Below are 72,089 nucleotides of genomic sequence, written 5' to 3' on the forward strand. Positions count from 1 at the left end.
AAATTTGAATTCTGCGATGGAGAGATTGATAAAGACCCCTATAAAAAGATTTCATTTGACAAATGCACAGCAATCGGCCCTTCAGCCTTTTGCTTTTGAGTTATATATAAGATTAAGTACTTTCAAATTTTAATTTAACCAGCTGCGCTAACATCAGCCCCTAAAAAATAGGATATATGTTGATCAAACCCTCCATATGCATCTTCAGACGCATGGGGGTGTATGAATATTTTGAACCTTGAGCCTTGCAAGTAAGGCTGCACGATACAAACATTGTATCATTGAATCGGGGTATTTCGACTTTGTGAGTATTTGGCTGCCAAACAAAATTGAATCGTTTAAGAGGAGGAGAATGTATTGTGAGGTTGGATTGGGATTTGGGCTGGATTTCCATTTTTTTTTTTTTTTTGATAGGTACGCTGAACATGGATTGAAAAACAAACTAAATAACAAAGGAACAAGCCGCATCCATTTTAAATAGCACATAAATGGGTCTAACTCAACCCATTCACTTAAAATCAGAGAGAGAGAGAGAGAGAGAACTGCAATCAGATTCAACTGGTTCGGAACTCACTGTCCAACTCCAACCCATTCCACATCGAGCCTGATTTCCATCTAGACATTTGAAATGGGTGGATTGGATGGGTTAGATGAGAAAAATTGCCACCATGGCACCTTCAGCGACTACAATCTTTCCATATTTAAATCAAAATCTTAACCAAACAACTTTTTACGAAAACAAATATTGCATAAGCATAAGCATAAGCATATTGACCGCTAGGATTCAAAATATTTAGTTGGCGATGTGCTGAGCTACAACTACAAGTATGGACCATCTCATGCAATCTTTTATACAAATCACATCAAAATCAAATCAGTTAAAAGAGAACTCACAAGTTTACAACATTTACACTCCATACTCTCATTTTAGGAAGTGAATAAACATTAGCCACGTGCAGCACGTGCAATCAGAGACAGAGACAGAGTGAGCTGAGTTTGACAAAGAGGTGGAGTAAAGAACGAGAGGAGAGAGGACACAAAAGGAAAAAAAAAAAAAAAAAAACACCGCGGAGTTACAAGTGGTAGGGAAAAGCCAGATATGAAGAAAGAGAGTGGAGCTCTCTTTTGTACAAGTTATATATACATATATACAGTTATTATACGTTTATATATAGATGCCAAAGAAAAGCATTAGTTCGCTGGTTATGTCAACTACTCATTTCTAGACTCTAAGTTCTCATTTAAGTGGAACCTCCCAATTGGGATTCCTGTTGCAAGCACCATTCCTTTGTTTTCAGATATTGAAGAAGCATCTGCTGCTCAGATCTCAAGTCCCCAGCACCAGCAGTACCATACCCGAAAGCGCCTGGCTGGTAACCACAAGAAACCTTATCCAGTCTCTGTTCATTAGTACCATATACAAGAGAAAAACCTGGATACAATGATGGGACCTCCAAGTACTTCACTGGATTAACAAGTAAAGGGTTCATCCAACGATCATAAGGATTTGGCCTGTAAACATCATGACCATGGAACATTTGAAGATTACTAGGGGAAACGAACTGGGTTGGCCAAGTATTGCCATCCAACCGATCAAGATCGAGATTTCCCTGGAAGTTATGATTCCATTGAGCATAATCTGTTATTCCTCTTAATGGGGTATATCCATTTGTGAACCCAGGGACACCAGGATAAAAGCTGTCTGGACCCTGAGTTCCAACCCAATTTGAGCAAGTGTTTACTCCTGAGTAATTTTGCAACCCTGGCATATGCTTAATGTCCCCTAAATCCTTGCATTCGAAATATTTATATGAATCACCAATAAACCATGTGGCATCATCTGGTAGCAATGGTGCAGATGGTAATGGGGTTGAATAAGGAGGTGGTGAATAATGAGTACTTGAAGATGCATACCCAGGACCAATGACAGAATCCCTCTCAGAAAGGAGATCATATGTACAATGTGAAGCAGAATTGGGAGAAGTTACTTTCTTATCTTGCTGACCTACTGGAATTCCACTAATGGAGAGATTGGTCATGGATGCATTAACAATGTCCTCAGTGAACCCAGTGCCATATTTACCAGTATCAGAGGATTCTTTCATTTCTGAGGTGCCTAAATTTTCTCTGTTAAGGACCCATGAACTGAGGGAGGGAGGCCCAGCAGAAATGCCATTTTTGAAAAATGGGCATGTTACTGAATCCCCTGTAAAATTATCATTGTATCTGAATGTCTTGTTGCAGCTAGAACCAGTGGTGTTTGAATTCAAACTGGATGAATCAATGCAAGGCTGGCTTTGGGCAACATGTAATGAATAACCACGACGCAAGCATTCACCAGAAGGTGGTGCAAGAGAAGTAGATTCAGGAATATAAAGTGGTGCTGAATTATATCTTGTGAGGGGGTTGAAGAGAATAATTTCTTCCTCTTCCACAGCAGCAGAGCTCCCAAGCAAATCTGCACTATTCTGATTACCTTCATTAACCAGCATTTCAGCTTCTTCTGAAGCTACATTATTCTTCTCAAACTCAGGAGGATACTGCTGTAAATCCTGTTCTTTGACATCAAGGGTAGATTTATCTGCTGCTTCTAATTCTCTCCCTTGAGGCACTATCATTTGCTCTGCTGTACAGAATTTTCTACCAATTTTATCATAAAAGATTAACTTCTGACATCCGTTTGATCTGTTCACAACCTTCATGGCAGCAAGAAAGATACGCTGAATACGAATTTGACATTCATGTCCATCTTCAAATCCATTTCTCTCTTTAGTTAAAAAATTTAGTGGAGCATGACAATGAGTAGCTGGTGCAAATCCCCGTAATTCATGATCTTCCCATAGGGCAGTATGATCTGGAGACTCAATTTCACCCCCTTTATGGTCAAGCCGGTTCAAAAGATCAACAAAAGCTCGAAAAAAATAGCTCACTGCATTTGCATATCTTTCATCAGCCTCATTTTTTTCTGATATATCCAGTATGTCTACGAGCAACTCCGCAAATACTAAGATAGCTGGTAGAAGAGGGCAATGGTCCACAGGATCAGCCATTGCACATCTATCAACGAGGTGACCCACACATATGAATGTTGAAGTTAATGCCAGTTGTATCAAAACAGGCTGCTGCATGTCCTTAAACTGTTTCAACTGTTGTAATTTTGGGCTCACACTTAGAGTATGGATGGTGAAGACAAGTATAGAGACGAGTTGTAGTGCTCTGAAAGGGCCTGTCCTAGCTGTGTGCATATGCTGATAGGACTCCAATACAGCCTTTAACCTCACATCATCAAATGATAATATAGCTTCTAATTCTCTTATTATAGAAGTGAAGGTAAAAGAGAAATCGTCCAAACTGCAATGTAATTAGAAGAGCCAAATTCAGAACTTTGGCATTGTATAGGCCAGCATGCCAGTTTGCAATCAATCTATATGGAATTAGTTACATCACAAGTAAATGGGAAAATACACAAAAAGATTAGGCATAAAAAAATAGAAAGGAAGAATGGAGAAGATTAGATGCAGAAAAGTTTCACAAGACTTGTCTAATATACTTGCTTGAATTGATAATGTGATCCCAGTTGTTCAATGCACTTGTAATGAACCTAGTACATAACACTATAACAGCGAGCACAATTTTTTTTTTGATGAATAACAGAACACTTTCATTAAGATAAATTATTAAAGTACAAGGAATCAGCCAACCCAGAGGTTGAGATGGCCTAAGCCAGAGCTGGTTCTAATAAGATAAACAGTACATCAAGTAGAAATCCCATCCCCCCAGAAGAGATTCTCTCTTTCTAACCCTTGTCTTGCTAAACCATCTGCCAAACCATTGGCAGCTCTGTAAATCCACCCCACAGCAACAACTCTGCCTCTCTTTAGCTCATTGATCTCTCTCATAAGGTGTGTATACTTCCATGGGAACTTTCATTCATTACGTACCCACTCCACCACCACTTTTAAATTCCTTCCAATGATGGTATTGCTTAAGTTGTTTCTCTTGGCCAGATTTAAAACTTGTAGCACTGCTAGAATTTGCACTCTAACTGCATTTCCATGTCCTGCTGGTCCAAAATAAGGTTCAATTATACTCTCATCATGATGTCTAAAGACTTACCCGATGCCAGAGGGGCCTGGATTGCCTCTGCTACAACCATCAAAGTTAAGCTTGATTAATAGATGTGGGGGTTCAACACAATTTGGTTGAATAGTGACTCTGGATATGACTGAGTTAGCTATCAGCCCCCAATTCCTGAAGATGTCATCAAAAGTAAGGAGCTGAACAAGCTTAAAGACTTCACCAAATGCACAACTCTTACACAGGTGAGATCAATGATGGCTCTTCTATCCTGAAACTTATCCTTAAATAACCTTCCATTCCTTTCCTCCCAAACAGTGAGCACAAATTTACACTTTACCCAGTTACCATTAATATAAATATATCTCCAACCCTTCTAATAATGCAATGTAGACATAATGCCTAAACATCACTAAATATGATATGTTTATAAGAAATGCTTTACTGTTGTTAGTGTAGGGGTATTTCTGTCTTTATACTTATGTTGAGGTTGTTGATTTGTAATATTCTATTAGAACTAGTGTCCCTCACTTAAATAAGGGCACATGTGTCTTTTCCATTATATTAATAATATAAAAACATGTCTGGCCAAATGGGAGAGTAACTTTTCCCTAATTCGAACCAGACTTTTCTTCTCTCTCTCTCTCTCTCTCTCTCTCTCTCTCTTTCTTCCTCTTTCTTCTTGGCTATTATCAGACTAACAGAACTCAAAGGCAAGCCGAATTATAACATGGTATCAGAGCTCAACTAAGCAACTCGGATCTGCCCAGATTTCTGTTCTCTGTGCACTCAATCTAGGGTTTTCCCTTGATTTCTCTGCCATCGATTGGAGATAAGGGAAAGGGCTGAAAAGGAGTGGTCGCCCTCTTCCCTTGGAGGTTTCTATGCCTCTAGTTGTGTCTTGTGTGGTCGGTTGCTGTGGTTTCTAAGAAGCCCTCCCCTAATCGATGAAGAGAAGGGGGCTGATTCGTGTGGTGCAGTGGGTGTTTTGTGTGGACTGATTTTCTTGTCGTGTGGTTTGTCTTTCAAGTGATGAGGTAAGAGGTTTCTATGCATATTTTCTGTTATGAATCAAATAGGAATTATGTTTCAGATAGTATGATGGAATTTCAGACTGTAGTGTGCTAGGGTTTATGCTGTTTTTTTTTTGTGTGATTCGCAAGAGGAGTGGTGCTCATATAGTGGTGAGATTTCAGGTAGTCGTAGGGTAGGGTTTGTGGTGTAAAGAGTGCAATCTTCAGCAATAACAAGTGCTGAAACCAGTGTGATCAAACAGTGTGCAGTGTGCCGAATTCAGTGATAACAGAATTCAGCAATGGGAGATAACAGTGATAGCAAATCTAATGTGATGATACCTACTGACTACCTAAATGTTCAAATGACCTCCATTAAACTAAATAGAGAGAATTATGTACCTTGGGCTAAATCTATAGAAGTTTTTCTAAAGGCAAAGAAGAAGGTGAAACACACAAGGGAGGAGAAACCCTCAACTGATTCTCATGAGTATAAAGACTGGGAACAAGAGGATGCACAGATTATCGCGTGGTTATGGAATAGTATGGAACCCAAGATTAGTGTAAACTTCATGTTTCTTGACACTGCCAAAGATGTGTGGAACCATGCTAAGAAGTTGTATTCTGGTCAAGACAATACAACCAGAGTATATCAGTTGTATCAGGAATACTTTAATCTGCAACAGGGCAATTAGAGTCTTGAGGAGTACTATGCTAGTATGAGAAACATCCATAATGAGTTGAATGTTTATCACCCCCACTTCTGATGTCAAAATTCAGCAACAACAAAGAGAACAACTTGATGTGACTCGATTTTTGGTGGGGCTGAAATCTGAGTATTGAACCAATACAGGCTCAAATACTAGGAGGGTCAGCTCTCCCTTCTTTAGAAGAGATGTTTGCTCGACTTCGAAGGACTTCTATTGGATCTACTAAGAACTCTAATTCTCAGATAGATCAGCCTTTGCAGTGTCAAGGGGTCGTGGTGTTAGAGGTGGAGCTCGAGGAGCTCAGTCTGGCCGTGGTGGTAGCAATGGGTCCGGTATATGGCCGGAGTAGTAATGGTGGACCTACATATAACCGTGGTGGTGGTCGTACTGGAGGTAGATATTCAGGGGGAGTCTGTGGTAGAAGACGTGGCTCAGGTCCGAGGAGGTGTACTCATTGTGGTATGGATGGACATACCAATAATTATTGCTATGACTACATGGTCCACCCTCAACCCAGGCCAATCATGCCATGACTAGTGACACCAGTTCCAGTTTCAGACAAGAGAATCGTTTAGCTGATCAGATGCCTCCTATATCCACAGATGGTTCCGGGAAAGAGATGGTGAGTGTTCCCCGTGATGAGTATGAGAGGTTTGTCCAATCCACATCTCAGCAGAACACGACTACTTTCACACACTCAGGTATGGCTTGTTTGGCATCCACCCAATCCCTAGATTACTGACTCTGGAGCCTCCGATCACATGACTGGAACTCCAGGTGTGTTTTCTTCCCTCTCTCATTGCTCAACATCACAATCTGTTACCCTTGCTAATGGTTCCACATCCTCCATTTGTGGTATTGGTAATGTTGACCTGTACCCTGTATCCCTATCCTCAGTTTTGTATGTCCCTAAATTTCCGTTTAACCTTATGTCTGTTAGTAACCTAATCAAGTCACTTAATTGTTCCATTACCTTTTACCCTTCTATGTGTGTTTTTCAGGATCTCAAGACGGGGATGAAGATTGGTGGAGGGCATAAAGTTGGTGGATTGTATTATCTTGACGGTAGTGGAAGAACATCAGCAACTCTCCAGTCATCTCTCTCTCTTCTCTAGTGGCACTGTCGATTTGGTCATCCTTCGCTGAAAGTTTTGAAATCTTTGGTTCATCTGTTGAGTCAACTTTCAGTTTTAAATTGTGATTCGTGTCAGTTTGGGAAACACCATCGTGTTCCCTTTAGTTTTAGGGTTGATAACAATGTGTCGAGTCCTTTTTCTTTGATTCACTCGGATGTTTGGGATCCTTATAAAGTGATGTCATACAATGGATATAGATATTGTCATTTTTGTTGATGATTTTTCAAGGATGACGTGGCTCTATTTAATGAAAGAAAGAAATGAACTGTTTACCATCTTCCAAAAATTTTATGCTGAGATTCACAATCAATTTGGTGTTCACATTAAAATTTTTCCTTCTAATAATGGCTGTGAATGTTTATCTTCATCATTTCAAGAATACTTGGACCAAGATGGCATTATACATCAGACCTCATGTACCTACACCCCACAACAAAATGGGGTGGCTGAGAGAAAGAATCGTCATCTCTTGGAAACAACACGATCCCTCATGCATCACATGAATGTTCCCAAACCCTTTTGGAGTGATGCGGTGCTTACTTCTTGCTTCTTGATTAATCGGATACCCACATCTATCCTTAATGGTCATTCCCCATTTACTACCCTGTTTCCCACCTTGTCTCTGTTTCCTCTTTCTCCTCGGGTATTTGGGTGTGTCTGCTTCGTCCATAATCTGGGCCCCGGGAATGACAAGTTAGATGCACGATCCCTTAAGTGCATCTTCCTTGGCTATTCTCGGACCCATAAAGGGTATAAGTGTTACCATCCTAGTTCTTAATGTTCTTTTGTGTGTGCTGATGTTACATTCTTTGAGCCTACTCTGTTTTTCTTGGGGTCCGGTGATGCTTCTTCCTCTTCATCACCTCCCCCTCTTCCACTTCCAATTGTCGATTTTGTTCCCCTTGTTCCAACCGTGACCAAGTCCTTGCCTCCAATGCCACCACCTGTTGAACGCCCACCTATCCATCAAGTGTATACACATCGCCCATGTGTACCAGCTGCTACTCCTCCGACTCCATCGCCATCGACAGATCTAGCAGTTGTCTCCACACCAGCCCCGAACCCAGTATCTGATCTTAATCTTCTCATTGCCTTGCGGAAAGGTAAACACACTTGCACCCTTCATCCTATTTCTAATCATGTTTCACTCACTCACCTTTCCGCCTCCCATCGCCAGTTTATCTCTTTGTTATCCTCAGTTGTTGTTCCTAAGGATGTCCAGGAAGCCCTTGCCTCTCCAGGGTGGTGTCGTGCAATGGAAGAAGAGCTCTCCACTCTACTTCATAATCATACTTGGGACCTCACCGCTCTTCCTCCTAGGAAGCAAACTATCGGTTGTAAGTGGGTTTATACTATAAGTATTTGCCTGATAGTAGTGCTGAGCGCCTGAAAGCTCGATTGGTTGCAAAAGGGTACTCCCAAACCTATGGTATTGACTATACAAAGACCTTTTCCCTATTTGCTAAGATAGGGTTGGTTCGTGTTGTGATCTCTCTTGCAGCTATGTATGATTGGCCCCTATATCAGCTTGATATCAAGAATGCCTTTTTGCATGGTGATTTGCTCAAGGAGGTCTGCATGGAGCAACCACTAGGGTTTGTTGCTCAGGGGGAGGATGGTAAGGTATGCAGACTAAAGAAGGCTATATATGGGCTTAAACAGTCTCCTCGAGCATGGTTTGGTAGGTTCAGTGAGGTGGTAAAGAAGTTTGGTATGAAATAGTGCAAGTTGATCATTCCGTCTTCAATCATGACTCTCCAACAGGAAAAATACTATTGGTGGTGTATATAGATGATATTGTTATTACCGGGAATGATAAAATGGGCATTAACAGGTTGAAAACTTCTCTACAGGAACATTTTCAAACAAAGGACTTCGGTAAATTGAAATATTTCTTGGGGATAGAAGTAAAAAGGTCTAAGCACGGCATTAATTTGTGTCAGAGGAAATATGTGCTTGATTTGTTGGAGGAAACAAGTTTGTTAGGTGCTAAACCAGCTGAAACACCTATTGAAACAAATATTAAGCTGAGCAGTGATATGGGTGAAGTGTTTGAAGACCCTGGCAGATACCGACGACTTGTAGGTAAACTAAACTACCTAACCATTACTAGGCGAGATATTTCATTTGCGGTTAGTGTGGTAAGTCAGTTCATGTAGAAACCTTTGGTTCCTCATTGGAATGCGGTTCTAATTGTGAGGTATTTAAAAGGGGCCCCTGGTCATGGTTTGATATACAAAAGTGGTGGAACACTTGAAATAGAAGGGTATACTGATGCTAACTGGGCTGGTTCTATGATAGGCGGTCTACCATAGGTTATTGCACTTCTCTAGGGGGTAATCTGGGGACATGAACAAGTAAGAAGCAGACAGTTGTGGCAAAAAGTAGTGCAGAGGCAGAATATAGAGCTATGGCACATACTGCTTGTGAATTAGTGTGGCTAAGGAACCTTTTACAGGAGATAGGATACAACATTAATACTCCAATGAAGCTCTATTGTGACAATTAGGTTGCAGTTCATATTTCTTCTAATCCGGTGTTTCATGAAAGAACCAACCACATAGAGGTTGACTATCACTTTGTAAGAGAGAAGGTGCTGAATGGAGTGAGACACTACATACGTTAATACAGGAAACCAGTGGGCGGACTTATTTACAAAAGGGTTGAGTCGGGGAAGAGTGGACTACATATGTAACAAGTTGTGATTATATGATATATACTCACCAGCTTGAGGGGGAGTGTTAGTGTAGGGGTATTTATGTCTTTATACTTATGTTGAGGTTGTTGATCTGTAATATTATATTAGAACTAGTGTCCATCACTTAAATAAGGGCACATGTGTCTTTTCCATTATATTAATAATATAAAAACATGTCTGGCCAAATGGGAGAGTAACTTTTCACTAATTCGAACCAGACTTTTCTTCTCTCTTTTTCTCCTCCTTTCTCTCTCTCTTTCTTCCCTCTTTCTTCTTGGTTGTTATCAGACTAACAGAACTCAAAGGCAGGCCAAATTATAACAACTATTAACAATTCAATATGTTCTCTCAAACCCGATGCTAATGAAGTGTAAGATCACATTGACATAATGGTTAAAGTGTTTTACCAAATTAATAATATGGCAATAATAGATTTCAACGCCTGTCATGTAATACTCTCTTATCACCAAGCTTGATACTACTGGTTGACAAACTGTAGAACTTTGCATTTCAGGTTGTCAGGAGAAAATTAAGTTGCACATCTGTAGTACTTTATAAACAGGTTGCACTCTTCTGTCGGGGAACGTCAAGATCAAGAATAGAGGATACAATCATCCCATACAAGGAGAAAATCTTTAAAGCTTCTTTTTTTTTCTTTTGACTGGTTAGCAAATCTTTCAAGTTCAAATAGTAGCAGAACTGTTGACTGAAAAATAAAGGAAAAACTGAAAAGAAAATAAGAAAGCAAGAGAGAGATGGAGAGAAGAGAGAAGAAAATTGAAAAGGAAGAAAAATGCAACCGGGGGGGAGGGTATCCAGTCTCCCCAACCCAATGGGGTCGGGGATGGAGATTGGCTTGGCAGGGAGGGGATCAATAGGGATCCCCAACCAGGGACAGGGTTGGGGATGGGGAGTGAAGTCCCCACCCCCCGACCCCAATTATATATACACACACACACACAATATTATTTATATTTTAAAATTTTCTTTATTTTAAGTAAATTTATTTTCCAAATAATACTGTTAATTAAATATTTTCAAGGATTTGGGTTCCCGTGGCCATAGGGAACCCGTCTCCATTGGGGATCAGGGATGGAGGATAACTTTTATCCTTGGTGGGGATTGAGGTGGGAGATGGGAATTTATTTCAAAGTCGGAGTCAGGGCCCCACTGCCATTCCTACATAAGTATTCTGGCCACCCGATATCCTATTGTTTTGAGAAATAAACATGTACAATGACAATTATATCCTTGATACATAGGCAGCCAGAAATACTAAGAAAAGGTTATGGGTAGAGGACCAATAACAATAAAATAAAAATAAAACAAATCCCACAGCTTGTCAACACAAACAAGTTAACAAAATAGTACATATTATGACAGGTTTCAAGGCAGATAATGATGACGGGAGGAATGAGCGTTAAATCCATCTAGTCACTTACTTTCAGCCTTGTCTTTTTTTCTTCTTTTTTTTTTTTTTTATAGAAGGTAAGGTAAAATCTTGTTACATGAAAGACACCACCCCCATGCCTGTGTAAGGCAAAACCATGGAGAAATACAGCAATAAGGGAAAACAGAGAGAAGTCAAACAGTAGATGCTATACAAACATTTCTCTCTCAGCAACATAAAAACTGTTAGGAAAGCAAACTTCTTAACAGCTAAGCACCAGGAAGTAATCTTGCAAATTATCTTGCAAAGGATCTCATCTTCCTTTGGGGATTTGGCTTTGAAAATCCTATTGTTCCTCTCAGACCATAGTACCAACATCACCGCAGCTGGAATCAGGTCCCACAATATTCTTCTTCTGCTGCTGAGGCTCCTAATTCTCCAGGAGTATAGCAGTTAGCAGAGCTGGGATAGAGCCCAAACAGCTCAAATAAAATGCAACCAAATTCTTTAAGAGAGACTGCAGCAGATGTTGTTCAGAAAACAAAAACGGACTGCAGTGGATAAAAAGATGGTCAGCTGTCTCCAGTGAACCTCCACAGAAGACATGCCTGAGATCTTGAATTTGGATTCCTCTTCTGATCAGGTCATCTTTGGTAAGACTTTCGCCCAAGGCAAGGAACCAGATCAGAAAGGAAACTAATGAGGCCAGTGTGACTGCTCCAAATTAAGCCAAGAGGAGCAAATGCCGAGCTACTTGTCTAACTTTCAGCTTTCTAGAGATGGCTGAATGGTTCCAAGGGCATTTGTCTTTGTAGTTAGACTGATTGACTGTCACCTATTAACAATAAAGGGGCTTTATTTTAATAGTACCATTCTAATATTTGAGTTCATGAGGGTGTGGAATCCAACTCTGATTCTCACCCATTCATGCCAATACCTCCCTTCTTCTTCACACAAAACACCATAAGTCACAAGTTGGTATCAGAGCCCTCAAAATTGTATTGTGCTAGCATGCTTCCTGAAGCACTATTGACATCAGTGACCATACAGATGGCATCAGCAGGTGTACAGCCAACTTGTTACCTCGTCACCAGATTAACTTTTCTTTAGGTGGCATTTGATAACACCTTTCAGACCTCTGAAGTCTGAAAACATTGCTTTTCAGACACCAGACGTGTTTGGGTGTGTGTTTGAATAGAGGTCTTTTCAGATCTGAACTAATAAGACACAGGCCAGGCACTGAACACAGCCAGACGCGTTTCAGACCTGGCCAAAAGACCAAAATATCCTCAACATTTTTCGAAATGACATATTATAACCCCATTTAAACCCGATCAAAGCTCATTCAATTTGCTGCTCTAGTAGAAAAGTGCTGAAATAAAAAAAATCTATAAAAGAAAATAATATTTCTTGAAGAAAAAGAGAAGAAAGGAGAAAGAGAAGAGAAGAGATTTGAGAGAAAAGAGAGCAATAATGCTGGCTGCCTTCTCACTATCATTTATAGTTTAAAATAATAGAGTAGAAAGACCAATATGCCCTTATAGGGTGGCTAACACATAAAACAGCATAAAACATTTAAAATAACTACTCAAAAAGGACCCAACAAGAGTGTTAAGGTCCCCACTTCCTATCTAAACAATAAATAATCAAAAACTGCTACTATAGACTACACAATTTGTCCAAAACCTCAACACTCCCCCTGAAGTTGGGAGTTGTGATAGAACAAGAATTAGAAGAAATTGATGTCTTTCTATTGAGAAAGTAGTACATATATATACAACCTTGTAGATACTAAAAAGGAAGAAAATCATACAGCCTTGCAGATACAAAAAAGGAAGTAAATCATACAGCCTTATAGATACAAAAAAGGAAGAAAATCATACAGCCTTATAGATACTAAAATAGGAAGAAAATCAAAGAAAGAATAATTCCTATAATCAAGCTATTCCTAATTGGGCTAATACTACATATTTACACCCTATAATTTCGTAAAACTCCCCCTCAAGATGGAGCATAGATGTCAATCATGCCCAGCTTGTTACAAATATAAGAAATCCGAGCTCCATTAAGAGCTTTTGTAAAGATATCTCCTAACTGCTCTCCAATCTTCACATATGCTGTAGAGATCAAGTTTTGTTGAATTTTCTCACAAACGAAATGACAGTCTATCTCGATATGTTTAGTTCGTTCATGAAAAACTAGATTCGATGCAATATGAATCACACCATAGCTTCACTGGAACTGAGACTTTAAGACCGACCTCAGTTAAGAGTTGAGAAACCCACATAACCTCACACGAAGCTTGTGCCATTGCTGTATACTCAGATTCTGCACTAGATCGCGACACCACATTTTGCTTCTTACTCTTCCACGAAACCAGATTACCACCAACGAAAACACAATAGACAGTAGTAGACCTTCGATCAATCTTGGAACTTGCCCAGTCCGCATCAGAAAAACACTCAATGTTACTGTGACCATGATTCCGATACAGTATCCCCCGTCCAGGAGCTCCTTTCAAGTAACGCAAGATTTGTTCTAAGGTTGCCCAATGATGCACTGTAGAAGAGGACATAAATTGACTTACAATACTAACTGAGTAAGCAATGTCTGGACGAGTCACTGTGAGATAGTTCAACTTTCCAATTGATCTTCTATATCGTTCAGGATCATCCAAAGCATCTCCATCCTTTGTGAGTTGCTGATTAGGAAGCATTGGAGTACTGTATGGTTTGACTCCCAGTTTCCCAGTTTCTGTTAACAAGTCCAAAACATACTTCCTCTGAGATAGGAAAGTGCCTCTTTTACTCCTTGCCACCTCAATCCCCAAGAAGTATTTTAGGTGCCCCAAATCTTTAGTATTGAACTAGCTCTGCAAGAAAGATTTCAATGATGAGATTCCCTTCGTGTCACTCCCAGTGATAACAATATCGTCTACATATACAAGTAGAATGATGCCAAATGTGGACTGCTTATAGAAAGCAATATGGTCAGATTTGCACTTCCTCATCCCAAACCTCTCTACTACCTGACTAAATTTTCCAATTTGGAGTCCAATTTGGAAACCTACAGACGAACATCACGAACAAAACAAGAACATCCAAAGATACGAGGTTCAACAGGAAACACAAATTTATTAGGAAACAGAATCTTATAAGGGATCTGATCATTTAGAATAGTGGAAGGCATGCGATTAATCAAAAAACACGCTGTAGAAACAGCATCAGCCCAAAACTGTTTAGGAACATGTGTTTGAAATAAAAGAGCCCTGGCAGTTTCAAGATGTCTATTTTTTCTCTCAGTCACTCCATTTTGAGATGGAGTATCAACACAAGATGATTGATGGAGAATTCCATTCTGAGTCATGTAAGTCTAGAAGGAATCAGAGAAATATTCTTTGGCATTATCACTTCGTAATGTTTGTACGGACACATCAAACTGGGTTTTTATTTCAGCACAAAAGGTTTTAAAATTTGAAAGCAACTCAGAACGAGATTTCATTAAATAAAGCCAAGTCATACGAGAAAAATCATCCACAAAGGTAACAAAATATCGAAATCCAGTCTTAGACATAATAGGACAAGGTCCCCAAACATCTGAATGTACTAACTCAAAAGCATGACTAGACCTTTTATTAACTCGAGAAACAGACGATAGACGATGATGTTTTGCAAACTGACAAGACTCACAATCTAAAGAATATACATCATGAAACTGATGAGATAACTTCTTTAACAAAGGTAAAGATGGATGCCCCAACCGACAATGAGCTTCAAAAGGAGATAAAGTACTGGAACAGGCAATGGTCTAAGGTTCCTGGGTATCCAAAATGTACAGACCTCCTGATTCTCGTCCTTTACCAATAATCCTCTTCGTCATAAAATCCTGAAACGGACAATGATCAGGAAAGAATGAGATACAACAGTTAAGAGTACGAGTGAGTTTGCTAACAGATACCAAATTAAAAGAAAATTTTGGTAAACTCAATACAGATGACAAAGAAAGTGTTGGTGTGGGATTGATAGTGCCAGAACCAAGGACAGAAGAAATAGAACCATCTGCTAAGGTGACTGAAGAAAGAAAAGTGTGTGATTGGAAAGTGGAAAAGAAACTAGGATTACCTATCATATGATCTGTTGCACCAGAATCAATGACCCACTGAGAGGAAGAAGAAAGAAGACATGTATTGGTTTTACCTGACTCAACAAGGGCAGTGATGGACTGAGAGGAGTTTTTTAATGCCTCTTGATACTGGGTAAATTTCACATACTCATCTGCAGAAATTGTAATGGTCTGATTTGACGATGGATGAGGAGCATCACTCGTAGTTACAACGTGAGCTGACTGAGACCCAAAAGACTTCTGGTTTTTCTTTAGCAATTTCTGGCAAGTCCTTTTAGTGTGTCATGGTTCATGACAATCGTAGCAAACTACTCCCCCTGTGGCCTGAGTTCCAGCATTCCAACCACTATTACTGCCACCTCTGCTACTATTCTGAGAACGAGACCGGCCAGTTGATCCACTATTCTGACTGACAAGTGCACTAGATTGTTGTACAGGTGAGGTATGGAAACTAGTATCTGTACGAAGGACCCTAGTAAAGACATCTTTTAAGAGGTAATCTCAAGATTAGACAAAATCTGTGACTTAGCACCATCAAATTGAAGATTAAGGCCAGCCATAAAACTCATAATAGCCATATGTTCATGTTGAGTCTGCTGAATTTTGATATCAGTACTGAAAGGTAACAAGGCGTTCAATAATTCATAAGTGCACTTGAAATTCATGAAATAGGTCTGAAGAGAATGATCCTATTGTTCAGCCCGATAAAATGTCTTGCATACATCAAAAATACGGGAAATATTTTCTTTACTAGAGAACAAAAAAGCTAAATATTCCATTAGTTCTTTTACAAACTCACAGTGAGAGACATGACCGACATACTCATTCTCAATAGAATTGTGGATTTGCAAAAACAATTGAGCGTCAATCCTTAGCCATTCAGTGCGGGTCTCATCAGTAAGAGGGTCCTTAGTCAGATGGTTGTCCTTAGAGATACTCCGTAAATACAAACGAACAGTCTTACTCCAGTCTAATTAATTAGTTCCGTTTAGTTTTTGTTTAGTGATCTTAGACAGAATGGAGATAACATTAGGCATAGCCAAGTTCTTTTGTTCAACCGCCATCATAAACACAGGAAAATAAACTTTTAACAACCAGCAAAGCCAATAAAACAAAATCGGCAACAGATGCAACACCCAAACAGCAAGAAACCACAACTGGCAGCACCGAAATATCAACTGTATAAAAAGAACAAAGAAGAAAGACTTTCCTGATGGGCAAACAAACACCACAAGAGTAACACCGAGGTTGCTGTGCTACTCTCTGACCTGTTGTAGACTTGAAAGCCCTCTCCTGATCGAAGTGAAGAAGAGATGGGTGAAGGTGGGTAGGCCGATCTGGGATTCCGCTTCCACTGGTAGGGGCAGTGAGATGCAGATGTCACTCGGAATGGGTGACCTAGAGATCGCAACTGCTGCTCACTTGGGCAACATAAAGAATTCAAAGCTGCTCACTTGGGCAGCAGAGGGAAGAAAACCAAAAATTAGTTTCAGACTGGAATTGGTGTCTCCAGCTCTGATACCATGTGATAGAACAAGAATTAGAAGAAATTGATGTCTTTCTATTGAGAAAGTAGTACATATATATACAACCTTGTAGATACTAAAAATGAAGAAAATCATACAGCCTTGCAGATACAAAAAAGGAAGAAAATCATACAACCTTGCATATACAAAAAAGGAAAAAAACCATATAGCCTTGTAGATACTAAAATAGGAAGAAAATCAAAAAAAGAATAATTCCTATAATCAAGTTATTCCTAATTGGGCTAATACTACATATTTATAGCCTACAATTTCGTAACAGGAGTAAATGTCACACATTCCTAACTTGCGTAGATTGTATTCAAGCTTGTTCTTTGCAACCCCTTTGGTGAAGACATCAGCCAACTGTAGTTTAAAGGAGACATAAGGCAAGCAGACTTCTCTAGTTGTTACCCTCTCTTATAAAGTGCCTATCAACCTCAATGTGTTTAGTCTTGTCATGCTGAATTGAATTGTGGGCAATATTGATTGTAGCTTGGTTGTCACAATATAACATCATGGGCTCCTCAACTTTTATTCCAATCTTACTCGGTAGAGATCTCACCCAAAGCAGTTTTGAAACACCATAAGCCATAGATCTATATTCAGCCTCTGTACTTGATCTAGCCACAATTAACTATTTTTTACTCTTCCAAGAGACCAAGTTTCCTCCCACAAAGGTGCATACCTTTGATGTAGATCCCCTATCATCTAAGCAACTTGCCCAATCTGCACCTACGTAGGACTCCAGCTTTAAATTTTCATGGTTTGAGAAAAGAATCCCCTTGCCAGGATGCTTCTTCAGGTATGCAAGTATCCATCCTCTCAATAATTTTCCCATGCTGAACCTGAGGAGTATACATATACTGACCCATAACACTAACAACATAGGAGATGTCTGGACATGTCATACATAAATATAGTAGCCAGCCTACCATCCATTGTCCTCTAATATCTTCCCACATTCTTAACCAACTCACCATCCAAAGCACTAATTTTATGATTTGGGTCAATAGGAGTATCAACTGGTTTAGTTCCTAGCTTCCCAGTTTCCAGTAGTAAGTCCAACACATACTTCCTCTGAGAGATAAAAATCCCATACTTGGATCTTGCAACCTCAATCCCCAGAATGTATTTCAGTTCACCTAGATCCTTAATCTCAAACTCTTGTTGTAGTGACTTCTTGAATGCACCAATCCCCTTCAGATCATTTCCTGTAACAACTATATCATCTACATATACAATCAATACTAACAAGAAAGACTCTCCTTTTTACAAAGAGAATATGGTTAGATTGAGTCTATATGTATCCAAAACGGATAAGTGCCCCCTTGAACATGTCAAACCATTCCCTAGGTGATTGTTCCAAACCATATAACGATTTCTTCAGCCTACAAACTTTTCCCTTACCAACATCCTCATAAAACCAACTGGAATGTCCATATATACCTCCTCTTGCAGATCACCATTAAGGAAAGCATTTTTAACATCAAGTTGGAATAGAGGCCATGAATAGGTAGCTACTAGGGACGAGAATTCAAATTGAGCTCATCTTAGAAACTGGTGCAAAATTCTCCAAGTAATCAATACCATAAGTCTATGTTAATAAGGCTCTTTCTCCAAACCCGAGTGGAAAGTAGCTATGCAAGAAGAAATTGAAGCCTTGGTTAAGAATCAAACATGGGAGATAGTTGATCTTCCTACAGACAAAGAGACAGTTGGATGTAGATGGGTGTTCATTGGGTATAGACACAGAATCCAAGGAAGAAAGGAAAACATGGTAGGAGGGTGATAAGGCACTACAGGAGAGATGGTGTGAAATGCAATGGGTTGTACACTTTCTCTTCCCTTTGCGGAGTGCAATGGAAAGATCAAGATTAGTGGGATTAGTTGCCACAACAGTGTTAGGTACAAAACATCATTATTAGGGGAAATAATAGGCTCAGGCTCAAAGGAAATACCTGGAACTGCATCAACCTAACTTGGGATCTCAGATGAACTAACAGAAAGTGGTGCAGGTTCTTTTAAAAAATCAGAGCATGTGTGGAGTCAACCCTCTTGTGGCGGCACTGATAGGACAAGAATGTGAACACTCCCCTTGAGGAGAACCACCCAAAAAAAATAAAGTAGACTAAAAAAATGTAACATCCATAGTGACAAACCTGCTCCCTGACACTGGATCATAATAACAATACCCCTTTTGGTTTTGAGCATACCCAAGGAAAACACATTTCTTGGCCTTAGGATCCAATTTCTTGCAATGAGGACGAAGAATGTGAACAAAGGAGACACACCCAAAGATTCTCAAAGGTATATGAAATATCTCCCCATTTGAAAAAAAGCAAGCTGAAAGGTGCCTTAAACCCCAAAGTGCGTGAAGGAACACGGTTAATCATATACACTATTGTGGGAATTGCATCCCCCCAAAAATGAATAGGAACTAAGGCACACACCATAAGGCTCCTTGCCACCTCCACAATATGTCTATTCTTCCTCTTTACTACCCCATCCTATTGTCATGTGTATGCATAACTACTTTGATGAATCACACCATGTTCCAAAAAGTATGAGGACAAGTCCTCATATTCTCTTGCATTATTTGATCTGAAAACTTTAGTTCTCACTCCAAATTGTGTGAGAACCATTTGGTAGAACTGTCGCACCAAAATGGGTACTTCATCACGTGACCTTATCAGATATATCTAAGAATACCGTGTATGATCATCTACAAACAAGAGAAAATAGTGGTAACCACCCATGGAAAAAAATGTGAAAAGGACCCCATACATCAGTGTGAACAATATCAAAAGCAAATGAACTTTTATTACTTGGTTTAAAAGAATATCTACAATTCTTTCCCAACTGACAACTTTCACATTCCAAACTAGACAAATGAATAGACTCAAACAACTTTGGAAACAAAAACGATTATGCTAGAGCATAATCTGACTCATTGACTATGATCCATCCACTACTACTGCTGCTACTAACATGATGGCTCTGATGTCTCGAAATCTCATCCAGAAGGTAGACTCCATTCACCTCACGACCACTCCCAATCGTCCTCTTTAATTCCAGACCCTGTAAAACACAATTACCAAGAAAAAAGGTCACTGAATAGTTCAAACTTTTTATCAGAGAGCCTATTGAAAGAAGATTAGTGTGGAGTTTAGGGACATGTGAGACAGAGGACAAAGTAATGTCATTAGTCACTCTAACTGTCCCTTTCCTAGCAATGGAAATATGGGAACCATCTGTTGTAAAGACTCTATCTCTACCAGAGCACAAGTAATAAGAACTAAAAAGGAAGTAGTATGGTTGGCTCCTGCACTGTTCTGCCCATCTAAAGAACTAGAACTAGCTGAATCCTTATTCATAAGTTGTTTATACTTCTCCAATTCAGTCCTCACTGTTGCTGCTGCAATGGACTCCATATCAACCTAGGAGAGGGGGTCCTGAAGGGTCTCTTGTAATTACCACATTTGCATTTCCCTTCTTGTTCTTGATCCGAGTTGGTACGAGATGAGGATAAAGCTTCCAATAAGTGTCTCTGGTATGCTTAGTTTTCTTTTAACAGTCACACACTAAGTCCTTGTCCTCCTTCCTAGCCTCACTACTCCCCATGTCTCCATTTCACTTACATTTAACTATACTAACCATAACTGACTGATCAATCCCAGGCTGTCTCAACATGAATTCCTCCCCAGAGACAAAGGCATAAGCTTGAGAAAGAGTCACACTTTCTCTAAAAAGGAGATGTTGCCTAGCAATGTCAAATTTAGGGTTCAGCCCAGCCAAGAGCACAAAAACGCTATTTTCAGCATGGAGAAATAGGTGGCAAGAGGTCTATCTCCCTATTTTGTACTAATCACTTGATTCCCTACCTGATAGGCTTAGCTACATTTTGCTTCTAGGAATAAGTTTCAGTCACTCAATCCCAAATCTCCTTTGCAGTATTAGCCCACAAAAAAATTTACCAATGTGAAGTAACATAAGAGTTACACAACTAGGTCATCACCATGTAATTCTCCTGTACCCTCCGAGAGGGATCTGTATCAGGTTACTTCTCCCCGAATGATGTACCCCAGTTTCCCACAAGCACCAATGGCCATTTTGGTTGATTGTGCCCATTCTAGATAATTTGTACCATCAAATTTCACTGTAACAATAATTCCAGACCCAAAAAAATATCACTACTACCTCCAACACCCAAACCCATGTTACCAGTGAACTTCTACTCGGTACTCTAACTCTCCATTTTACTTCAAACAGTTCAAAAGCATAAAATAATTAGGTAGAGAGCCTCTAAGATCAAATCAATCTCACACACAAAGGTAACAAACCTTTCCAGAGAAAAATCTCTCTCTTCCCATTGTCTCCCACCGGAGAGAAAAGTGAATCTGCCACTCTAGAAGGCCCAGAAAATTCCAGAAAGCTAACCGCCCCCTATAGAATACCTAAAGAAGTCCAACAATACCTAAGCGCCCAAGATCATATCAAAATTAAAGAGTCCAACTTGACTAGGACTCTTCCCCGCACTCCAGTTCTTCCTGATTTTGATGCCAAAACATAGATCACCCTCTTGATGACTAGACCACACCAAAAACACCCAAGAACTGGGCAATCTGAAGTAGATCAATCAGCCATTTATCTCCTCATGCAATCGACTGATCTAGGAGTGCATGGAAAAAAACTCCAAGAAACCCTAGCCTGGCTTTGATACCAAGTAGAAAAGTGTTGAAATAAAAAATCTGTAAAACAAATGAATATTTCTTGAAGAAGAGAAGAAAGGAGAAAGAGAAGAGAAGAGATTTGAGAGAAAAGAGAGCAATAATGCTAGCCGCCCTCTTCACTATTATTTATAGTCTAAAATAATAAAGAGTACAAAGACCAATATGCCCTTATAGGGCGGCTAACACATAAAACAGCATAAAACATTTAAAATAACTACTCAAAAAGGACCCAACAAGAGTGTTGTGGTCCCCATTTCCTATCTAAACATTAAATAACAAAAAACTACTACTACAGACTACACAATTTGTCCATAACCTCAACAACTCTCGAACGAAGAGGAGACTCACTAGCTCAAAAACTCCAGTTGCTTCTTCCTCTCAAATCTCATCCAAGCTTTGCAAGTTATACTGTTCCTCTTAGAAGCGGGAAGCTCCAGGACCACTGTGAAATGTGTCGGTTCCGTCATTTCTTCAAAAGAAGAAATGCTAATCTTGGACCGGAAACCAACATGTCAATGCTAATCTTGCCAACCACGAAAACATCCCTCATTTCTTCAAAAGAAGAAACCCTAAAGTGCTTTAGAGGTCACAAAGACCAGCATATCACACCATAGAGAATCCAATAGACTATGAATAGAACAGTTCTGCCTCTCAAATCCCATTCTTCCCTCTCACTTGATCCCTCTCTCTCAGTCAATCTCTCTACCTCTTCTCCACTCCCCATCATTGTCGTCATCTTCGCCCCATTCTCTGCCGTTGCAACTGATGTAAAACAGAGCACCACTAGCATCAAAGCAACTACTCCATTTCTGCTCCATTGCTAATTATTAAATATTTTTCATTGCTTCATGGAATTTATTTGTAATTTTGAATATTATTTTAATTTTTAATAACTTATTTTAAATTTTAAATTATTTATATTTTTTATTTGTATTAATTATTAAATATTTTATTTTTTATTAATTATTAACTATTTTATTTCTTTTTAAGATATTATTTTGCTAATTATTACTTTTTCATTGCTTCATGGAATTTATTCGTATTTTTCAATATTATCTTGATAATAATAAATTATAATTTTTATTCATATTAATAATTAAATATTCTATTATTTTTAGTTTTTATTCGTATTAATTATTAAGTATTTTATGAAATAGTGCAAACTGAACTCAAAATAACCAAATAGTTTGTTCTATTCTAGGGGTAAAACAGTAAAATCAAGCAATTTCAGATGTTGAAGAGCTGATCCAACACAAAAAAACTTATCTATTCAGAGCCTCTAAAAAGTATAAAGGCATCTATGCTGCTTTTCAGATTTCAGACACATAATATCATTTTAACTTTTCAGATTTATCAAATGCCATTCATGAATTACTACCATGTACTTGGCAAACAACATACAACAAACTATGCCCTCCTACAAATGCCTAGTTAGCTCACCCAAACAAACATCTGATAACAACTAGTTATAAGAAGGTAGAGACCTAAGGAACCTCAATTACCATTTTCATTTATTCCTATATTGAACCTTAAGTGAAATTCGGAAATAACCAAAAGTGCCCCTAAAACTATAACCACTGGTGCAATCAAATTATAATTTTTTTCCCAAAATCCAAAATGTTATTTTTTGGATTGGTAAAAGGATTGGCACATTTTGAAATGTTGGAATTCTGGGGGAAAGATGGTAAAATTATCATAGATCTCAAAAAGATCTTCCAGCAAGTTAAAGAGAGAATCAATAATCCAACAGATAATGAAAAACTCATGCTCATTAGAAGGTTGGAAAGATAGCAAATATAATTACCGTTTCCCCATTGCAAATAAACAATGACTATTCCAATTGCAGATTTTTGGAGTATTTGCAAAGCACAGAATAAACAGACACTTGAATCTCTAATGAGAATATGTAAGGAGATTTGCTCATACCTCATTGATGTGACTTCAATTTCCGGAAAAAAATAAGGGCATGAGAACCCCCTCCCCCCCCCCCCAAAAAAAAAAAAAAAAGTACCAGACATCAAGTATGAAACAGAGTAACCACCATAAGAAAGCCTTGAAATACATGCAAAAAATATTAACGAACCACTAGTGCCATAATCAAACTTGAGTTTTGCATTCACTAATAACCCCTCATTTGGTCACAAATGTTTACCCACTCCATGAAATCTCCTTATCAACCTCCCTTCTAATAATATTTTATGGTACAGTACAACCATAAAAGAAAAAGAAATATTTTTCATCAGCAGAGATGAAAGAATCATAAATAAACAAATAATTGAAAACCAACCATATAAAGATGTAGACCTTAAGATTCAAAATAAACAAACTATCCTAGAGGATCTAAATAAAAAGAATTTAATTTACTTTAGAAAATAATTGTCAATGACATCGATATAGACAAGTGAAGTATATGGTGTAGATGACAGAAAAAGCAATTTAGGAATTAAATCATTTCCTATAGCATGATTGCAGAACCAAACAGCTAGAGGAAAGGTTGTATACTTAAGCAATAGTTTCAAGAAGAGCAGAGACAGTGATACTGTTAAGGGAGTGGTTGTTGAATTGTTTCATTTAGTTTCCACTTTAGTTTATTTACAATTTTACATCTGGGGTATATGTCTTTTTCTTTTTATTATTTAAATGGGGGCAGAATTGTAATCTTTCTATTGGCTATTGGATTATAAATAGGGGTGTGGCTAATTGGGAGACTAGTTTTCTCTCCAATTGGTACTTGGTAGTTTTATTTTTCTCTAAAACCTGCTGTTCTCTTCTTCCTCTTGCTTTCTTATTTCTGAGTACCATGTACAGAACTTTGTGTAGATACTTGATCTACCCAAAGGTCAAAGGGCAGAAAATATTAACTTCTTGGGAAATTCTATAAATCTAGTTTCACTTTTAAGGTATGGTACAAATGCAAGTGGTGTGTTTTAATATTAATGGATTTTGTCTGGAAATGCATTTTGTTATTCATGCATGCATGGACTCCCCTAAATGGATGATGTCTCTGACTCTATTTGGGACACATCTCAGAGTCAGACACTCCATTGATTCTTGAGGACACTTCTATGTAACATTTCCTATCTCCTAGCTTATTTGACATAAATGACCAGCTAATGTACAAGAGGAATGCCAATTTTCATATTAAACATTACATGGTAACAAAAGCAACATTTTTTACAGGTATATAATATTAGAATTAAAGAAAACAATATCAATAGTATATATTTTTCCATAACATGTGTATAAGTCCATGTTTTCTCATCTTGCCAAGTAAAACACTTGGACACATGTCAGATTCCAACTCCATTGTCAGTTTCCATGCAACAATAACATATCTCCATCCTCATTTTCTTGATATGCCCCTGGGGTTCTCTCCACACATTTTGTCACTAGCAAGTGGCAGGGTGTCCAATTAAAGTGATGGACTACTGAGGTTTTCCTACATTGACTAATCTTATCTATGATAGACTAAAATTATGCATAAAGCTTATGAGATGGGCTAAAGGACTTGATGACCAAAAACCAATTAAATTAATCAAATTCAAGAAAACCCAACTCCTAACAGGGATGCTGAAAAAGAAACCCATGAATCAGTGCAAAAATTCATTCACAAGAAGTCATAGAAGAAATTGGTTGAAAGGTCAACCAATGGAAAGCATGACAAAGAAGGACCCCTCTGTGTACTAAAATACAGTAATAACCAATAATTATCACAACTACGTAAGGATGGTCCTTACAGTGCATTCATTACAATTCTGGAGATTTATCAACAATAGATTAACCTTATTATTTTTGCAAATAATATGGACCTAATAAATAATACATTCTTACTGACCCATTAATCTTAAAATTTAATATTATAAGCAATCAGAATCTCAGGTTTGATGGGTTATATCATGAAGTACTTCTCCATCTCTATCAAAGAATAACATTTCCTATAAGTTCAAAAGTCTATACCTATTAAACTTCAATTCATCATAAGCTTCATGAATAAGATAAACCAACTTGAAAGGGGGAAGAAAAGATGAAGGTTTTGACAATGAAATGAAAGGTCAACAAATGAACCAGCATATAAGTGGTAAAAAACAATCTGGTTAATAAAGGAAAAGAAATGCAAGACAATTCAAAATCATTACATAAGGGAAGGATAATAGGATAAATCCAAGATATACAAAAAGAAAAGGAACAAATAAGTAAATGCTTAAGTCACCAAGGTATGCATCAATTCAGAAAAACAAAATTACAGCTATCAAGTTATGTATATGTTCTGAAATGATTACCTTGATTTTAAGTAAAACATGCTTATCATCCTAACTATGAGAGACCATAATCTAGTTTCCACACAACCAACATCTTCAATTGCTTCCTGCATGTTGCTTGTAGAAAGACAGGCTCTAGAATGTGCTTTAGTTTCAGCATAGATTCTTTCATATGGTTTATTGAAGTTGAAACTGACCTCCTTAGACAGAGAATTAAAATTACAGGACCTATTCTGTAGGATCAAAAAGGCAGTTATTGAAAGTCATTAGCAAGATGAGAAAACGGACATTTTGAAATGATAAGGACAACACTAAACAACACAACAAGTAGACAAAAATTTACCTTCTCAAACAGTAAAATCAGGTTATTCCAGGCATCAGGGAAAGGCTCCTTAACAGCCAGACTTCTTACACAATGATACAGTGCTAGGAACTCATCACTAACATATATTGCCAGTACAGCAAACTGAGAGTAACATTTATAAAAATGATGAACCCATCTTACAAGAAGTAAATATAACAATAAAAACAACATTGTATGAAGGGGAAAGAAACTTAAATGTCTCAAGGAAGATGAAAAAATATCAACAGTATGTGGATTGAATGAAAAAGAATTGACAAAAAAATACCTGATTATGTGGGTTTCCACTATCTGGCCAAATCATAGATGCATTTAAGTAGTGGGTGGCTGCAATTGACCAATCACGTTTTTTATCATCTTGATTTCCACAAAGTTCCCTGTATCGAGCAAGGTCCCCGAGATAGATCAAACAACGGTGGCATGAAAATCTGCATCTACAAATTTGTGTCGACTCCACAGAACTGGAAGAACAACCTTCATTGGAGTAAAAAAGTTCCTTTGGAAGTCCATAGCTTCTTTTGATTTTTGTGATCAAATCTTGGTAAAATTCAGTAGCTTCTGACAGGAATAACCTAAACCCTTCCATGAGTTTATCGCTGCTATGTTTTTCAATAGCAACATTTTGTGGTGCCACCGAGTTGATAGTTTCTGCATTGACAGAACTTTGCAGTATTCTATTACGATATTCATCAATATGTTTATAGTGAACCCGCCACAGAGAATATTCAATGTCTTGAAGCTCTGCCAGTTCATGGTCAGTCAAGATGATTTTCTCATAGATAGAGCGCACTCTATGGTATAATACCCGAACATCAGGGTGCAACAGACCCTTTGAATGGATCGATGTCCATAATTGTTTTTCTGCATCAACAGCCTAAAGAAAAAGATTTTCAAAATCAGATACCATATAGATCCCCTTACAAATTTAAAAGACAAATTCTATCACATAACATGGGAAAGTCATGACCAGTTTTAACTTCAGGAATCACCTCAACAATAAGATTTCTAGTTCCATTTTCATCATTGTGAGGACTTGTTGCATTAACATGCATTATTGAAGTCATTAAGTAGATGAACCTGTTCAGTGGAACCTTGTAGACCTAACATGCAACGTTGAAGTGGCTTCTGCAGTACAGTTACTTCTTCAAACACAGATCATAGGATCAATTCAATCTCCTCATTGATGATGAGGAAAGAATGTTGAATCCAGAGAGAACCAATCAACTATTCTGCATTTCAGTCTCAAGATGATCTACCAAAAAGAGACAAATGTTAGTCAATGATGTCATTCATCAAAAAATAAAAGATCATGAACTAAAAAAAGATCTGAAAATTTTTGCATGACTTGGTGATAATGTTGAGTGATATCTCAAAAGTATTAGATGCCACATGCAGACATGCTCCAGCCACACATGGAAAGCATTAAAAGTTGTGTGTGCATTTATTACTATGAATGTTGGAAAACAAATTCTGAATTATAACAGAAACTTCGATTAACACCCAAAGACATTATGTGTGTTCAAAAATATCACAGTTTTGAGCAGCATAAGTTAGCCCTGATTTTTTGGTAAGTTATCCCTCTCTTTTAGAAGATGCTACCTACTTTTTTCTATTTTGTATACATAGAATATCAAAGAAGCAACTCTTCTGGTATGGCTAGATGGCTACAGTAGCAGCCTCCTATGCCTTGATCACGGGACACCAGGAAATGTATGGGCCAAGTTCACAAATAATAACACATTAGACTCCATATAATGCTACTGATGTTCAGTATTCAAGGCATTAGTAGCCACTATGGAAAGAAGTTTACATTACAGTCACATTGGTATGCCTCATGTACGAATTACATAATTTAAATCATATGCCAGCAAAAATCATTTAGAAAAAGAAAAGACTAAACTATGTGAAAAAATCAACCTTTCCTTCACAGTGAAGGATTTATCATTTCTTTTGCAACACTTGGCGTCAAGCTGATGAATAGATGCCAATCCTGCTGATCTTGTTTATAATGAGTATTTAAATCACCTCAATTAATGTAATTTTTAGTAGGTTGGCCTTCAAAACCTTGTATAAGGAGTAAAACTTCTTCTCATCTGTAACACTTCCTCCTCCTAAAATGATGGAAGGCCATCATTTGTATAACTCTCCGATAAGACAAATATGTGGACAAGATATGAAACATAAGCTAGTTATCATAAAACATCTGCCAAGCTGTCCGATTTACAACTTCAACTTTTTTTTATGAATTTCCAACATCAACCTCACAAAGGAGCATTTTCAGCTATGCTGACATATAAGCTAGATGCACCACAAATCTCAACCCTTTCTCTGGCTTCAACCTTCCAAACATAGAATGTATCTTAATCTACTTATGTTGAAGTGCTCTAGTGATCCAGTTTCTTTTCCTCGCGCTTCATAAAATCATAGTTATTATTAGATTTGTTGTAATTGGAAAAATGAGTAACCTGTCCATGTGGTTGAAATCGGTTATTTGTTAACTTTCCAAGACAGTGCGGAGTCAAGTAATTGTATGCCTCAAGTGCATGTTTTCTAAGACCTTCACAAATGGTAGATATGCACTCAAGTCAAATTGTTCTAATTGATAAGAAATGGTTCTTGGAGTGGAATTGTTAGATAAGAAACTCGAGAGCCATGAGAGCCAATTCTGCAGTTCAAGGAAGAGTTGCATTGCAATTTAGGAAAATAAGAAAACTATATTACAGACATTTTACTTGGGAAGCTTTCCATATTTATAAATAGAGTATCTATCATTTATTCCAGTAACCTGAAATTAAAAGGTCCAGTTTGCTGCAACATTCGCAACCCAACTAAAGCCCAATTCATCAAAAGACTCTAACACAAATGAATTGTACTCGACAACGTAGCACTTAAAAGCAGCAAGAATAGCTTTCAGAATTAATAACGCAACCTTATAGAACATTAATCAAAACCAGCCAAAGGAATACAACACAGAAAGAAGCACTGTGGAGAGCAAATACCGAGAGTACCCAGTTCAACAATTCAACCAACAGCCATGAACTTCTCTACTAAAAGAACTATAAAATAAAAACGCAAAGACCCTAGAAGAAAAAACCTTTAAAAAGACCCAGATCAAAGAAACAGCTAAATTATTACCTAATATAAATAAATAAACGGAACCTAGTAATAATATACCTGAACGCAGTGCCTTCTGGGCTTCTAGGCTTCAAGAACACAAGAATTCTCGAAAGCCCACATCAGGGATGATAATTCAAACTACACCTAGCGATGCCTGATCTTAAAAGCAATAAGTTAATAGCTTCCCCACCTCCGTTTTCACTTTTCAGCTTCAGAGTCCCAAGTTCCAAACTCCAGCCAACAAAAGAAGACTAGTACACACTGCACAGACAGAGAGAGGAGAAGATAGACTCGGCGTGAAGAAATGGAGTTGCCTAAAAAATACAGATTGGGCCAGGGACGCTACCTTGCTGTGAGATGGACAAAAGAAAAGGTGACGGATGAGAAGGGGATTGAAGACTATCTACCCTTGTTTGTCGGGCGAGAGACGATCGTGTAAACTGTAAAGCGACATCCATCGGACGATGACTTACGCGGACATCATCCCTTGTGTTTTAAGCTATTAATCTCATTACCCTTATCTCTCTCTCTCTCTATTCCAATTTTTTTAGTACAGAGAGAAGGTGATTCGATGCTTCTATATACACCGTTGAAGTTGCATCGTAACTGTTTCGTCCATATTGATGATGTTAGCTTTGTCTCCGAATTGTACGGCCCCCGTGATTCTTGGTTTCGGGGATTGGGGGCCCGTGGCCCCATCGCATTGGAATTATTTTTTGCGTTTTGTCTTTGGTGGGTTGGTGGCTGTTTGGGCCCGGGCCGATATTTTTGAACCTGGACCAGATGGCAGGCGTGGTGTTGGATAAGATTGGAAATGTCCAGCCCGGGCCTACCAAGCATCTGATCCTGATCAACCGTGTGAAATCCTTTGCCTGGATGGGTCGGAAATTCAACGGTGGGTCCCACGAGTCAGCATGGACCACATTTTTAAATTCTGGAATTGGCGTGGGTGGGAAAACTTCATAATTGATGTTGATACAAAGCAGATTTTTTTTTCATTTTGCTTGTTTTGCGGCTTCTAGAAACAGAATTCCATATAGTTTTTGACGGAAAATATCTAAAATTATGTAAATACATGTGGCTAGTAGGGTAGTATTTCCAAACCGCTGTAGATCCGGATGTTCGAACTGTCACCTGGTTATAGTTTCAAGTCCCATTTTTTTAAAACCTATAATTCTTTATAGAAGACCATTGATTTGCGTAATACTCATTCGACCCCGGGTTACAAAGATTAAAATATATTGAAAATTTTTAGAATTTGTTGCTGTCTAAGATGGGTCGAGGGCAACAAAGTTAATTTCGTTTCCGAGTCGAGTGATGGTTGAAGAGTTTGAGGTTTATTGCCACTTGAGGTAGAGACTCCAACGATCAAGTTAATATCAGGGTAATAGGAGGTGAATGAGGCCTCAGTAAGGAGTGCCTCTAAGAGGCCACACAAGAACCTGGAGAGTTCTTAGTAGTCCAAAGTCTAGGTGTCTACCTTGAGAGGGTTACCCCCTATGTATACTTGAGGTCGTCTTGGAGGTAGGTGTGCTTGGACGGACATGATGCATTTCGGTCCTGAGGAGTCCGGCCATCCGAAGCCGTCATGCCATTGACCCCGCATCGTGTGCCGACCTCTATTTTGCATGTGCCCTTATTGGGTCCACCTTGAGCGATGTCGTCTACCACACGCGTGCGTGCTATTGATCTAGGCCATGTGCACCTACATCATTTGCCCCCGACACTCGAGGTTGTGGTGGAGGTCTAAGCTAAGAACCTCGGCTTTGGCCAAAAGAGAGTAAGTCATCTTTACTGGGAGGGATCAATGGGCCTTGCTGATGAGGGCCTCGGCCTCGGCCAAAGAGGGTGCCTTGTCTTAACTAAGAGGCACTGGTGGGCCTTCCTTGTCAAGGGCCTTAGCCTCGACTTTGACTTCGGCTTGTTGAGGATGCACTTAGTATTGGTTGCGGTGGTATCGACTTGGTCTTCACTCTTCCTTCCAAGGAATGTCGTGGAGGCTTCTGCTTTGTAGAGGCCTCCGCCTCAGCCTCTAAGAGTTCAGGCTTGTATCAGTTGTGGGTGTGAGGCAGATTTGCCCCAACCTTGTACTCTGATGGGCCCAGTCAAACCTATGAGAGGCATCGGCTTAGGTCGATGATTTCCGAGGATGACACTTGGTGACGGGTGGTCATGCATTGGTTGTGAGTAAGACAGGTCTGACTGGTGGCAGATCGTGAACCGTGTGGGGGACGGGCTTGTGGTAAGGACCATGCACGGGATGGGTTGTTGCATTGTGTTCGTACACAAAGACGGGCACCAGGCCTACCAGGTTGCGATGCTTCCAGTTCAGGATCGTTGGGTGAACCAGTCAACACGGCGAGCAGACCGGTTGGCTCGCCTGACGTCATTTCGTCTTCCCGAGGCGAGCAACGCGTGTTGGTCGCCTGACTGGGTCGTGGAGGCAGTCACTCCGTGGTCATTGGATTGGAGGCGATTTGGGCCATCCATTTTCCTTTAAATAGGGGACTTAGTCACATTCCCCCCACAATTTGCTTCAAAGAGTTGTTGCTCTCAAAGACCTCGCCTTTCCTTTAGAGTTCCATAAACCTCATATCCTTAGGTAAAGAACCCTTTTGTAGCTATGTCTTACTCAGACTCCTGCCTAGAGTGCTATGAACTCCCAGATCCCTCAAGAGAGAGCTCATTCCGAAGTCCGTCAGCTGTCAGCAGTAGTGGAGACTGCTCATGTGAGCCCGAGGTCCTAGCTCCGAGGCTTGAGGTCGAGGTGTGAGGGAGAGGACTACCTCTATAGGCACTGAAAGCAGACGAAAGGGGCGATGACTCTCGATGAGAGTGCCAGATCTACGAGGCCTGGGGAGGCTAAGGGGTCCCCGGGGTCACCTAACGTGGTCGAGGGTGAGGAAGTCCCCAAGCTTAGTCCTAGCTTAGTGGCCGAGTACACAGACCGAGGGGTGTCAATAGGACACCTTCCGCACTCGGAGTAGGATAGCATCCTCAGCTTCGAGCAGGTGAAGAACCTAGCTAGGAAGTACTATATCACTCGGTCTTAAAGGCTTAGGGTTTCCAACACCGATGATCGGCTGTGGATATCGGAGGAGGGGGAAATCTGTGTTTACCATCACTTCTTAGAGTTTGGCCTTAGGTTTCCCCTCCATCCTCTCATCCCCAAGTTGTTGAGGTGGTATGGCATCTCAATTAGTCAACTAGTCCCCATTAGGACTATTATCGCAATGCTTTTGATGGCTCAGCTCCAAGATGTGGAGTTAACCCAGAAAATATTCTGTGCCATGTTTGTGCCAAAGCCACACCCTCGTAAGGGGGGTATATGTTAGACAGTTTTGTATGCCCTTAGCTTCAATCAAAATTGATGTACTTTATGAGTTTATTGTAAATGAATAAAAGTACATATTTGATTCATGTTCCCTTGGTATGTTTCTGTGTATTACCCTTAAACTGGACACTTATTGAGACTCGTGTTAGTTTTGAATGTTCACAGCCAGTGGGTCGGTCTGGGGAGATCTATCCTAACAAGGCTGACACTGTGGTGCCACCAAGTCGGTTGGGGTGGCTTGTCTCAGCTACCAGGGTGAGACCCTAGGCACATACAGTGTGAGATTAATTGAATCTTTGAACTGGACCAGATTTCCAGTATTGCCCTGGACCTTGGAGATTGATGGGCAAAACTGGAAAGTTACACCCGACCCCTAGACTCGATTATGATACTACACTAGGTGTCGGATCGGGCTGTCTTTGATGTACCAATCAGTGAGATCCTTAGCGGGGGTCAAAACCTGGGTATGTTGGGACAATCCGAGAATTCATCTGAGTGGGTGATCATAGTGACAGGATCAGCCCCTTTGTCGGACAAAGGTAATGATCGGGGATGCGCTCTCACTATTGGAAACCAAGACTACCGACAGCCGATTTCAACCGTTGAAATTTGTTTTGCAAAATATATTTTATATGAGATATAAAAGTATATATATTATGGTTTCTAAAATGTTTGCAAAAGGTTTTAATTCTCGGGATCCATATAAGTGGAGGGTGCAACACTGTTCCTTGCAGCCGAGGGAGAGGTCCTCTCTTGTCGGGCAGTGTATGATCATTATGGGCTGAGAGATTAAGTGTAAGACCATTGAGGATAATACCTGATGGGCTAATCTTGCATCTGCCCACAGTCCCTAGGTGTTACAAGGTGGCTTGGGCCAGGGACCACTTAGGGTAAGTGTTGGGCCCATAGAGCCCATTTGATGGGTTTCAGGGGGTGCACTGTCCATAATAGTGTATTCGACCAGGCTTTGTAACAAAGGCTGGGCCGAACCCATGTGGCTGATGTGTAGATCAATACTTGGGTCCCACGCCATACAAGGAAGCCCAACTGGGCAGCAGTTAGGAAGGTTAAGTGAGCACATAAGCTTAATGGGCCTAAAGCCCATTTTGAATTGGGCTATTAATTTAGTTAATTAAAGGGGAGAATTCTGATATGGATTAGCAGTTAGGATAGGGTCTTAATCCTATCCACTCAGAGAGTCCAGATCTGAATGTGATTCAGATCTAGAAACCTCCTAATAAGATTAGGATAAAGCTAATCTAATCTGCAAATAAGATAAGGGTTTATCCTTATCATTAGAAGAGAAGGCTGATCTAAATATGATTTGAATAAGCACCTCATAATGGGATTAGGAGCTGATCTTTTCAAGTTAACAAAAAGAAGGAGGGGACGGCAGCCTTGATAGAGACCAAGAAACAGATCAGATCCTCTTTAGTGCTGAAATCAAGAAGAGAGAATTTTGCACCTTGCGAATACTCTCTTGCCGCCTCCCTGCTCTTGCCGCCCTGTTTGCCAGTTCGATATCCAGCTGTGGGAGAAGTCAAGATTGGATCTTGACATCAGTTCTTTGAGAAAGGACTGAAAAGGGAAGCTGTGATCACGTTCCATCCTGCTGTTTCTTGTGAAGGACAGAGTTCTTGGGAAGAACACTGCTGATTCTGCTCCATCCTGCACTGCGCCATCTTCAGTGGGAGCAGTCTTTGGATCCTTCCTTGGGCGTGAACACCTTCGTTGGGAGATATTATTTCTCCGTATTAGGTATTATTCTCTCCCATTCCTTTTGGTTCAGATCTGGTTCAGTTTAAGGTTCAAGATTGATCATTGAAAATATGATTTTCTAAATAGGGAATGTGATTCCCAGTTGAAGGGAGAGAAAAAATTTTTGAAATTCGCCCCTTATTCCGCAATCTTTGGGCGTCCATGGGATGGATCTCTCAACCCCTTCAGTATATACTACTACTAGGCTCGACAAGGCTGAGTTGTTGACAACCCCTTGTCGGTACATGGTTGGAAGAACAAGTTCTTCTTTATCTCCTGTCCTGAGGGTTTGGTCGTTTAAGTCGGGATAGGGGAGTTGTGATTGCCTATCGAAAAGGCCAAGGTCTTTCTTTAGGACGATGAAGCCGAGGTGGTTACCCGCATTCGAGTGTCGGGGATGATCTGGGCCAAGCCCCTAGTGGAGGAAGAGCTTTCTTTGGTTTTTGTCGGGCTCAGTCTCGCCTGCCTCGATAGGGGAGTTCCTGTTGTCGGCTCTTAACATGTCGACTCTCATTTCTTTTTTGAGGTACTGACACGTGCTTTGCTTCCCTTCAAAGACGACGATCGACGCAAAGCAGATGCTCTTGGAGAAAGCTAAGTCGAAGAAGAGGACGCCGGGCGATGGGCCTTCACAAAGACAGGCACCACAGGAGGCGGTGCCTCGGCTACCTACACCAGCTAACGTTGGGGGTGATCGAGGGAAGAGGCCGAACGAGGGAGACCAGCATCGGGAGACTAGCTAGAAGAGGCCAATGTAGAGGGACCGCCCAACCGAGGGCTGTCAGTGAGGAAGAGAAGGGAGCAGCACACCGAGGGGGCCTCCAGGAAAAGGGGTTGCAAGGACACCTCATCTATCGGTTCCTCACCCTTCAGTCGAACCACAAGGTGAGGGGCAGTTAGTCACAAGGTAGACATTCCGCCTTCATCAGGAGGTGAAGGAAGGGGATTCTCTCGACACTTGGGGTGTCGGGAAAGCCCTTGTCATGGGGATGATCCCTCCTAGGGATCGGATTGCCATGGTGAACGAAGGGTACCCCCACCTTCGAGACCTTGAGCTACAACATCTAGACAAGGTACATTGTCTTGCTTCATTGCCTTAGTGAAAAATCTTTCTTTTGCTCCAGGCTACTGACGATGGTTTTTTGTTTTGGCAACAAGGTGGAGGTTCTTCACCAACACCAGGTGAGCTCCAAGAAGAAGAGGGAAAGGTTGGAGGTGCGAGTCATCAAGACAGAAAGTGGCAGGGATACAACTGTCTCGGTCGTGAATGATGAGAAGGAGCTGAGAGAGATGCTAAAGGAGGACCTTAAGGCAGAGAAGGCCCTTATGACTGAACTTAAAGAGGCCTTAAAGAAGTTCGAGCTGGAGCGTGTCCGCCTCGACGAAGCCCTGATGATGGCTCGGGCTCGAGTGGCAGAGGCCAAGGAGAGGGCTAGGGACATCGTCGCCATCTGGAAGATGTTCGTCGAGTACCAAGAGCTCCTCACCAATTATGGGCCGACTCCTACTTGGAGGGAATCGAGGACGCTAAGCTTCAAGTGCTGAAGTTGATGCTCGACTTCCCAGTGGACAAGCTGGGAGTGCAGAAGCTGAAGTCCCTCCTGCTCCCGTCACTGAGGATCTAGTTGCTCCTACTACCGAGGACCCAACCGTTGAGGTTGCCGAGGTCCCTGCTCCCACCGTCAAGGATGCTGCATAGGCTGTTCTTTTTTTTCTTTTTTCTTTCTTATTTGTAATTTTGTCAAGTTACTTTTTTGTAAAGGGCTCGACCTCCCCATCTGAGGCCAATTTTTTGCAAAGCACAATAATCAAACTTAATGGAATATACTTTTTTTACGTAACTTGTCCCTATATTGTTTGTTTCTTGCACTTGTACTTTTTTTGTAGAGGAGTCAGTGCCCCATTTCGAAGGGTCACAAGTAGCAAAGTAGTCAGTCGAGGTGGCTCACCACTTAGTCACTTTGCTTAGGAAGTTAAAGAAGTTTAGCCGAGGTCGAGCTATGTCGCCGAGGTGTTAGGGCCCCTTTCCTTGGCGAGAAAGGAAGGGAGGCGAGTGCCTTAGCTTTCTTGGATCGTTCTCCACCCCACTAAGATTGGTCGGGCGAGGCTGAGTCAGGCCGCTAGGGTGCCGAGGTCATGGTCAATCTGGTCGGGGATGAGGGGCGCTTCCTACTTGGAGAAGTACCTAGATTAGTTTTAGTGTGTTTGTTCATGGTAGGCCAAGATCGTTAGCCGATGCTTGTAGCCGAGGTCCCCATCATTCTTTGCCTTAGCATGAAGTCGAAGTGGGTGTATGGTTCTTAAGGAACGTGCCTTAATCGTCATCCAGTTCGAGCGTGTATCCTTAGTGGAGGCCATATGCGTCGGCTGGTCATGCGGCCAAGTGGTCCTAGTTGTTAGCAAAATAAGAACTTATACATTAAGAATTGGAGCCGATGGGGGAGGAACTTTTTACATTCACTAATAATACATTTAGAGGTTCTCTAGACTCTATGTCCAAGGACTGGTCTTCTATTTAGATACTTTAGCCAAAATGTGTAGCGCTTGACAACTTGCTTGATTGTGTAGGGACCTTCTCAATTGGAGCCGAGCTTGCCTACACCAAGCTCGGACACCATGACTTTCCAAAGGACGAGGTCTCCTTCCTTGTAATGTCTGTCTTTCACCCGTGAATTGTAGTAGTGGGCTACCCTCTGTTGGTAAGTCGTCGCCTTGATTTGAGCATGCTCTAGGACCTCTTCCAGTAGGTCTAGGTTGGTTCTAAGTTCTTCATCATTTTTAACTTCATTGTACACCTCAGTTCGGAGCGTTGGCTAGCCGATCTCTACTAGAATGACGACCTCAGTGCCATAGGTTGAACAGGGTTTCTCCCATGGCGGTCTGAGGTGTTGTTAGGTAGGCCCATAGGATACTATTAAGTTCATTGGCCTAAAGGCCCTTGGCTCTATCAAGCCAAGTTTTCAGCCCTTCTAGGATAGTTCTATTGATGACCTCGGCTAGGTTGTTGGTTTGTGGATAACCCATCGATGTGTACTATTACTTGATGCCGAAGGAGGCACACCATTCTTTGAACCTCACGTCGTTGAACTGCTTCCCGTTGTCAGTGATTAGCATGTAGGGGAGGCCAAAGTGGTAGATAATGTTCTTCTAAAAGAAGTTTTGTATCATTTTGGCCGTGATAGTGGCCAGGGGCTCAGATTCGACCCACTTGGTGAAGTAATCAATGGTAATGACAAGGTACTTTTTGTTTCTGGTGGCTTGAGAGAAGGGGCTGAGGAGATCCATGCCCCACTTAGCAAAGGGCCATGGGTTGCTGAGGGCTGAAAGGTTCATGGCTGGTCGATGGGGAATGTTGGAGTGTCTCTGGCATCAGTCATACTTCTACAACAGCTTGGCTGTGTCTTTCTAAATCATTAACCAAAAATACCCTTGCCTTAGTGCTTTTTGGGCCAAGGCTCTACTTCCAATGTGACTGCCACGGATGCCATTGTGAATCTCTCGGAGCACCTACTCGCTCTCCTCTTGACAAAGGCATCGGAGGTAGGGCAAGGTAAAAGATCTTCTATATAACTTCCCTTCAAGCAAGGTGTAGTGGGCAACCTACTATTGGACTCGTCTGGCTTGTTTTTTGTCAATAGGCAACTGCTCGATCAAGAGGAAGGCAATGATGGGGTCCATCTAACAGGGACTTTCTCAATGCTTGGTCAAGGTAACTTTTCAACACAGACTGTGTGGTCGAGGGCGGCGCCCGAGGTACTTGCTAACTTGGATAGGGTGTCAGCTCTCATGTTCTTGGAATGCAGGACTTTGTAGTAGAGAAAAGTGTTGGAAGTCGCGGGTGAGCTATTGCACATTTTCCAGGTATTTGGCCATACTCTGTTCCCTAGCCTTGTACTCATCGTTAACTTGATTCACAACCAATTGGGAGTCACTGAAGACCTTGATGTGTTGGGAGTCGAGGTCCTTCATGAGCTGCAGGCCGGCGAGGAGGGCTTTGTACTTGACTTCATTGTTGGAAGTTGAGAAGTCGAAACCTAACGCATATTCCACTCGGTGTTGTTTGGGGTGAGGAGTATGAGGCTGACTCCACTTCCCTTAGAGTTGGACGACCCGCCAACGAATAACTTCTAGGTAGGTCGAGGCCTTTTTTCCTCTTTTGGGGCTCGGCCATGGGCTTGGCTGAAGGTGCATTCTACTACAAAGTTGGCCAAGGCCTATGCTTTAATTGCAAGTCTCGGCTGGTATTGTTGGTCAAATTCAGACAATTTGACAGCCCATTTGATTAGTCATCCCAAGGCCTCTGACTTGGTGAGGACCGCTTTAAGAGTTTGGTTGGTTAGGATCATGATGGTGTGGGCTTGAAAATACGACCTCAGCTTCCTAGTTGAGACCACTAAGGTGAAGGCCAGTTTCTCCACTTCGGGGTACCGGGTCTTGGCCTTGTCCCTAATCGAGAGATATAGGTACAACACGTCTCCTAGAAGTGGCCAAGTGAGAAGGGGAGGCGAGGCGAGGCGAGATGTGACTTTATCTCTTCAAAGGCGCGTTGGCACACTTCCATTTACTGAAAGTCCTTCAGTTCCTTGATGGCCTGGAAGAAGGGTAGGTAGCGACCGATTGACTTCAACATGAAGTGGCTAAGGGTAGCCACTCGGCCAATAATCCTCTAGGTCCAAGGTATGCTAGTTGGCTTTTAGGATCTTCATAACCATGTCATCCACATAGGCTTCGATCTTTCTTCCCATTTGGTGCTTGAAGACTTTGTTCACGAGGCATTGGTAGGTGGCCCTAGCGTTCTTAAGGCCAAAGGGCATGACCTTGTAATAGTATGTGTTGTGCTCAGTGATGAACTAGGTATTCTCTCCGTCCTTGGGGTGCATCTTGATTTGGTTGTATCCGGAGAAGGCATCCATGAATCTGAGTAGTTAGTACCTTGTGGTGGCACCAACGAAGTGGTCTATCCTTGACAAAGGCTATAACTTTGCGCTTGAATGCTTGATTGGGGTGATTGTTTTTTTTTTTTTATTTTGGGCAACTTTTCAAGATCAACATGTTCCCAAGGGCCAAAGGTACCTTACCCCACTATTTTTGCTAAAAAAACATGTTTTTTATGCTTCAAATCTTAATTTTGAATATTAAAAATTGAAATAAAATAAAAAGATATATGTTATAGAAGAATATAATTATATAATTTTGAATATATTACAATATAATATATAATTGATAATATATATAAATATATAATATTATCGTGGTTCGGCCCTAATTGAACCTTTAACCTATGAACCTCTCCCTTTTCCAAGTTGATGCCTCTAGTTAGAAATATAGTTTTAATTAGTTTAGGGCTTTATTAGTAGAATAAAATTGGAAACTTAGAGCTATTTGCGAGAGATTTAGGGCTTGTGTTGGGAGGGGTTGAAGTTCGAGCTACTTTGGAGAAGCCACCAAAAAAGCTTTAGTGGAAAGTTTTATTAGTAGCTGGAAAACAACTATTTTAGGTTGTCCAAGTGAGACCCACCTCATAAAGCAAGAAGTTGCTACTTGAAAGCCCTTCCAAACGGATATTAAAGGATAATGAGAAGTGATATGTGTTTGGGTGATGGTTAAGCTGGCCAAGGACACCAGGTGGCAACTTCCGCAGCCGTTCTCTCTCTCAAGCCACGTCGACACCAAATGTGAAGAAAGAGCACGATTAAGAAGGGGTGTCATGCATGAACAAGGAAGCGGACTCTGTCGGGGAAGAGGAAACCTCCCGAAGATCTTGGCAGGCGATCTCATCTTGACAACCCTGAGAGCCCTATCCATCTAGAACATGGACACCCAACTATAAATATGTATTCCCCGCTCAAGGTAAGGGACTTTTGGAAGAACACTCTTTGAATATCTGTCTGCACTATCTCTTCAACTAGGAGTAGCGTTATTTCAACCTGATCAGCCCAATCACCTCTTTCTCTACCCAACTAACTTGAGCGACAGAGTACCTACCAAAGGAATAATTCCTTGGGCCCCTAACCTTTCTTCTAATTGCATATCTCAATGCACGGTTTCATCCTTCCACCTTGTTCTCGTCCAGTTGGTAGGATTATCTGATTGAATCCTTGGTTTAGAACTCCTCAGATTGGATAACATCAAATTGGCATCGTCTGTGGAAAATGTATAAAAATTCATTTCCCAAAACACCCTTCCATGCCTAAAAACGCATTTGACCGCACTGGAGCCCATTCCCCATCTCAAGGATCCCACTCACTTCACAACTCTTTACCTCAAGAGCCCTAGCATCAAACCGTGGTCAATCCCGCACAATTCTAAGCAATGTAGTAGAAAGTCGACCACATCCCAGCCATGATGAAGACACTGGGGCAACCAGCTCACGCCCCCTAAGCTACTCACCCTGCCACGTAGGCATCTACTATGGCTGATCCTTGCCCCGAGGACCCCAAAAGATGCCACGTAGGTAAGCACAGAGCTCAATCCAACCATAAACGAACACAACCATCTAGAAGATCTGACTCCCCAGCCTGGCCTCACGCGTACGATGCCTGGAGTAAATCCTATCACTCTGCTTGAGTGCCGGTGAAAGAACGGCTCGACCAACATCTACAGCAGTCGTCGATCTCGATTGCTGAATAAAGCTCAGTACGAGACGGACCCGTGATACCGAAAGGGGAGAAGTCCGTGAATGTGGTCCCATCTGACAAATACACCAAGATCAGAGAACTGAGAAAGCATTTGACCAAACTGGAGCACAACCAAGCAGATATAAGTGCGACTCCTTCGACGACCCGACCCTCAAGACAGCATCACGGCTAGCCTGTGAAGGAATCCATCTTCGTCCAAGAAATCGTCGATGAGCTTCCCCTAGCTGATTAGCAACCCCCTCATTTTCAAAAATATGATGGAGACTCGGACCCATTGACCACATTGAGGGGTTCAATGTAATAATGATGTTGCATGGCTCCTCCGGAGGTCTCATGTCATGGCCTTCGTCGCCACCCTCCATGGAGTCGCTAGGACCTGATACACATCCCTTCCTCTGTGGTCCATATCCTTTTGGGAGTAGCTGAAGATGTAGTTCCTAGCGCAGTTCACCACCAACTAGAGGCACTAGAAAATGTTGACCAACTTCATTCAAGTACAACAAATGAAAGGAGAGACCTTGAGGGAATACTTGGCGAGGTTCAGTGCCAAGTCCCTTCAAATCCGAACTTCAAGACCAGTCAGTAGTTGTGACAACCATCATGAATAGACTGCGCTCTTCGATGTTCAACTTCTCTCTACAAGCGCTATGCATGGAGCATGAAGACCAGCACGACCGGAAGCATAGAGACCACAACAGCCGAAGAGTGGACCGAGACACCAAGAGGCTAGATCACCACCCGACCACAGACCGAGGACCCCATCACCAATGTATCACAACTTCACTCCACTTAACGCTCCACGGTCTCACATATTGATGCAAATTTGCAACAGTAACTTCGACAAGTGGCCTAAAAATATGAAAACCCAGGGCTACAAGAGAAATAGAGATGAATTTTGCGGCTTCCACCATAACCACGACTAGGATACTGAGAGCTACCACAATCTTTGCCACCACCTAGAAGACCTCATCCAACGCAGATACCTTTATGGATTCATCAACATCAAAGATCATAAACCTAGAGCAGAATTGCACTACACCGATGAGCCCTCAGCCCAAACTCACCTGGTCGGGGTCATTGCCATCATCTTGGGTGGGATGACCCTTAAAAGGGTAAACTAGGCACGAAAAATCTACCTCGAGGAGTTGGAGTGCTAGGACTAAAATGTATTGACGAAAATCGACGCCAAGCACTAACGATGACCGGACTATAAAAATTCAAAAAATAAAGAATCATTTTCAAGCATAAACAATCAAACACCTATATACAATTCGACCAAACTCCAATCGCCAAACTCTGCATTGACCAACGATTGCAGCACGACGACAATCTCACGAAAGTGTTAGATAGTGTATGCCCTTAGCTCCAATTAGCTTGATGTACGTAATGACATTTATTGTAAATGAAAAAAGTACATATTTGATTCATGTTATATTGGTGTGTTTCTGTGTAATACCTTTAAACTAGACACTTATGAGACTCATTTTAGTTTAAAATTTTCACAGTCATTGGATAGATCTAGGGATATTTATCCTACTAAGGCTGACACTCATGTGCTGCCAAGTTGGTTGGGGTGGCTTGTCTCAGTTGCCAGGGGAGACATGAGGTACATGTAGATCCAAATAAAGATTTAGATCAAAGAACTCTTTCCTAATTTGATTTGAAAGCTGATCCAAAAAGGTTATAAATAGGATGGCGAATTCTTCTTAAAGAAGCAATTCTTTCTACAATCTTTTTCTCCCTCTACTCTTACCGCCCTACCCAGTTCGATCTCCACCTCCTAGAGTGATCAAGAACAGTTCTTGATATTGTTTCTTAGTAAAAGAAACAATATGAAGTCGTGCTCACATACTCCTTACTTGATTCTTGGCGAAGAATCTGGGTTTTCAGTAAAGAACCCCTTTGTTGATCCTACCTCAACATAAGCTATGTCATATTCAGTAGAGGCGAGTTTTGGTGACCTCTTTGGGCGTGAACACCTACATTGGGAGGAGCTATGTCATATTCCATATCATGTATTCTTTTCCCTCTTTTGATTTCAAATTTGGTCTGGTTTGTTTCAAGAATGAACCTTGAAAATGTAGTTTTCTAAATTAGGGAATAGGATTCCTGGAAGGGAGAAAAAATTTTGTCCAACCTCCCTGAAAGGTTCGACCATTCATATGATGGATTCCCTTCCCTTTAGTGGTATTAGAGCCATGGTTTAATTCTTGAACCAAATCAAACCTGATTTGAGTCTGTGCTCTACTTGATTTGCGCAATTGGGAAGAATCTGGAGACTAAGAAGTAAGGTAGTTCCGAATCTTTTATCATAGAGACCAATTTGTTGGTCACTTTTGCTTCCTTGTGTATTGACTCCAGGGTTTCAACTCATGCATGTAACACATTGTAGGGGTTCAAGACAAGTAGAAGACTGAATGACAGAGAAGTAATACTCTACTTGGGGACTTCTACAACAGTTGCAGCTGTAGCCATAGGAATTATAGAATTGGTTTTCAGAGAAAGAATCGTTGTATTTAAAGATTGTCTTTATGTACCTACTCTCAGAAGAAATTTGATTTTAGTTTCAAAATTGTGTATGGATGGTTATTCTATTTTGTTCACTAATATGGTTACTATTAAACGGAATAACAAGTTCCTCGCATATGGAGAACTTGAGAATGGTCTCTATGTTCTCCATCATTCTCTGGAAACATATATAACTGAAACTACGTCAGATACAGTTAATCCCAAGAAGAGAACGTGTGGTACAATTAACCTCACGTGCCTATGGCATTACCAACTTGGTCACATTAATATAGATTGTATCACAAGGTTGATAAATGATGATCCTTTGTGTTTTCTAACTGTAGAAGATCTTCCAACCTGTGAACCGTGCCATCAAGGTAAGATGACAAAGCAACCATTTATGGGAAAGCCTGAAAGATCTACAGGCATACTTGACCTAATACATATTGATGTATGTGGTCCCCTAAATGTTAGGACGCGTAACCAATACATTTATTTTATACCATTTACCGATGATCATTCACGATATGATTGTGTACCTAATGAGACATATGTCTGAATCCCTTGAAATGTTCAAAGAGTTCAAGCAAGAGATCGAGAAATAGTTGGGGAGACAGATCAAAGCCCTTCGAACAAATCAAGGAGGTGAATATCTCTCTGACGAATTCAAGGACTACCTAAGAGACAAAGGGATTGTTTCACAGTTAGCTCCTTCTGTTACACCACGATTAAATGAGTAACTAAACTTTATTGGATATTGTTCGATCAGTTCTCATACACTCGGAACTACCTACATCCTTTTGGGGATACGCATTAGAAACTGCGATATACGTTTTGAACCGAGTTCCAACCAAATCAATTCCTAAGACTCCATATGAGTTATGAACCGGTAAGAAACCAAGTGTAAGGCACTTGAAGATTTGGGATTGTCCAACACATGTTAAGAGAACTAGTGCTAACAAATTGGAATCCAAGACCAACCATTACCTATTTGTAGGCTACCCCAAAGGCTTTATAGGATATTTATTTTATGACCCAAAAGTGCAAAAGGTATTTTGCAGTTGAAATGCCCATTTCTTGGAAGAAGATTACATCCTGAATAATCATTATCATCAGGAAGTTGTTCTTGATGAGGAGAGCTCAGGGTTAGTGGGAAATGTCCCACAAGCTCCAGACAATAATCAACCTATAAGGTCTACCTGGGTATTCAGGCCTCCATTTCATTACGACTATGACCAAGAAAGTTACTTGGTGGAAGCCACGACCAGTGAGGAGGATCCCACGACTTATACAAAAGTTATGTTGAACATAGATTCCTTGAAGTGGGTAGATGCCATGAAAGCTGAGATGGACTTGATGGAGACCAATAAGGTCTGAACTCTTGTAGACCCACCCCCTAGGATGAAAGCAATTGATTGCAAGTGGATTTACAAGAGGAAGAAGGGCCCAGATGGTAACGTTGAGACTTATAAAGCTCGTCTTGTGGCGAAAGGTACAATCAGAAAGAGGGAATTGACTATGAAGAAACATTTTCGCTAGTGGCCATACTTAAGTCTATTAGGATCCTTATAGCTGAAGCAACATACCATGATTACGAGATTTGACAAATGGATGTCAAAATCGTGTTCTTGAATGGAGATCTTACTAAAGATATCTACATGCAGCAACCGCAAGGATTCATTGTTGTAGGTCAGGACACATGGTGTGTAAACTTAATCGATCTATGTATGAACTTAAGTAAGCTTTTAGGAGCTAGAACATTTGGTTTGACTCTATTGTCAAATAGTTTGACTTTGAGGAGAATTTGAATGAGCCCTGTGTTTACAGGAAGATAGTGGGAGATAATGTTACTTTCTTGATTCTGTATGTAGATGACATCCTACTCATTGGGAATGATGTAGAGATGTTAACTATGGTGAAAGTGTGATTTTCAAAGAAAATCTTCATAAAAGATATTGGAGAAGCCTCCTACATCTTTGGTCTTCGACTCTATAGAGATAGATCAAAGAGGATAATAGGATTATCCCAGTTTACTTACATTGACAAGATTGTCAAAAGATATAGTATGGAGAACTCCAAGAAAGGAAATGTTTCTTTTAGGCACGGAGTCACTCTCTCCAAGGGTATGTCTCCCAAGACTCCCGAGGAAATTGAGGGCATGAGAGTGGTTCCCTATGCCTCAACCATAGGGAGCATCATGTCTGCCATGTTGTGCACTCGGCCAGGCATTGCTTAGTCAGTGAGTGTGGTAAGTAGGTTTAGTCAAGAGCACTGGACAACTGTGAAATACATACTAAAATGCCTTTGTAGGACAAAAGGAGTTTTGTTTAGTATTCGATTGTAGTTCACTATAGATCGTTGGATATATTGATATCGACTTCCAGTCAGATCTAGATGATAGAATGCCTACATTTGGTTATATTTTCACGATGGGGTCCTATGTAGTAAGAATAACAGTCAAAGCCAAGCACATTATCGTAAGTGAGGCTGCCTGATGGATGAAGGTGTTCATTCTAGAATTTGGAATTCAACGCATCACCCATTCCACTATTGTGTGACAACATCTATAGGAGATCAATGTTAAAAGGTAGCATCAGCGAAGAATGTGGAAGACCCATTGACTAAGCCACTGACAAAGAAAGTGTTTGACAAACACGTGGAAAGTATGGGACTCTGGCTTGTATGCAATTGGACCCAAGTACAAGTGGGAGTTGTTAGACTGTGTATGCTCTCAGTTCCAATCAGCTTGATGTACATTATGACATTTATTGTAAATGAATAAAGTACATATTTGATTCATGTTATATTGGTGTGTTTCTGTGTAATACCCTTAAATTGGACACTTATGAGACTCATGCTAGTTTAGAATTTTCACAGCCGTTGGATAGATTTGGGGAAATTTATCCTGCTAAGGCTGACACTCATTTGCTGCCAAGTTGGTTGGGGTGGTTTGTCTCATTTGCCAGGGTGAGACCTGAGGTGCATGTAGTGTGGGTGGGCTTGAAGCCTAAATCGGACCAAATTCCAGTATTGCCCTGGACCTTGGTGATAGATGGGCAAAACTGGAATGTTACACTTAATCCCTAAACTTGATTATGGTATTGTACTAGGTGCCAGATTGGGCTGTTTTTGATATGCCAATAAGTGTGATCCTTAGAGGGCGTCAAAACCTGGGCATATTGGGTTAGTTTGAGAATTCACCTAAGTGGGTGATCATAATGATAGGATCAACCCCTTTGTCAGACAAAGTGAATGATCGGGGAATGCACTATCTCTGATGGAAATCTAAACTGTCGGCAGTTGATTTCAGAGTGTTGAAATTTGTTTTGCAAAATGTTTGCAAAAGGTTTTACAGCCAAGGGAGATGTCCTCTCTTGTCGGGCAGTGTTTTATCATTATGTGCTGAGAGGTTAAGTGTATGACCATTAAGGGTAATACCTGATGGTCTAATTTTGCATCTGCCCACAGTCTTTGGGCCTTCACAAGATGGCTCAACCCAAGGACCATTTAGTGTAAATGTTGGGCCCATTAAGAGCCCATGGTGATGGAGTCAGGGTTTGCCGTGACCTATAGTGAATTCAGCTAGGCCTTGTAACAAAGGCTGGGCTGAACCCATGTGTCTGATGTATATATCAATGCTAAGGTCTCACGCCATACAAAGAGAACCAAACTAGTCAGCATATAATGGGTTAAGTGAGCAATATGACTTAATGGGCCTAAGGCCCATTTCGAAGTGGGCTTAAGTGATTTAATTAAAATGGGCCATTTTGGGTTTATAATCTATCTGGCATTAGCAATTGGATAAGATAGGTCTTATCAACTTGAGAGTCTAGATCTAAATACAAGATTTAGTTTAGGAAATCTCATTCCTAATCAGATTAAGAAGCTGATCCTGAAAGGATTATAAATAGGGGGCGAATTCCACAGAAAGAACACATTCTTTTCTACAGTCTTTTCTCTCCCTTAGCTCTTGGCGCCATCCCTGTTCGATCTCCATCTCCTGGAGTGATCAAGAATCGTTCTTGATATTGTTTCTTGGTGAAGAAACAATTTGAAGTTGTGCTTACACCACCTACTCAATTCTTGCAGAAGAATCACAAGTTCTTGTTGAAGAACCTTTCTTGTAGATCTTGCCTCAACATATGTTGTGTCATATTCAGCGGAGGCGGATTTGGTATCCACTTTGGGCATGAACACCTACGTCGGGAGTTCTTTTTGATTCTGTATCAGGTATATCCCTCTCCCTCTTTTGGTTTCAGATGTGGTCCAATTTTGTTTCAAGAACGAACATTGAAAATGCAATTTTCAAAATCAGGGAATAGATTCCTGGATGGGAGAGAAAGAAAATTTTTGAAATTTCATCCAACCTCCCTGCAAGGTTCGGCCATCCATATGATGGATCTCCCATCCCTTTAGTCCATTCGTTAGTGGTTCTCTACGCACACCATGGCTGAGTGCAGATCATTACCATGGTGCCCTAAAGATCATTGGATGATTTCCCTTCTAAGTGGGCCCCACTTCAGCTTCCTCCCCTAGAGGAATCATGCATAACCCTAGCTGATGAAGATTGAAGACCTTGATCAACATGAGATTGAGGCTACGAAATCGAGAAACCTATCCATTTAGCATCAAGCCCAAGATCTCAGCCAATATAAGACCGAGACCACGAAGTTGAGAAGCCCCAGTTACAACATAGAGTTTGAAGCTTCGACTAGCCCAAGAGCCGAGTACAAAAGCACGGCCTATGGTCCCTATTAACCAATCTAATTCTGAAGCGCAACAACAAAAAAGAAGGGATAACAACACAAAAAGTGCTCAGTAGAAAGAACAAACCTCAATTAATTAAAACGTTTATACAACAATTATAATTAAGCTTGGCATGTCGAGCTATGCACAACAAAAATAGAAGGGGGAATCAATCCAGTCTGCCATGCCATCTATAGGGTTCACCTCCTCGGGAATGGTTGTGCTGTTGTTCAGGGCAGATTGCTCGATTGGTGGTACCTCGGCATCAAAGGTATCGTACTACTCTATGGCTGCAACGATATCAGGATGCTCGCACATGACCCTCTCTGGCAGTGAGCAAAGCCGATCTGCAAGGAGTTCGCAGCGTAATCATTGAGGGTAATCTGAAACAACTCAAACTCCTTGTACCTAGCGAATGCCTCCTCCTTGACGCGTAGAAGTTTTACGTCAGCCTCCTCAGCTGCCTTCCTTGCCTTGTCGCGATCTCCCTTGAGCTTACGAGCATGGTTCTTCAAACGCCACAACTCTCTGTCCTTGGCCACTACCGCTTGTCTCAGCTCGGCCACCTCTACTTGTAGATGGGGGAACTCACCCTCCCGAGCCTTTTCCATTTGACGAAGGGTGCACATCCTATCGACTAATGCCGTCCCCATGCAAACAACCTAAGAAACACAAAGTCAATGAGCATAGCCAAACAAACTGAAGAACGGAGAAGACATTATGAAATTCTTACCACAATGGACTCCTGGATGGTTGTGCTTTCCAACACCCCACGCGTGCAGTCACGGGTCTCTCTTTGGATGCCGAGTAGTAGAATGCCCCTAGCCAACTGCTCAAGCATGCCCTCAGTCTCTAGAGTGTCCTCTGACTGAACACTCCAGCTCGGTCCGTACACCTCGGCCGTCAGCTTTTCCAGACCCGGAGATGGGATCTCAAAACCTCTCCATAGCACGGACTTTGGTGGAGACCCATTGGAGCCAACGTCCACCACGTCTCCCTCAACCAGCCTTGGCCTCTTGCATGGTCGAAGGTTTGCGACCTCAGGACGATCTTGTTGCTGAGCTGCTCCAGCTTGGGCTGCCACCCTCCTTTGTGCGGCAATTTGCATGCATCTGGTTCTCTCCTCGCCTAGATCACTATATCTACGAGAAAAACAAGTCATTTGAAGTCAAAGAAATAAAGCAATAAGAAACACTTACAAAATCAAGGACAGACCAGTCGAAGGCTCCATCAGCTTGGCACGGATCAACATTGAGAGTGACGTGTACTCTTACATATCAACCCTCTCTATTTACTTGATGGCCACTAACTCCTCCCTAGATAGCTCAACCTCGGTCAACCCCTTCACTTTGGTCCTCGGGCTTGATTGCTCAATGAGGAATGACCAGCCCCCGGGAAGCACACAAAGAAGAACCCCTCCTTCTAGTGTTTCACTGAGGAGGGGGCCTCGATGAGCACCTTATTGTGCTATTGAGCCGAAAAGTAGTAATAGCCCTGCTGGTGCTTCTTCAGGTGCAGAAAGTATGTGAACATCGGCAGGGTGAAGTCGACATTGTGAACCGAGTAGTAATAGAGGAGGCTAACCAAGTACCTTATAGAATTGGGCATCAACTGGACTTCCTAAACGCGATACCACCTCAGCACCGCCGCGATACCCTCACTCAAAGGAAACCTCGGCCTAGCTATCGGGTTGTGGTCATATATGCAAAGCTCCCTTGGCCGAGTCGAGGTAGCTCTCTCACCAATGCATGGGCACCTCAGTTCATACTCCTCGGGAATACAGTAAAGGTCCCTAATTCGAGCTAGGTCCCAGGAGTTAGTCTACAAGGTGAAGATGCAAAGCGGCTATCGAACTACACAAGGACATTGAGCCCCTCTTCTAACACAACATCTACTTTGGCCTTGTTGGTTTCCCTGACCTCAACCTCCCAAAAGGCCACAGCCTCCTCCGTCATGGCACCTCTAACCTTAGGCCCTTTGACCTCGGCCCCATGGGCATCAGTCTCATAAATCACGAGCATAGTGGCCTCGGGATGAGACCTCGGCTTGGACTCGCTACTCAATGTACAAGAGCTAAAAGAAGAGGAGGAACAAGAAGACATCTTACCGATGAAATTACACTGCAGAATACCTGAAGCACCAACCGAGGACTATTTAAGCCAAACTCCAAGCCATAGACTCTTCTCAAATGACAAAGTGAAATAGTTCGCCTACCCCCTTTTTATAAAGGTAGCCAACAGTTCAGATCAAGATAGATCAACGATGCCTATTTGACGTTGCACTTTGCACGTGTGTGACCTCAGGAAGACAAAATGATGCATTTGTCGACCCGTATCGAAAACAACACGAGTGTTGAATTGGTCGGCCCTCCCAACAATCTAGCCTCACTCTAGCTCAATCAACTCAAAGAAATTAATGTTCCTCAGCCAAGGACCGCAAAAATCTTCCACGCCTAGTCGCGCCGAGCACTACACTCCTCGACTTTGAAATTGGGGAGTGGTGTTCGGGTAATGGTTGAGTTGGCCAAGGACACCACGTGGCAACCTCCATGGTCGTCCTCTCTCTCAAGCCACATTGACACCACGTATGATGGAAGAGCACGACTAAGAAGGAATGTCCTACACACACAAGGAAGTGGACTTCACCAGGGAAGAGAGAACCTCCCAAAAATAGGTATTCCCTGCTCGAGGTAAGGGAATTTTGGAAGAACACTCTTTGAATATCTCTCTGCACTATCTCTTCGGCCCGAACTAGCATTATTTCAACCTTTTCGTCCTGACCACCTCTTTCTCTACCCAAATAACTTGAGCATCAGAGTACCTACCTGAAGAATAACTCCTCAGGCCTCTAACCTTTCTCCTAGTTGCAGATCCCAGTGCAGGACTTCGTCCTTCCACCTCGGCCTCGTCCAGTTGGCAGAATTATCTGATTGTGTCATCAGTTCTGAACACCTCGAATCGAACAACATCAATATGTTAATGAAAAAAAAAAAGGAGAATAACGCCACCTATGCATCTCCTTCATGTATTTATATTTAAACTATTATAAAAAGTGTGAATCCACCTTGAGAGTTTGTAAATATTTACTTGATTCAAATATCCCTATTTCTGTATTTGGTCCACTTTATATCATGGGTTGTCTTTTTCAAGTTGATGGGTCCAAATCCTCTTTACATGTGATAGATGGAATTGAAGGGAGGCACCTCATTGATGATGGCTATGGATCTTTGGAATTAGTTGAGATCTTCTATCAATAAAATACGTTCCAACCCTCTATCAACTTAATCCATCGCACATCTCATCATAAGACTGGAAATCACCATGAAAGTGAGACCTGCTATGCATGAGACCTGCTATCGTGAGATGATGTTAATAGAGTATTGGAACATGTTTTGTTCAAGATGATCTGGACTCCTTTGAAATTTATGGTAAGTGCTATGAAAAAGGCCCTATGGAGTCTCTAACATGTTTCGTGATCTATTATAATATGGTGAGAAAAAAGGGAAAAGGGTGGTAAGTTGGCGTGAGGAAACACATTTCAATATAAGTTGTGTTTTTGACAGAAAGAAAACATTTTGAGTTGATCTATCCAAATAGCCTAAAATGTTAAATTGATATTTCTCAATATATACAAATAGCCTAAAATGTTAAATTGATATTTATCAATATATACAAATAGCCTAAAATATTAAACTGATATTTCTCAATATATACATTTTTCTAATTGAAATGACACTCATATGCAACATGTATTTCTCGTAAATTTGTAATGATAAACCCAAAAACGCAACACCTAACTGGTGAAATCGCACCATTAATTCTATCTTGGAATGTTAATTCGAAAAATTTTCCAAAAAATATGTTTGACACCAACAGTTTGTACGTCCATTGATGGGTCCACTATTGAGAGGTTACCTACACAACAAGCTATCATGAATTCATGGTCCACAGACCATAAAGTCTCCAACTGAACTCTTTTGTATAGTTAGACTCTTCATAAAAGGTTTGAATGACATTGATGAGTTGGAGTCTTTGGACTGCGTGATCTTTTATTTATGGGTCATTTGATAACAACTCAAATGGTTTGAATTGAATGTTTTGTTGTTTAGTCAGTAATTTGTTTTAGGAGGTTGTGAGACTCTTAGTGGCTCATATTGAATGAGATTTGAGATACCTCTCAACATTTAATTGTTTAGATATTTTTTTATATCTACTAAGGCTGTGTTTGGTTTGAAGGAAAGAGTAGGGAAAGGTAAGGAAACCTTTATAAACATTGTATATATAGGTCTCCCTACCTTTTCCTTCCTTTCCCTGTTCTTTCCTTCAAATCAAACATAACCTAAAAGTAAAAGCAGACAAAGAAACAAATGATTCAGTTCAGCCGCTTCAACTGTTAACAAACGGTTCCCAACTAAATTGGCCTACTAGACTATTCTATTACTTCCAAAGGCAGAAAGTCTTGAATTCTTTTTGGAGGCAAGGGAACGGCTTCATATCATCATCAGACGTGAATTCTCCTATGACTCCGTTTGTTTGCAGTGTGAATTTTATTTGCACTAGTGTGAATTCTTCTAGTGGACTATTCTATATATTACTTTCAAAGGCAAGGCAGAAAGTCTTGAATTCTTTTGGAGGCAAGGGAATGGCTTCATATGTGAATTCTCCTAAGGCTCCATTTGGTGAAACTGGATTTAGTCCTCACAGACAGAGCCACCTTCACAGCCCCTTGCAGTCATATACTGGAAATATCTCCACTCCATATGAATAAAAACATACAAGTATGGTGATGTTCCCAATGCATGGATGCAAGGGGCTGTGAGGGCAGTGTGAGGATGGTTCTGTGAGGACCAAATCCATATTCCCATTTGGTTGCAGGGTAAATTTCATTTGCACTAGTGTAAATACATAGGCTCAATTTGGAAGGAGTACAAATACAAATATGTACAGTGCAAATACATAAAAAATAGTACAAGGTTTTGCACTCTACATATTTGCATTTGTACTCCTTCCAAACTGGGCCATAAGAATGAAAAATGGATTAAGTACTGTAAATCCTGATTCACTTTCATATTTTGACAATGTTTTGTTTGTTTGTAAAAGGTAAGGTAGAAAGTAAAATGATCTGATCCCTAGTTTATATGAAAGAGGAATGAGCCAGAGCAAGGTTGTTTGTTTAGGAAGAATAAGGTAGGAAGCAAATTGATATGGTCCCCACTTTATATTAGAGAAAATTAAGGTAGGAATAATTAAGTGCTGCAGAAAATCTGCATCTGCTAATAGATGCAAAGAGGTAAAAAGTGCAAATTATAATAACAAATATATAATAAATAGATGCAAAACTGAACACAGTAAAAACTTAATTTGCACTTGGTTCAGATTTATAAATCAAACAAATGCAGCCTAAAGGTTTGTATATATGCTAAGATGTGATATTCCCTCCAACTAGCTCCCGTTCATTTTGTCTGACCTGGCTGTTTGTTCATCTATAAACCAGAAAAGAGATGATTTTCTTAGTGACATATTTCCATACATCATTATTATTTTTTCATAATATCATATTCTTTTTCTCTACAGCCTAGAAAATTTATGCAAGGAAGCGGGCCCTCTTTAGAGTAGAGGTGATGTTGAAATTTCTAACAAAAAACTAAATCATTCTATATGTATTAGATTTGTTCATGGGTCGGATTTGGGGGATCAACTTTACATTATCTCGGGCTTGGGTTTCGGGCCAGGCCCATTAAAATTTTGGCCAAAGCCAAGCCCAAGCCCGGCCTATGAACAGCTCTAATTGGTATGTATTCTCTTTGAGTGTTGTGTCTTGTTCATGGTTGATGGATTTTCTATAGTCTATATCCATTTGGAAGGCTGATGTGCAGCAGCTTCTAGCTTTTCAAGGTGAACTTTATATGGATAGCCTTTAAGTAATATATGTTGGGTGAAAAATATGAGAACTCAATAAATTGACTGTTTTTCCTTTATATTTTTGGGCTGTCCGCATCAGCCTCTAGATAGCTGACCCAAAGCAGCTGGACAAACTTAACTGAATGTTTAGATCAGCCCTTCCCGTTCTCAAAGAAGCAAATGATCTACTTTGGAGAAGCTATTAAAAGAAGTTTGGCAAACAATTAGGCCCTGTTTGGTGTGTTTTTTCATGTGGGCTGTCGGTTTTTTAAAAGCCTGGCAGTCTATGTTTTCGCATTTTTTTGTTTGGTTGGGAAAAGATTTAGTCACCAAAAAGTGTAGCCCAAAAAAAATGCAAGAAATCCATTTTGGACTATTCTTGGGAAGCTCCAAATGGAATTTTTTTACTTTTTTTTTTCAATTCATCTTTGCACGAAAAGAGATACCTTAATCAAACGATCTTCAAGCTACTAAGTTTTTAATGCAAAAATTCACATCATCCTTTAATTTTCAGGTCTGCCAAAAGATCTTCTAAAAAAGATTTACCAAACAACACCTAAATCATATATTGACCAGAAGATAGTTATTTTGGGTTTTATGGGATTTTCACCAAAAATTGCTTATAAACCGTCCAGATGGAATCCACATGAAAAGCTGAAAGCCCTCCGCAAATAAGCACGGTGGAATTCAAATTTCCACCAAGAGATCAATACATTATTTTGTGTCAGATGGCAAGAGGGAAGGGGTACAACAATCATGAACGTTTGAATTAATGTAAACAATTATATGGTTAAGATCTAAGAAATCAAACATGGGGAGGATAAAAGTCAGGAACATATATAGTTTTCTTATGACCATGGTTGACACAGTCTCGAGATATGAAAAGAGTAGAGGACTCTCTTTATTTTCCTTTTTTTTTATATTAAAAAATTAATGAGGACCTATTAATTATTTATCATCATTGCTAATATGATTAACGAATAAAGAAAAAATTAAATAGGTTGCTTGTATAGGAGACGGAGAGATGGATAGTCGCTTTGACGTGAGAAACATTTTGACCCTTAATTTAGAATGTTTGAGTCTCATTTTCAGATGGATGGGGATCAAATCAGTCCAAAATAAACAAGAAAATTAGGTTTGGAAGGACAAAACCATAGACTATTAATTAAGCATTTGAAGATCATCTCTCTTATTTAAGCTGCAGGTGGTCGCCTGTCCACCAACATGTGAGAAACCTAGAACCCATTTTTAAATTGTATTAATTGATACGAGTTATTGGTAAGCTGGATTTGCTTGCTTCTCACGAGGTCACGATATAAAATTATAAATCTCTATATGCTCAACTAGACACTCGTTAGTTAACGCTAATTGCATATTAATTAATGGCATTAGGTTAGGGTAGATAGCCTTCTTTGCGTGGTACACAAAGAGTGTAGGCTTGTCAATTGGAAAATAAAACTACAGCCGTGATTGTATATTGGGGAATATATCTCTCTATGCATGATTACATATAAATACAAAAAATATTCTCAATATGTGATTATGATGTCATGTGAGTAGGAGATTTAAAGTTGCACGGAAGAGCTGATTAGCACTTTATACTCTTTCGGGCTTAGGCCTTGGGTCTAGGTCCATTTAAATTTTGACAAATGCCCATCCAATTGCACCCCTAGTTTCAATGAAACAAAGGAACCATGGATGAAAAGAAGCACGGATTTGCTAAAACACTCCAATTGTAATTAGGAACATTTTTCATACTTGTATGTTGCCATTTATGGGTGGGATTATTGTGATTGTCAGAACTGGAGTTAGATAAAGGGAGCCTGGATCAGTCACTCACAAGACACTACACCACCCACACTCTACCCACAACAGTATGGTCCTACATCACAAACACCTCTATATAAATAGGGATGCAAATGGTTTGAATTGAATTCGGATAGGGGTATATCTGAATCCAATCTGATCCAGTGACCCAATGGATCACACAAGGATTAATTCGAATTCGAATATGCTAAGTATGTTGGATATCTGAATATATTTGCACGTGTCAATTTTAGATGATAAAAATAGTAATATACATTCAAATATTATGTCTCAAAGAGAGTAATATTATGTCTATAAAATAATTCTATATTAGAGATGTTCTAAATGTTTTCTACAAATATTATGTATTTTTTTTTTATATTTTGCGTTGTTGTCTTTCTTTAATTATTATTATTTAATTATGATATAATGACTTGACCCATTTGACCCACATGGTTGAATTGCTTAACTACTACCTAGCTAGACAGAAGGACAATTTCATTTTTGGTTCAATGTTAAAAAAAATGAGATTTAGGGTCCGTTTCATTTGCGGACATGACCGAAAGTAATTTTATTAGTCTATTTATTATTTTCTTATTACTTTATTAATATTTTAGGAATATATAATTATTATTTTATTACTATTTAATAACTAATACCTTAGTATTTATTATTAATTTATTACATTTTATTATTACTTTCTTATTAGTTTATTAATTTTTATCATTTTAATTATTGTTTTAGAATTAATTTATTATTATTGAACAATTAATATGTTAGTGATTTATTATTACTTAATTATATTATATATATTATTTATACTTATTTATACTTATTATTTAATAAATAGTATTTTAGATTTTTTATTATTTTCTTAGTATTTATCATTAATTTATGAGTATTTTATTAAAATATAATTATATCATTCTTACTTGAATAATATTTTTATTATTATATTTTATTGTTTAATTATGTATTTATTTTATTATTATTACTTCAATTATATTATATTAATATTTTATTATTTTATTATTAATATATTATTACCATTTTATTACTATTAACTTATTATTAATTTATTATTTTATTAACATTAGGGTTTGGAGGGCCTTATGTCATGAGTTCTTTATTTCTTGATAAACTCTCGTATGGGAATCCCATTCTCGAGAAGAAGCCTAGAATGGCTATTCCCCCAAGAATGGGAATCGGCATTCTTTCCACCATATGTTAGCACCTTAAATATATGACTTAATGAGGGGGATTTGAATGAGATGAAAAATAATAGTTGAAATTACATGTTTTGGCCTCATAATTAAAAAGGGACAAATTTTATTATTTAATTATGACATCAAATATTGACACATTTGACCTAAGAGTTGAATTGTTGACCCAGACCAAATAGGAAATCAATTTCATTTTTTTGGTTGGTTTTGAATTTATGTTTCATTTCCATTATCAATAAAAACAATTATTGTTTATAACGCTTATTTTTCTTTAATATGATTAATAAAATATCAGAGAAATGACCCATTTTTATACATTTTTTTTATTTTGTTACTTTATTACTATTGTGAATATTTTATTATTAATTATGATATCAAGGATTCACCCAATTAATCGAGATGGATGAATTGGCTTACCCACCACTTGGATGGAAGAATAATTTTGTTTTTTTTTGTTAATTTTAAAAACAAATAAATCCTCTAACAAGAGGCACACAAATGTCCAAAATACCTATGCAGTTACTATTGAGGTTGGTTTTGCATAACAAACAATACAGACTTTATGAACAACAACAAAGAAAGAAGTTTGAATTGCAACTTTGAGGGATTCACATGAAGAGAAAATTTATAAAATAAATAAATTTCGGGAAAGAGATTGAAAGGGTTTGGGGTAATGATTGATATGAAGGGAAAATTTGGAAAATAAACATTTTAGTCAAATTAACTACATAGTTATTTTGGACATTTTCATGCCTCTTGTTTGTGGATTATAAGAGAAGGGGTCCACTTGCAACTGTGTTACAATGTTCAAAGGAGGTGATTGCAATTACCTAACTTTAGTGGAGGTTTTCAGCAATGGTCAAAAACTTCAAGGGAGGTTTTAGAGTTTTACCCTTTAAAAAACATGGGTTTCATATTGTTAAAAAGTATTTGATAAACATGGATTTCAAATTACTTTCCAAAATATTTATTTTTGTACTATTAAAATTAATGTTGTCTTTAATCCATAGAATTTAATGATGAAAAAAGTATATCTTAAAAATAGGGTTTAATGAGAGAATATATCCAATTAGTTTTAAATTTTACATTCAACTTCCATCATTAATAAAAATTCCTTATTTATCATACTTATTATTGTTTAATATTCGAATATATGATGCTAAAATGTTTCCAATTATTTTTTATTTTTATAATTTTGAAATTTATTATTTAATTGTGGCAACATAGATTAACCTATTAACCCATATTTAACCTATTTTTTCCTATGTAGATTTTAAAAGTATAAATTTTTATGTTATTGAAATTATTAATTTATTATGTATGGATTTAATTAATATAACTTAATGATGAGAAGAAACAAAAATGTTTTAAATATATGATTTAATGAAGGTGAATGTAAATTAAATATGGAGGGGTAACTTTTGTCCTTAAAAAATTCTAGAAGTATAAAAAATCAAATTACATATTGGATCGGATCAGGTTATGTTGGATCGAATAGAGGTGATTCGAATTCAATCCAAATCCAATTTTTAAATGGATTATGTTTTTTATTTGATCCAATTTGAAAATCCGGCAAGAAGATATTTGAATCTAGATTGTATTTGAATTCAAATAAGAGGATCAGAAGCATTTGCACCCCTACACATTAATAATAACATTACAACCATGGGAGAGTATAGATGATGTTTTTGATGTACTAGTTGTAGCATGTTGTGAGTAGCATCTTGTATATTATTATGGAGATGCCCTCGATTTTTGGCTGAAATATTTTGTAACCCACCGGATGCTGCACAAACCCTATCAAGAAGATACTACAACTATGTTTGGGAGTGCTTATGTTAAAAATAAGTGTTTATTCGAATAATCACTTAATTGCATTTGGCACCTAACTTTTTCAACTGCTTATTTTAAAAAATAAGAACTTATTTCATGTTGGTATTTTTCTCCATTAAGCACTTAAATAAGCAATTGTGACTCTTTTGTCATTCATTTTCTTTCAAAATTTCAAAATATCCTATCCAAAGTGAATGAATAGAAGTACTTTGATAGAACTTAGAAGTGTTTTCATAAAAGTAATTTTGTAAAAGTGCTTTCATAAAAGTACTTCGATAAAAGTACTTCCATAAAAATATTTTTATAAAAGTGATTTTGTAAAAGTGTTTTTATAAAAATACTTCCACAAAAGTACTATTATAAGTGTTTTTCGTAAAAGTGTTTTTATAAAAGTACTTTCGTAAAAGTGCTTTTGTAAAAATGCTTTCGTAAAAGTACTTTTGTAAAAGTACTTTCGTAAAAGTATTTTCCTATAAGTGCTTTCATGAAAATACTTTTATAAAAATGCCTTCGTAAACATGATTTCGTAAAAATGCTTTCGTAAAAGTGTTTTTCATGAAAATACTTTTATATAAAAATGTCTTTGTAAAAGTGCTTTTATAAAAGGGTGTAATTGGCATTCTAAAAATTTACTGAGAACAATTCTGAGAGGAAAATTTGAGTAAGTGCTTATTGTATGAACACTTAAAAAAAAACTGAAAATTTGGGCTTAAAATATAAACCATTATTTTTAAAATAAACACTTATTTGGGGCTTATTTCACAAACAACAATAAATGCTTAATGGTGTGGTATACACCCAAATAAGCACTCCCAACCATGCCGTTAGATTTTATCATTTCTATTCCCTAGGTATACATATTTTTCTTTTATATAACATACATATACATAAATATTGCAAGGCAATGGATTGGAATTTAGGCGCATTTAGGCACACTCAGGCAGGTATGGATGTCGATTCAGAAGTCAGAAACTCCACCGATGACTTGAAAACTATGAAGATTTAGTTATGAAGATCATGATACACAGAGTGTATAAGAGAGGAGGTGGCGGACCTGGTGGTGGTGGTGCAGTGTAGGAAGACAAAGAGAGAAGAAGATCAGTAGAAGAGCCTAGGATGAATTCGAATACGACGACGGAGCCTTTGGTGGAATATGTAGGAGAGCAGAAGAAGGAGAGATGGAGGAAGGTGTTGGACATGGAGGAGGCCAAAAACCAGGTTATGTTCTCGGTGCCCATGATTCTTACTAACGTCTCTTACTACTCCATCACCCTCGTCTCCGTCATGCTCGCCGGTCACCTCGGTGAGCTCCAGCTCGCCGGCTCCACCCTCGCTAACTCTTGGGCCACCGTCACCGGCTTAGCTCTATTGGTCAGTTGACTCACTTCTTCTTTCTTCTTCTTCCTCTTCCGCTATAACTTGTTTTTTTTTTTTTCAGATTGGTCTAAGTGGGGCGCTTGAAACTCTCTGTGGACAAGCTTATGATGCAAAGTTATACAGGCTGTTAGGGTCTATCTGCAGTCTTCAATCATCATTTCTTTCATCTTCTCCGTTCTAGTAGCAACTGTGTGGTTCTATTCAGAGGAGATACTGGTTTTGCTTCATCAAGAGCGTCAAATAGCTCAATGGCTGGTGCTTATATGTAGTATCTAATCCCGGGTCTATTCGCATTCGGTTTTATCCAATGCATCCTCAGATTTCTTCAGTCGCAGTCTGTCGTCCTACCTCTCGTAAAGTGCTCAGCGATTCCATTCCTGATCGAAGTCGGCCTTTAATATGTACTGGTTCACCTCACACCTCTGGGATCCAGAGGAGCGGCGTTGTCTGTCTCGATATCGCTCTGGATATCATTTTCCATGCTGGCTATTTATGTCAACTATGGTGACAAATTCAAGCACACATGGGAAGGCCTTTCTATGGAATCCTTCCACCATGTAATTCCAGGCATGAAATTGGCAATTCCTTGCAATCATGGCGCGGTCAGTGTTCACCATGAGAATAAAAGTTATCATATTTTTATCTCTAAATATTCAGTCTTTTATACTTAATTAGTATTTAATTGAATTTATTATTTTTGAATTTCGATTCTGAAAGAAGGCGTAAAGAAAAAAACAAGGTTAATCGAGTAATTTTGCACAGTTTTAGCGTCATGCGTAGTAATCTGAGCATAACTCTCCAATCCGGACTCCGATTGAGATGATTTAAGATGCATCGGAAAGATAAGGAAAAACTCTACAACTTTCATGTTTTGAGTTTTGATAGATTTAAACTGTGTCAAAGTCAAAATCGGGCCCAAATTCTAAGCGAATTCATAAAGAAGCCCAGTTCGCTGCAGAACCCAATTCGTAGCAGAAGCCCAATTCACAGAGAAGCCTTGCAATGGCCCAATTCGTTAAGGAATTCCAATATGAATACAAGAATAAGAAACTGCAAAGAATCCTATCAGATTCAATTTTCTGATGTAATTCTAGAAAGATAAAAGAGATTGAGATTACCAAATAAGAGATAGGATATGATTAGATCTAAACTAATCATTAGGAATTAGGATTTTCTATTTTTGATAAAGAACTCCAAAAAGGAGTTGGAAATAGGAGAAGAAAGGCGGCAAAGAGGAGAATTGAAGATTCAAGGGCGTGGAGTTCCCCTCAATCGACTTCTATTCAAGAGTTTTTTTCCTTCAAATTTTACTCTCTATTATTATTCAATTTCACTTATGTTTAATCTAAATTTTATCGTTGGAATGATTCTTTTCTTTAATAATATGAGTAACTAAATTTCTTGATCTAGGATTTGGATGTAGTCTTTTGATTTGCCTATGATAGATTATATTTAATTGATTGGGTTGTTGATTGTTGGGATTTATCTTTTATCTTAGGGCTTAATGCTAGAAATTAATTGGCCATTAATTTCTTGAATTAAGGTAGTGTGAAGTAGCGAGAGTAAAAGCATAATACTAGTTCATTGAGATAATTGACCTAGGGTATGTATTTTTTAGAGATAAGAACACTCCTTTGTGATTGTTAAACTGATTTCCATTGATCTTTATGGGTTTGTGTTCATTGCCCGTGTTCACGAGAGTAGACATGCGGTTAGCATAAACACATGTATTGTATCTTGAGAAAGAACTTCATATAATTTAGGGAAATCTGATCATAAATTCCTACAACGATAACCCAATATAAGAAAACATAAGTATGTCATAGGTAATCATTTGATGAAACCCGAATCCTAGGCTTTTTATAATATTCTGAATTAAACCTATTTACTTGCATGATCATTTCTTTAATTTGATTTGAGAATTGAATTTCTAATTTCTAAATAATAGAGAAATCTTAAAATTTGGTACTTGACAACACTTTCCTTGTGGGATCGACATTCTATTCAGAGACTATTACTTGCCCACGATCTGTATACTTGCAGAAATCGTACAACATTCACATTACTGCTTATAGTGTTCTCTCACTTCTTTGTGCGTCCAAGCTTGCTTCCTGTCTCATTAAGTACTGTAATTTCTTTCTTTCATCTATCTTCCCCTTTAATTTCAGTTTGGAATACTGTGCTTTAGAGATCATGGTGCTATTGGCTGGGTTGATGCCAAACTCAGACAACACTACATCACTCAGCAATGTGGTATGATATCTCTACTCTTTTATGAAAATGGCAATGAAACAGAAACCCAAGAAGCATCAAAGCGTAAAGTAATTCCCTTCCCCACAAGAGAGACGCCTTTCTGTCTCAAGAAATCGACAGACATGTCCTAGGGGCTGTTTGGTTCGAGGAATAAGGGGTCTGGATGAATCCGAATTGGAATAGGCCATTCCAATTCCAATTGTTTGATTGGACAGAATCAAAATCTCATTTTCATTTTTAGTGGAATGGTGCCATTCCCGTTTGAATGAACGACCATTCCCTCCCCTTTCCTCTCCCTTGAGAATGAAATCCCATTCAAAATGATTTCAACACCAATTCTATTCCTGTCTGAACAAACAAACAATAGAAATAGACCATTTCAAATCAGATTCTGACATTTTGATTCCCATTCAAATTGCAAATCGAACGGACCCTAAGAATTGGTTTCCACTTGGGAAACCAAACTGCACAAGCGTAGTTGGATTTGCATGGACTTCAAGCTACCATACGGTAATTAATCAATTCCCACATTTTAAAATTCTAACTATCACGAATTTGAGTAAACTAGAAGTTTGGGTGTGAATTGCTTCGGGGACTGTCTAACCCATTTAATATTTGCAGCTAGCGTGAGTACAGAAGCTATCACATTTATGATTACGTATGGTTTCAGTGCCGCAGTAAGGTGCGTTTGGACAAAAGAACTATGTCAGTTATCTAAGATTCTAAGCCTTTACTTAGAACTTTTGTTTGCCTTTTAGGCTCAGTTTGTTTGTAGTGCAAATTAATTTTACTTGCACTGGCATAAATGCATGGGATTGCAAATACTTTAGTGTAAATTCTCGTTTGCTTTTGCTTCACATTTGACTCTGTTTATTTCTTTGTAAGAAGTAAAATAATATGGTCTCTACCTATGTGAAAGAGAACGGAAATAGGAGATAGATTACTTGGGAGTGAGGTAGGAAGCAAGATGACATAGTTCTCACTTTATATGAGAGAGAATTGAAGTAGGAGGAAGGTGGAGCAAAATTTGCACCATGTATGAATGCAAACGAGACAAAAGAAAAAAAAAAAACGGAAGGCTTGTATCAGGTAGGAGTGAAAATCATTATTACAAATAAAGGGATGCAAAAGTGGACCATTTGCAAAATTTGTGTCTAGTTCAGATTTTCACTACAGCCTTGGGCTCAGCTTGTTTACAGTGAGAATTTAATTTGCACTAGTGTAAATGAAGAGGAGTGCAAATAGGTGGTGTTTGTAAATTCTACTTTATTTTTGCTTCAGATTTGACTTTATTTTAGTTGTTTATGAGAATTAAAATGATGTTGGACCCACTTTATAGAATTAGGCAAAAGATTATTTGTTTGAAAGGAACAAGGTAGGAGACGAAATGATGTGGTCTCTACTTTATATGATAGGGAATCATGATAGCTAGGAGGAAGGTGGTGCAAATTTTGCATCAGTTTTTAGATGTAAAGTTTGTATTGCTAATGCATGCAAACGAGACAAAAGTACAAATTTTGCATACATAAAGGTACAAAACATAGCCACAAACAAATAGATCCAAAACAAAACTGGTGCAAATTGCACTACAAACAACATAAAGCCTAAGATAAAAAAAAAAAAAAAAAAAAAAAAAAAAAACCTTTTTTCTTAGCTTTACCTACATGATGCAATTGAAGTGACTTTTGTGGCAGCACAGTTAGTGGGAGCATCGAATATAAACCGAGCAAAGAATTCTGTAGCTGTGACTCTTTAGCTTTCTGTCATTCTTGCTCTTACAGTTATTGTAGTGCTAGCCCTTGGCCACAACATCTGGGCTGCTTTCTTCAGCAACAATCATGTCATAAATAGAGAATTTGCTTCCATGACTCCCTTTCTTGCCATCTCCATATTGTTCCATTCAGCGCAAGGTGTTTTATCGGGTGAGTGGAATCCATAGTTTTTAGTAGGGGTGCTCGTGAACTGGGTCGGGCTTAGCACCTATGTTAAGGGCCTATAACTTGGGCCCGGGCTGTTTGTGGGCTAAGTCAAAAATTTAAAAAGTATCTGTAACATTTATGTTATACGATATATAACATGGTTTTCAAATCACCGTTGATCTGGATGGTTGGACCGTTCAGCCTGATAACTGTGCAGGCAATCAGTTCCGTTTTACTCCAAATCTGGTCTTTGGTCAAAAACCATTGAATCGGTTAATGATCTATTGATCTGGGCGATTGAACCGTTGACCCGTTCAACAATTTTGACTTTTTTTTTTATTTTTAATTATTTTTAAAATTTTATTATTAGAACGGACTGTCCATTCGAATCGAATGATCGAACCATCAACACGAAAATCAATAGTCAGAACGGTTCCATTTCCGGGTCATTTTTTAAAACCATGATATATAATATATGTATAAAGACATATTTAATATATAAATAATATATTATAAGTCGAGCCTGAATAGAAAACCTAACACCAAGTCCAAAAGTTTCTGAGCTTAAAATGATCACCCCTAGTTTCTACAATGTTGGATTGTTTTCATTTCTCTGTTCAACTGATGCAAGCCTTCTCAAGTTGGTAGGAGTGTCCAGAGGATGTGGTTGGCAGCACTTGGGTGCAAGGACCAACCTGGAAGCCTTCTATACTATTGGAATGCCGATAGCTGCTCTCCTCAGCTTTAAGTTAAAATTGTATACTAAGGTGGCCAAATCATTTACATAAACTATTGTCATACATAAACTATTGTCATGTTTGATAAGTTTGAACAAACAAAACAAAATACCTAATTAATTCTGATTGTTTGGTGCAGGGATTCTGGATTGGTCTAATATGTGCTCTCTTTTGTCAAGCTAGCACCCTCCTACTAATTACAATGCTCACAGAATGGACCAGCGTAGAACTTGCAATAAATGGAGATAGAGGAAACCGAGATCTGGTGTAATTACAAGCATGATATAGGAAGGCACCAAGAATATTCCACATTTACAGGGGAATTTTTGGCTCAAATTTAGATTCAGTTTGGTTGCAGTGCAAACTGCATTTACATTAAAATAAATGCATGAAAATGAAAATTAACTGAGTGCAAATTCTGGTGCAGTTTTGCTTCAGATTTGATTTTGTCTTATTTGTTTGTGAGTAATAAAATAGGGAGCAAGGCGACATAATCCCCACCACCTTATATGCATGAAAATGAGAATAGAAGTAATAGGAGGATTATTTATTTAGGAATGAGGCAGAAAACAAGATGATGTAGTCTGCATTTTATATGAGAGAGAATTGAGGTGGGGTAAAAGGTGGTGCAATTACCAATGAGTGCAATTGAGCAAAAAGTACAAATTTTACATAAAGAGTGTCAATCATAATTACAAAAAATGAATACAAAATTGAACTGGGTGCAAAATTAATATACAGTTCAGATTTGCATTGCTAAAAAAACAGATCATTAGCGTCTTTTATTTTTGTTCCTAGAAAATATTTTTCATTGACTTTAAATATTAATTTTGTTTAATACCTTAATCGTCATGCAACCTCTAAAATTTATGAAAAAGATTATTGGATGGATAACTAACTGAAAATAATCATATTGAATACATAATTTAGAGATAGAATAAAGACAACAAATGTGATTGGAACCACTGGTAGGAAATACTTGAGGGCTTGGTTGAGGAAATACATGGAATTTGTATTTCATTATGTTTTTACATGTACAGTACTATTCTTGTACATTCATGATACTGTAATTCATACATATCGCATATGGACATTGGATTAATAAATGTAATGTTCGTGCCTTGAATTTTTTGTGGCGTTCTGCTTCATGAATCCGTTTTGAAATAATTTGAAAAAAACTTGAAAGCAAATTTTATAGTGATTTATGGTGAAAGGCCCGATCTATATTCAGCTTATAGGTCTGAACCGAATACGAAGAGTTATGTATTTTTGGGGTTATTTCTCTTGTATACTTAGTCTTTATCTTGTGAAAGAATAGAAAGACATTGAGTGTACTTTGGGGTTTAGGGTTTTCTGTGAGAGGTTGTGAGTGCACAACTCTGTATTTCTTCTCCATTACTGACTACATAGTGGATTTCTGCTCCTCTTTCGTCAGTGGACATAAACTATAAGCCAAACCACGTAAATATGTGTGTTTTCTGTGCTTACTTCTTTTTATCTCTGTTTTACTTTTATTTGGGTGCTATTCAAATCTGTTTTCTTGGATTTTTCCACAACAATAAATCTAAATCTAAATCCTATACTTCTTGAGTTTCTTCATAAACCTGAATTTTGGTCTTTTTGTGCAAGATGTACTCTAAACCCTACCAAACTTTGTCGCTTTGTACAACTATCCATTCAAACCCTACATAAAATTTGATTGAAAAATTCCAATCCTAGGATTATTTTCTTTATTTGAAGATTTTCTTCATTTGGAGTAAATATGCAGTTCTTGCAGTTAAGCCCTCTGTTACCCCAATCAATATCCTCTTTAGTACTAAAACTCTTAAACCCTTTCTAACCTATTCTTACGTCGATACTCATGCTTTGATCATATTGGTCCTACATCTGCACCAGGGAGTAGGGGTGTCAATTGGACCGGATTTGGCCCAATCCGATGAATACTTTAAACCATTTTGGACTAATCTAAGTCAATGTTTGGATCATTCAATCTGTTCAAATTGGTTTCAACTCAAACTTGGTTCATTGACACCTAAACAATGGACTAGATATTGGTTCAATCCGACCAATCCCAATCCAATCCAATAAATACTTGGGACTATTAAATCTGAACTGGTCCAATTCAATATATCTTACTTGTCCCTCCAATCTGTTCCAAATTGATTTTGATTTTGATGGGTCCAATCCAAAACTGGGAGGGTTTATTTGAAACACTTTTTTTTGGGGCTACAAAACAAGAGGGTAGCCATCCCCAATCCCCTGCACCCCCAGCCCTGGCGACAGAGGGAGTTGATCTCAGGTCTCTGTTATTTGAAGCCTAGCGCTGCTCTATCTCTACTTGCTTAAATGTTGGGTAATGCACATCTAAAAGGTCCGAAGATTTGGTCCACAGTACTATTGGTCTTGCCATGATCCTTGGTGAGGTAAAACTTCCAGCTGTACAAATAACAAACCACAACTAACTCTGACTAACTCCCTAAAAATTCTAATTGTGCAACAGAAACGTTTTTGGAGAATGAAGGTGGGAATAGGAGAGAAGGATGAAGGTGTTAGACATGGAGGAGGCCAAGAAACAGCTTCTGTTCTCCTTTCCCATGATCATTACCAACGTCTCCTATTACGCCGTCCCTCTCATCTCTATCATGTTTGCTGGTCACCTGGGTGGGCTTGAGCTTGCAGGCGCCACCCTCGCCAACTCTTGGGCCTTTGTCACTGGTTTTGCTCTCATGGTCAGCAACTCTCATCACTTCTTCTTCTTTAGAAGACTTCCATTGCAGACTTGGTTCGTCCAATTCCAGAGCTGAATGTAAGATGGATAAATATAGGGTCCCCCACTTGAGTTGACAGTGTAATAGGACAAATTGTCCTTAAGTAGATTCCAATTATCTGGTGGCAGAAAATTACTCTTATGTGGATCATAAATTAAAGCAAAACGAGATTAATAGTTGAGAGATAATCTATCATGTGTTTTTTCTTTTCCTCCTCTTCTTTTTATTTTTTTTAAATGTTCTAATGAGTTTGCTATTGCATATAAATTGCTTTCTGATCTGTTTGACTTCACATCATTGATTAATCAGTCATCCCATCCTATCACAAATTAATAATAACTTTTAGGTTTGTACATTTTGAAACAGTGGGGAAATGTATTAAAATATGGGGTGGGGTGGGGTTTGGGAAAATAAAACCAAAAAACCAATAAAAATTTATGAGAGGGGGGTCAAACTATAAATTTCTCTAATTTTTTAAGATTTTACCTGCAACCTGCAGGTGCAATGAAAGTAAGGAATTTGTGAAAATCCTTAAAAACTTTCCCTCAACTTTGTTTTTCTCTCTTATTTTCTATCAGACTAAACATAGCCTTTAAGTCCTCCAAAATGGATGCCTAGAAAGCCAATTCTCTCAATCTTGCCAATTACTACCTGTAGTAGACAGCTCCAGTCCATCTGAAAATTCTAATCGATCAGTTGTGTCCATCCGTAGAGTACTCCAACAGAGAAAAAGGGAGAGGTGGCAGAAAGCCATGCCTTGAAAGTCTCTTGTCTACCATTGTTATCATAGGACAGAAACAAACTGCTTTAATAAATAAACCGAATAACTTAAATCATGATAAGAGAGGAATTTAACTCGTGATAATAACAGAATAGAAGCTATATCCGGATTTATGTGATGATGGTGATGGATGGAAACCATAATATTTCATCTTTTTCTGAGAAATTTTCATTATGTATTTTACCAACTTTTACTTTTCATGGTTCTATGCTACAATTTATTCCTTGTTTCATCCTGTTTTTCTTCAGACTGGTCTAGGTGGTGCGCTTGAAACACTTTGTGGTCAAAGATATTGTGCCAGGTTATACAGGATGTTAGGCGTATATTTACAATCTTCAATCATCATCTCTTTCATCTTCAGTGTCCTTGTAAGTTTTGTCTGGTTCTATTCAAAACCCATACTGGTTTTTCTTCATCAAGAGCACCAAATACCCAAATGGCTGGTCTCTACATGAAGTATCTGATCCCGGGTTTCTTCTCATTCGGCTTCCTGCAATGCATTATCAGATTTTTTCAGACACAGTATGTCGTTACACCACTTGTTGGGTGCTCCCTGGTCCCATTGTTCATCCATGTCGGCCTTGCATATGTACTGGTTCACTTAACTCCTCTGGGTTTCAGGGGAGTACCATTATCAGCCGCTATATCATTGTGGATATCGTTGCTAATGCTGGCCTTCTATGTCAACTATGCTAACAAATTCAAGCATACATGGGAAGGTCTATCCATGGAATCCTTCAACTACGTACTACCAAGCATGAAATTGGCCATCCCCTCTTCAATCATGGTATGGTAAGTTAGCCTCTAATTCATGGTATTCTATTTTCTCTATATTCAGGCTTAATTTGGTCTGATAGATTGTCCTTTTCTTTATTTTAATTTTCTCTAATATCAGTCTGGAGTTTTGGGCTTTTGGGATTCTTGTGATACTGGCTGGATTGATGCCTAACTCCGAGAAAACTACACCTTTGATAGCAATATGGTATAGTTTCTTCACTCTCCTCTTGTACTTCCTACATGTTTTGAATTTGAGCAGTGTAAATGTTTTAGTGTTAATCTATTTTGGAAATTATCTAATCTATGTTATCAATGTAGCGTGAACACAGAGGCTGTGATATTCAATATTATCTATGGTTTCAGTGCTGCCGTAAGGTATGCTTGGAGAAGAGTTTGATGTAAACTGAGCTTTCTGTTAGATGAAATGTTTCTACCAGTTTTATCCAGATAATTAAACGGGCATTCTCTTGCAGCACAAGGGTGTCTAATGAATTGGGAGCAACAAACGTGGATAGAGCTAAGAATGCTGTGGCAGTGACTCTCAAACTTTCCATTGTAGTAGCTCTTATAGTTGTTATAGCCCTGTTTCTTGGCCATAATATATGGGCTGGTCTCTTCGGTGATAGTCTTGTAATAAAGAGTGGATTTGTGTCCATGACTCCACTTCTTGCCTTCTCTATGTTTCTTGATTCGTCACAGGGTGTGTTATCAGGTCAGTGACATCCGTAGTTTCTACAATGATGAATTGTTTTCAGTAATTTACTTCAATTGATGCAGGCTTTCTTAATTTCATAGGTGTGTGCAGAGGATGTGGTTGGCAGCACTTGGCTGCATGGACCAACTTGGCAGCCTTCTACATTATTGGCATGCCAATATCTATCCTCCTTGGCTTTAAGTTTGGATTATATGCTAAGGTGATCTACCTATTGAATTCAATTTGCAAATCTGAACTTACCTGTCAAATGGGTCTGTTATTTTGGACTAATTCTTCAAATAAATATCTTTAATGTGACCAATCAAATAAATAATATTTCAGAACCCTGATATTACCATATATAACTCCAAGTCTCCAAGTTTAAAATTTATAATAATCTTGAAAAGGGAAAATACCTAATAAAGTCAGCATGTTTTGGTGCAGGGATTGTGGCTTGGTCTGATTTGTGGCCTCTTCTGCCAGGCCATCACCCTTTTAGTGATTACATTGCGTAGAAAGTGGACTAGACTGGAGATCTCTGTGAATGAACATAGTGAAAACCCTGATTCAGAACAGGTTTGAAAGCAGAGAAATAACACCTACATGCTTGGTGAAAACTACAATATCTGGGGTTAAGTTAAAACCGGTTGCAAGTAAAATATGCATCTGCAGAGAAACATGAGCATGGGATATCTCAACTTCTGCAAATTGATTTTTTCATTTACACCCAGAAATGGAGTTTCAAAGTTGGTATTTATGAAGAAATGTTGAGTTTGAAGGCTGAACTCTGAAGTCAGCTTTTTCCTGAGACCTGGTTCTCTTGAATTGGCATAAAACAAAGTTGAGAAGAACTAACTAATTTTGGAGTTGTTGAGATAGTGTTAACAGTTTCGTTATCTGTTATTGGATACAATGTTTTCCAGATAAACAAGGACATCATGTGTAAAATAGCATTCCATCCTCCACGGGGTATTCTCGTGGAAGAAATATGTTGACATCTTCTGGATGCAGCTTACTTAAAGACAACATAGACTTTATATTTCAGCTTTAATTTGAGTTTTGTCCCTCATTAGTTTTCAATTGTCAAGCATATACTTTTGATAGACTGTCTTCTTCAATGAGCACGATTGATATTTGATGGTTACAAGATGTGCATGCAGTCACAAACTAGGACACAATATCATTGAGTATTACTAATGTTTAATGAAGTAAACCATCTCGGGCATCTTCTATGGGACCATGAGATCGTTGTTGACCAAGAGGCCTTGTGTGATCTTTTTATTAGTACCCCACTATCCATGAGTCAGATTTCATCCCTAATCCTTGAAATTCACATCTCCTAAGCAAGGTTCAAAGTATTGAGGCACACAGTTTTTGCATATCGTGTGATTCAAAGGGCCTTACTCTCAGAAAAAAAAAAAAAAAAAGAAATCCATGCACTACAAGAAAAACAAGCTAAGCCGACACTTACTGAACCGCTGGCTTAGCCTTTAAAACCGCCGCCTTAGACATAAGCCGGTGATTAGGTGGCCTCCATCTTTAGTTGCATCACCCTAGGTCATGGATGCCGACCTAGAAGACAATGACCGCCGTTGTAGGGACCCGGTCCAACCATTCATCCGCTGGTAGTATTTAGAGAACTGTCGGCCCATATAATGTGTGGCGGCGGTCCAAACTGCCGGGTAGGGTAGTTAGACAACAGTCTGATTGCCGGCATATTTATTGAGCCAGCGGTCCAAACCGCCAGCTTAGATTATTTTGTCATTTTAATAAACCACCACCTTAGTTAAATTATGTAATCAAATCCGGCCATTTTAACTGCAAGTTTAGACTGAATTGCCATCTAGTTAAACCGTCACCATAAATGCCTTATTTCATCAAAGGTGGTGGTTAGGACC

General features: G+C 39.2%; 1 protein-coding gene and 2 pseudogenes across 5 annotated transcripts; 2 read left to right on the plus strand and 1 right to left on the minus strand.

The window, feature by feature from the left end:
* Positions 1-826: 826 nt before the first annotated feature.
* Positions 827-29,736, minus strand: LOC148877733 (Telomerase activating protein Est1). Of its 5 annotated transcripts, none has more exons than XM_088943127.1 (7): positions 29,547-29,736; positions 29,197-29,400; positions 27,012-27,274; positions 26,291-26,896; positions 26,005-26,127; positions 25,683-25,894; positions 827-3,351 (listed from the first exon to the last, which is right to left on the minus strand). In XM_088943127.1, the coding sequence occupies exons 3-7, from the start codon at positions 27,084-27,086 to the stop codon at positions 1,242-1,244; spliced, it is 3,126 nt and encodes a 1,041-aa protein (XP_088799253.1). In that variant the 5' UTR covers positions 27,087-27,274; positions 29,197-29,400; positions 29,547-29,736; the 3' UTR covers positions 827-1,241. The 5 variants fall into 5 exon arrangements, with proteins under 5 accessions (XP_088799253.1, XP_088799259.1, XP_088799245.1 ...); XM_088943133.1 differs by having other exon boundaries at positions 27,100-27,274; positions 29,486-29,693; XM_088943119.1 differs by having other exon boundaries at positions 29,486-29,691.
* Positions 29,737-59,776: 30,040 nt separating this feature from the next.
* Positions 59,777-65,442, plus strand: LOC148877734 (protein DETOXIFICATION 18-like; annotated as a pseudogene).
* Positions 65,443-67,726: 2,284 nt separating this feature from the next.
* LOC148877735 (protein DETOXIFICATION 18-like) lies at positions 67,727-70,217 on the plus strand (annotated as a pseudogene).
* The last annotated feature ends 1,872 nt before the right edge of the window (positions 70,218-72,089 follow it).

The sequence above is a fragment of the Nelumbo lutea genome, chromosome 1 (assembly GCF_056320005.1).
Source record: "Nelumbo lutea isolate HS-2025 chromosome 1, American lotus-T2T, whole genome shotgun sequence".
Taxonomy (NCBI): Eukaryota; Viridiplantae; Streptophyta; class Magnoliopsida; order Proteales; family Nelumbonaceae; genus Nelumbo; species Nelumbo lutea.

What these genes read in the sequence shown, in the direction of transcription:
- LOC148877733 (XM_088943127.1), bottom strand. Translation starts at nt 27,086, where the DNA reads ATGACTTCAATAATGCATGTTAATGCAACAAGTCCTCACAATGATGAA. An exon ending in GTGGAAACCCACATAATCAG is followed by an intron (nt 26,128 to 26,290) that starts GTATTTTTTTGT and finishes TGTTACTCTCAG; the next exon opens with TTTGCTGTACTGGCAATATA. An exon ending in TGATTTTACTGTTTGAGAAG is followed by an intron (nt 25,895 to 26,004) that starts GTAAATTTTTGT and finishes TTGATCCTACAG; the next exon opens with AATAGGTCCTGTAATTTTAA.